Consider the following 72,089-nt stretch of genomic DNA (forward strand, 5'->3'; position numbering starts at 1 on the left):
CCCAGGAAATATGGCTCTAATTGCTACTGTCCAGTTTTATAGGTATGTCTGTCTGTCTCTTAGTTTCCAACTACTCCTGGGACCCATAAGGAACACAGATGGTTATCATTTCATATGCTAAGACATGCCATGTAGCCATTCCTCCCTGGGGGCCTATAGTTTCCAATACCACATGTCATAGAAGCTGATCACACACACACACACACACACACACACACACACACACACACACACACACACTGCCTTAGACCACCATTGATCTGTGTATCTTCCTTCCAACCCTGGAAAATCTCAATCAGTTCCCAATACGTACATATTTTTAAAACTTAAATGTCTTCCTGTACAGCATGAATCTCTTTTTTGTTGTAAATATAATCTATCTCTTTCTATACTTACTTAAGATCTATCCATTACCCTTAGGTCAGAGACTTAGAGCCACAGTGCATGCCTCTAGGAACCACACAGAAGTAAGAATGAGAAAAGGACTGTGGTAAATTGAAATTACATGCCTGAACCCAGCTCTTTCTTTTAGGTTACCAACCAGCTCCCAAATCTTGGTAACATGGAATTTACATTAATTGGAATTACATAATAACATTAATTTTGAATGTTCAGCCTTAGCTTAGCTCTCATGGCTTTTTCCCTTCTTTCTTTTCTTTTTCTTTCTTTCTTTGTTTGTTTTGTGACAGGGTTTTTCTGTGTAGCTATGGAGCCTGTCCTGAAACTCACTGTGTAGATCAGGCTGGCCTTGAACTCACAGAGGTCCGCCTGCCTCTGCCTACCGAGTGCTGGGATCAAAGCTGTGTGCCACCACCACCCAGCTCTCTTTTGCTTCTCATGCCTAGATTTCTCCTTCTATTTATTCTCTCTGTCCACCAGCCCTGCCTATCCTGCTCCACTATTCAGCTTTTTATTAGACCAATCAGGTGCCTTAGGCAGGCCAGTTTAAACAGCAACACATCTTTTCATGATTAAACACACATCCTTACACCATTAAACAAATGCAGCATAAACAAATGTAAAACATGCTTGCCTAGCTAAAGATTCCACAACACATGCCCATCCATGGCAGAATTCATAATGACTACCACACATCTGTACTCTTTATGAATAGAATATTATTATCTGGAAGTAGCTATCTAGAACTGTCTGGTACACTGCAGCTCCCTTTGTATCCAAGCAGCCATGTTGTGGGAATCCACCAATGAGATATGTGTAAAAGGTAAGTCTGTAATTTCATATGTGATGCAATCAAGAAACAGATGTCTCTTTGCTTTCACTTTGATTTAAAAACAAAACAAAACAAAAACAAAAACAAAAAAAAAAAAAAAAAAAAAAAAAAAAACAGTAGACTGGCAGGCAGGCCCTCTAGGATGGTGGAAGGAATCTCCTAGGCTATCAGTGGTCTGAGTTTGTCTATTAACCAGAGGATTGAAAATAAGGGCTCAAGGTGAATTGAAAATAATTGTTGGGTGGTAGTGATGGCACACACCTTTAACACCAGCACTCGGGAGGCAGAGACAGGCAGCTCTCTATGATTCAAGGCCAGCTGGTCTACTGAGCAAGTTTCAGGACAGCCTCCAAAGCTACAGAGAAACACTGTCTTGTATGTTTCAAACACAATTGAAAAGAATTGAGACAACTTTATTCTGAACAAAGGGACAGTGCAGATTATAGAGGGACATGTCAGGACTGACAGTGGGCCATAGAGTAAGAGTACTTATGGGGTTCAAGAGACTGAGGCTCTGAGGGTCTGGTTATTATGGGGTATAGTGTGTGCAGTACTCTGCTTTGATTGACAGATTTGGTCATATATTTGCTTTTCCTAATTGCACATGTTCTTTCCCATGATGCATCTGAGTTGGTTTCAGTTCATTTTTTCTTTTGTCTTTTCCGGGGCAGGTTTTTTTTTTTTTTTTTTTTTGTGTGTGTGTGTGTGTGTGTGTGTGTGTGTGTGTGTGTAGCCTTGGCTGTCCTAAAACTAGCTCTGTAGACCAGCCTAGCCTAGAAGTCACAGAGATCTGCCTACCTCTGCCTCCCAAGTGCTGGGATTAAGCTCCTATTTTTTTATTTAATTTTATATAACAAAGTCCAATTAAATGAAAACAAACATTTATACACAATATTTGGGAATTTGGGCATCGTTCTTTCCAAACTACTTCCTGCTGGTAAGGGGCACTGTCTTGGGGGATTCGAAGAAGATTCAGATATCCTAGCTGTAGTCTGTAGGGCTGTTTTGTCCAGCTGTTTTGAATGTAGGATCAAGCTCCTATTTTTTTATTTACTAAAACAGCACACGGGAGACAGAAGACATGTGAGAGCCAGGTTCTTTTGAATGATGCCTTTGTGTCTGAAGGGTTCTCTGAGACAGTGGCATCAGCTATCTTGTTGAACATGCTGCTATATCCAGAGAATGACAGTTTGTGATGCTGCTGGTTGTTTGTTACCAGGTAGGCAAAGGAGACTGCTCAAGCTACCTTCCAGAACGGAAGAAAACCAGAACTCCAGATTCTTGTGTGAAGTCTCCTAATTTGCGTTTTATTTTTATTATGGACAAGCACCTCTCTAAGAATCCCCAGGGTCACTTCTAATTCATGATCCACAGCCTCCTGAGTTCTGAGAGTACCGGTGTGCACCATCACCACACCCAAATTCTCAACTTTTTTCTGAGACAGGGTTTCTCTGTGGCTTTAGAGCTGTCCTAGAACTTGCTCTGTAGACCAGACTGTTAGTACCTATGAAAAATGCTAGAGTCTACAGACTTTTCTAGTCAGGTCTTTCTGTCCTGTTGAGAGGGAACCAGGAGGAAGAAAAGACAGAGCAAGCAGGGAGGGAAAGTTTAAGGACGAGATGAGATTATTTCTGGTAGACTTTTTATAGTTGGAGCTATGGATTCTTTTCCTTTATGGATATTTGGAGTAAATGAAGAAGGAAAAGTGTCATAGTTATTTTCTATTGCTACAGGATAACACCATGACCAAGGCAACTTATAAAAGAAAACATTCAATTTGGCTTACTGTTTCAGAGGGATAGAGTCCATAATGGTAGGCGGGGTGAGTGAACAGCTAAAAGACGCCATCTTGATGTACAAATAGAGAAGAGAGAAGAAGAGAAGGGAAGGAGAAGAGAGAGAGAGAGACACTCACAGACAGAGACAGAGAAGGTAGTGCCAATCTTTTGAAACCTCAAAGCTCACCCCAGTGAAAAACATCCTCCAACAAGACCCCATCTCATACCTCCTAATCCTTCCCAAACAGCTCCAAGTATTCAAATAAATGAATCTGTGGGGGACCATCCTCATTCAAACAGAGAGTAACCACAGTGAGTGTAACAAAGAAATAAAAAGTCAAATCTGTTACCATCTTATACATCCTTTTGTTGTTTGCTTGTGACTTTGGAGGCTGTCCTGGAACTCGCTCTTGTAAACCAGGCTGGTCTCGAACTCACAAAGATCTGCCTGCCTCTGCCTCCCGAGTGCTGGGATTAAAGATGTGTGCCACCACCAACCGGCCATCTTTTACATTCTTAACTCCAACCTCCACAGGAAGAGTTGCCTGTCCATCCTAACTACTCACTTTACCACCTCTGTTTTCTTTATCCTTCTTTCTTCATTTTTTTTTTTTATCACCATAAAGTATCTACCCTCTTTGACTGTTTCCAAGTGCAGCCCAGTGGCACCAAGTGCATTCACATGATTGTGTGACCGTCACCACTGTCCTCTAGAATGTTTTCATCCTCCCACACTGAGGTCCATACCCATTAGACAATAGTGCCCCTACAATACCAGTCTCCACAACTTCCATTGCCCTGCCTATTCCCTTCCCTAGTACTGACATTACAAGCACGCAGGTGCCTACTGAGGCCAGAAAAGAGCACCATATATCCTGGAGCTCAAGTTAAAGGTGTTTGTGAGCAGCCCAGCCTTGGTGCTGGGAACCAAAGTAAGGGAAAGCACTAAGTGCTTGTAACTGCTGAGCCATCTACCTCTCTAGCCCAGAATCAGGATCTTTTTTTTTTTTTTTTTTTTTTTTTTAATGTGTTCTTACTTTACTCTTTATTTTTAGGCATTCTCGGTATGTAGTATGAGTTCACTTCAAACTTGTGGTCATCAGCTTTGCATAGAAAGTGCTTTATCCACTGAGCCAGCATTGAAATACTTTCCTTGTGTGCTGTATGTAGCCGTGGAGTGTAAAGCATTTGATGTTGAACTATCTAATTCAAGTCACAAATCTTAGGGATTTAGGCCAAGTCCCTTACTTTATAAAGTGACCCAAAGGGATAATTTGGCACTGCAGGGTAGACAGGCCTTCTATCTATGGCCTCACTGGTGGGTCTATCTCTTTTTGTTTGTTTGTTTGCTTATTTTTTGTTGTTATTGTTTTCAAGACAGGGTTTCTCCGCCTGCCCTGGAACTCACTCTGTAGACCAGGCTGGCCTTGAATTCACAGAGTTCCACCTGCCTCTGCTTCCCAAGTTCTGGGATTAAAGACATGCGTCACCACTGCCCTGACTGGTCTTTCTCTTGTTACTTTACCCATTTCACAGAGGGAAAAGGTGAACTCAGGTTGTATGGTTCTGTTCAGTTCTGTTCTGTTCTGTTCTGCTCTGCTCTGCTTTGTTTTTGTTTTCAGTGCTGCGGATTAAACCAGAAACTCGAGCTTGCTTGGCAAGCTCTCTACCACTGAGCTACACCCCTAACTCCCAAACTGAGGACATTTCCAGGGTCAACAAGCCTCTAGTCATTGGACCAAGGAACAGACAAAAAATGGCTATATTTCTGTTCTAGAAAAACAGCCCTTCACTATGTATACTGCCTTGCTTTCAAACTGTCGGTAAAGCCATTTCATTTCTCCCTGGAAGGAAGCCAGCTCAGCAGAATGCAAGCTGCACCTGCATGATCAGATAAGATCTAGAAAATGAAGCGCATGAGCACTGGAAGCTGCAGAACCAGCATGTAATGGCAGTGCACTGTTGCCTGGCCATGGCTAGTCCCTCACTGTATCCTCCCAACAGTGTCCAAGCTGCACAGGAGGGTTCCTGAGGCTTCCCTCTGGCCACTAAAAGTGCCGCTGTCTCAACAGCCATGAATTTGATCTGGGGGCCTTCACAGCCTTTGCTAAAGCTTCCCATTTCTCTCAGTAGGTTTGCAACATCTTTACATTCTAAGCTGATTCCCACTTCTGTTCATCTGGTTATCACCAAGTTGGATGATGACTTTGTCCTGGCCCCAGGCTTTCTTCAATTGCTGACAAAGGCTAACTTCCCTAAGGGTACAGTAGGCAACCCATTTTCTTGGGAAACCTATTTTCAGAAACTCCTTCCTGCTGTAAATAAAATGCTTGCCCTTCAAAATACAGGATGAGGAGGATTCTTTCTGAGCCAACTCTCCAGCCCCGGAGGAGGACACTTTCTTAATACTCTTTATTTTCTTTTATTGTTTTACATTTCTTTATCCACTGAGCGTGCTGGTGGCCTGTGCTCAGAGCCTTGAACTGCACCCCTCGACTCTTTTAGTGGAAAGTAATAGAAATACAGCTGCAACAAGCTTAGGTGAAAGACAAATGACAGTCACAACAGACCTCGGTCTAGGTAAAGCTGCCCATTAGGGACTAGCTAAACAAAAATCACAAATGCTGTCTTTTCACTTCTGTCTTCATTCAGTCATTCTGGTGGTTGCCTCAAGAGCTAACCAGCGCTAGTTATTGCACCATCTGTGTCATTAAGAAGGGACTCTCTGTCCTTGTTTCTGGATTGAAAACCATCTTGGAAGGACTCCAGTGCCTGTGGGCCACACCCCTACTCCACTCCCAGAAGAGCCTTGCAGAGCGACAGGGTAAGCAGTGCTCACTAAGTCACAGTATTGGAATGAGGTGGGAGTAGTCCAAGCAAAAGGCATGCTGCCTGCAGGAAGAGCCTGAAGGCTCCGAGGAAGACACTACCTGTATACTTTGCTTTTCCTCCTTTACACAGCTCTAACCAAGACCTCTTCTCCAAATCCTGAGGACTTTTAGAGATTTGTGCCACCTCCCACACATTTAAATTCATTATCAATGTGAAAAGGTTACCTAAACTGAGTTACATGTCCCAACAGAAAATCAGCACTTCACGTGTTTTACTGAGCCGAGGTATGTGATGTCATGAAAGCGAAAAGGCTTTGTTTTAAATATTTATGGCTCTAAATTGCAACCTTACACGGCTGAATTTGGAGTGCAGTACATTACTGGAAGACATAAATCATGCAAGAACAGTCTTATCTATTCTAATGCTTTAAACAACGAGCCTTTGCCAAGAGTGCTGGTGCACACCTGTGATCCCAGCACTCGGGAGATGGAGGGAGGAAGATCAGGAATTCAAGGCCAGGCTTGCTGGAACTACAGGAGACCCTGTCTCAGGTATAAAAAAAAAAAAAAAAAAAAAAAAAAAAAAAAAAGTCATTAGTGGGGTAGTGAGGTGGCCCAGAGGGTAAAATCATCTCCCTCAGAGCCTGGCAACCTAAGCACCATCTCCAGAACCCACAATGTGCAATGGGACGAACCAGCTCTGGAAAGTTACTCTCTGATAGCCACAGGAGCACTGTGACACCCAGCAGTCCCCATCTACACATGCTAAACAAATAAATGTTTTTAAATTGTTTCTCAAAAGCATCTCCGCACTTTCCATTCTGTCACCTCAGACTGAACACCTGAGATCTATTAGTTTTGCTTCTCTGGCTTGAAAAACTCAAAAAGAATAAGCATCTCACCTCTCCTTTTGTAAGAAAACTACAGAAATGGTTCTGCATGCCGACACTCACATGCAAGTCCAGTTCCAAGGGATCCTATGCTATCTCCTGGCCTCCGTGGGTACTGCATGAATGTGGCGCACAGGCTTGCATGTGGGCGTAGCATTCATACTCATAAAATAAAAAGAAATAAATGTGTAGGAAATGTATATTTTCAAAATACAACACCACAGAGTAACCTTGTTCCAAAGTGGAAGTATGGGAATCCAGCAAGGAAAGACATGACCAAAGCAATGCTGCTTGGCAGATCAAACACCAGATCATACAGTTCTGCATCCAGGAGCTGAGGCTCTCAGCATCATCCATCCTCCAGCAGATCTGGCATTCCCACCCCTGCGGTTCCGGTGTCGGCAGCCCACGAAGTTCTCTCACCGGCCAGCACCACTCAGTGCCCGTATCTTTCCTTGGAAGAGGCTGCATGTTCCACGCTCTCGGGATCTCCACAGCAATTTAGGCTTCACAGGCACAGCTTCATGCAAATAAATGGCCTCTCAGGGACTCCTTGAGAGCAATCCATGTCTGTGTTCCATTTCCTAACCTCTGTGGCTTTCTGGAATCTTGGAGCAAGTCTCTACTATTACATCTAGCGCACCTGAAACACTGGCATCTTGAGGATGATGTTTAATTTTTTAAATAGGCTCTCATGAGATCCAGTTAGCCAAGGATGACCTGAAACCTCTGAACCTCTTGTACTTACAGACATGCACACACCACAGTGCTGGTGACAATGGCAGCTTGAGACATAGACTGGCACCTTCTCCATAGCTCTAGTGGCCTCTGTGTTCCCTCCTGGGTAGCTGCCTGGTTTGGAGGTGCAGTCTCCCGGTAAAGGCCATGGCAGCAGGAACGAGAGGAGAGCGCCAACTCCAAGGCCTCGATTTCAATTCTTTTGGATCATATGATGGTTCTGTTTTTAACTTATCAAAACAAGTGCCCTACTGCTGAACTATATCTCCAGCCCTCCTTTTAATTTCTGTACATGGAGACAAGGTCTCACCCAGTTACCAAGGCAGGCTTTGAATTCACTCCATAGCCTAGGTAAGTTTCAAATGTGCTGTCCTCCTGCCTGAGCCTCCTGAGAGGCTGGATTACAGGCCTGTGCTACTGCTTTCAACAGCAGCTGTCTTGGTAAATGTGAGACCACTTCTTTACGATTTTGAACTGGAACTATGTAAGTCCATCTCCTTATAGCAGAGCAACAATATGGAGGTAGAGTCCTGAAGGCTGCTGTGTTCCTCAGTTTTTTGTTTGTGTTTTTTGTTTTGTTTTGTTTTTCGAGATAGGGTTGTGTAGCCTTGGCTGTCCTGAAACTTGCTCGGTAGACCCGGCTGGCCTCGAACTCAGAGTTCAGCCTGCCTCTGCCTCCCAAGTGCTGGGGTTAAAGGTGTGTGCCACCAATGCCTGGCTGCTCCTCAGGGTTTTAAGGAAGACCATCTGCGTTGGTTTTTACAACAATAATTAAGCCTACTCTGTTCGCTCCAAGGTTTTGAACACAAGTGAAATTTATTGTCAGAAGTACAATAAAAGTCTGTAGAAATGGAATATTAGTCTCTGCTCTTTCTATCCTTATTTATTTTTTATATTCGAATTAATTTTGACTGGATTACACAGTACATAGTTAGCTTGGGTCGCCCCAGCAGGATTCTGGACCCCACCTAACACACTTTGGAGGTAGATTGTCAATTAAACTGGAAACTGCATCCATGATCATCTTCTGTTTCCTCCCCCAACAACTGGAGTTTACATGCGTGGCAATGGCAGACTCGCCACACCCTGCCTTGCAGGCAGAAGAGGCACTAATGAATCTGTTAGAGAAAAAAGGCAAAAGGAGAAAGACTGTGGGCTGACTGCAGACAGGCAAGATCCAGAAGAGGAGAGGCCCTGGGCGGACGACCTTTGCCCTATCCCTCCCCCGCACCATCAGCACTCCGTGGGGGGAGGGGCACGGAGTGTTGTCTGGGAGGCAAGCTTGCAAACAAGAGGGGAAACGTAGCTCCCAGGACCTCCGAGGAAGCAGATGTTCACCCACCGATTTATGTAAGCCCCTTGTACCCTCAGTAAAGATTTTATGCATCTACTCTGCTTGTTCCACAAGGTTCCAGTTTAACAGTCTCTCCTGCTCTATTCAGCCCTGAGCTTCGGATGATCCGCTTCTGTGAGCCTGACCTTTGTGTGTCCTGAACCTTCTCGCTTCCTGGGCACAGCTGCAGCTTTCTTGTCACCTTTGCGTCTCTGATGCTGACCTCACAGATAGCCCTTCTAAAAGACCCCTCATCCCTTGGAACCCCTCTCCTGGGATCCCAGTGCAGCATGCCCCTCAGGTGGCTCTGATCGGGAGATGCCTGCCCTGCGGAGCTGCCAATGCTGGCTAGAAGTTGACGTGGTGCTGGGCAGAGGACTCTGTGCTCAGTGACTTGAAGGCACAATGGGATGTGTACAGGGGGAATCTGGTCACTTCTCCCACATGTTCAGTTCTTGGCTCTTAGAAGTGATGCTGATGGTAACCCACACCCCAAACTTATTAACTTTTAACTAATTAACCTTTACTGCTTTTACAAGAAGAAGGAGGAGGAGAGAGAGCAGGAGGAGGAGGAGGCCTGGCTGCTTTTGCAGAGGACCCAGGTTTGATACCCAGCACCCACACTGCACCTCACAACTGCCTAAAACACCATTTCCAAGGGATCCAAGGCGCTCTCTCTCTCTCTCTCTCTCTCTCTCTCTCTCTCTCTCTCTCTCTCTCTCTCTCTCTCTCTGAGACAGGGTTTCTCTGTGGTTTTGGAAGCTGTCTTGGCACTAGCTCTTGTAGACCAGGCTGATCTTGAACTCAGAGTGCTGCCTCTGTCTCCTGAGTGCTAGGATTAAAGGCAAGCATCACCACCGACGGGCCCAAGGCTGTCTTTAGGCTTCTGTTGGTATAAGACACGCATGTTGTGCATAGACTTATATATAGGCAAAATTCCCATACAAATAAAAAAAATCATATAGGAAATTAAAGTCTAAAGCAATTTCTTGCCCAGGGTCCATCAAAAGGTGTCACATGGCAATGGTGGTAGAGTGTGACACCTGCCCCAAGTTTGAACTTGTAGAAGTAGCTGGAAGCAATCCAATGAAACAGGCAGCAGTCTGTTGTCTGATCCTGGCTACAGGCTATCTTGCTGTTGGCTGGTGGGGAGGCAGGAACTTAGAGAAGAGTATTTTTATTTTATAGAAAAATCATGGCTCTCAAGCTGACCAAACATGTACATAAAAAGGTAGTAAATAATCATGATCCATCTCAGGTTTCTGGAAAAAACTAACTGGGCCATTAAGGAAAAAAAAGGGGGAGTGGGAATCACTTAGGAGATGTAGAAGAATCATGGGCAGATGAGGGTCTTAGACCTGAAGTTCTAGTTGAACAGGAAACAAAAGGTCTAAATGTTAGCTCCCAATAAAGGAGTCACAGTAAACCCACTACTACTACAGAGAGGAGAGCCAAGTGTCCGTCTACTAAACAACAGATTCTCCAGGTCAGCTGTTCAAGCCCCTTGATGGGAAATAGCAGCTGAAGCCAGGGTGTCACAGCTTGCTTGTGCGGAATGAAGACTGTGGATGAAACAGTGCAAAAGGCCACACTGAGAGGAACCAAGGGGCAAGGAAATCCTGCTTCTGCCCCTGTTACTTCCCTGAAGCCTCCCAAAGGCCCCGTCCTCCTTCCTTCATTTTTTCTTCAAGAGCAACGGAACACTTTCATCTCGTAGGTTAGTGAGACATGACATAAAGTGAGAAGGTGTCCCTGTCTACTGTCCAATGACATGGTCCATCTTTGGCAAAGGAATCAGAGCTGACTGGTAGGCAAACTGATTTTAGTATTTTCAGGCCCCATTCAAATGTTTATCACTTAGGATCCTCAGCTAGAGCTGGGCATTGGTGGTGCACGCCTTTAATCCCAGCACTCCGGAGGCAGAGGCAGGCAGATCTCTGTGGTCTACAGACCGAGTTCCTGGTCAGGCTCCAAAGCAATACAGAGAACCCCTGGTTCAAAAAAACAAAACAATACAAAACAAAAAAGATCCTCAGCTCGGATGATCTATCTTCGATAGATAAACTGTTATGGAGGCTGTCTGTTTTTTGAGGAGATAAACACCTCCCTGGAATGCCAGGGAATGTGAAGACTATCTTTCTAAAACACTGAGCAAATAATCCGTCTTTGCAGACCTCCCTGAACAAAGTTAATGATTATGTCATGGGGGGGGTTCTTACCCATTTCTAAAGTGCCTCTGTTTCTTTCTTTGTAAATTTACACTGGTTTAAACTTTACATTCTGTACCGAGGAACAGGCCCTCATCTGACTTACTGAGGCTTTTCCTCCTGGGGACATTCAATGCCAGTTCCCCAACTGGCCCAGTGAATGCCTTCTACTAGTCTTCTTAATTTTGTCCAAACAGGATTTTAACGCTCTCAGAAATCCATGTCACTCTGAAAGCTTTTAGTCCACAAAAGAATTTTTCAAGAGAAAAGGGCCTGTTGAGAGTTACAGAGCTCAAGAGAGCTGGGTTCTGGAGGTGAGACAGCAAGGCAGCAATGCCTTTTGCCCATGGGGAACAGCTTTGTCAGGGTCCATAGGGTAGATGTGGGAAACTCTTTTCAAATAGCAGGACGCGACCTGTGGCAGATTGTAAAACAGTAAGCTGTGGACAGATTTCCTCTAAGGACATGAACTAGAACAGCCCCTACCTGTCGAGTCACTGGACGCACAGCCTTGCTTGATGGAATTTTCCATTTGTGTGCACACAGGCAGGAGGGGCAGGATAAAATGCTGGGTTTATGCATAGGCAAGCATTATGCTAAGCTACAGCCCCAGCCTTTACTCTGGATTTGATTCACTCTGCATTACTTTTTACCGTGGGCTACAGTGAAAAACAATATACCAACACTGTGGACCCACAGTTCTTAAAAGGGTGTTGTTATTGTTTTTTATGACCAGTTTCTCCACAGCCCTGGTTGTTCTGGAACTCACTCTGTAGACCAGGATGGCCTTGAACTCAGTGATCCCCCTGCTTCTGCCTCTTGAGTGATGGGAGTAAAGGTGTGTGCCATCACTACCTAGATGTTCTTAAAAGTTTTAAGCTCATTTCCATTCGAGCAGAGAAGGAACTAGGAGAAACATAAAATGGATGATCACGGGGAACAAAGAATAATATACATTTGCACTGTGCAAATTTTCTATGAGGGGAAATTACAAATTTTCTTGTCGGGCCTAAAAAGGTGCTTATTTTTTTAAAAAAATTATATAACCCCTAAGTAAAGAGAGTCTAAGTCACTTTTCATTCCCACCCTCTCAACACAGCTGCCTTTGGTCAGAGAAACCCCTGTATATTCTGTTGAATTTTCTAGGCACACAGACAAAGGTATACACATTAGATAGGTGTGAACAGGCTTGAACCACAAGAATGCAAGTCAAAGGATATGATTGATTAGGGTGCTGTCAATTCAGTATGTTTAGGAACATTTTCACGTCCTGTATTTGCTGCAGAATATTACACAGCAGAGGTTGGTATACAGAGGTTCAACAATTCCTGCTTTTATGTGCAATATGTTTCTTTATTTTTTAGGAAAATGCTTCTGCATACATTCTCCAACCTGACTCTTTGGACATTTTTGTACGAGTATTTCTTTATGCTGCATGGCTACAGTTAGAACAAGGAAGACACATGTTTAATATTACATAACTACCAAATTGACCATATCTTAAAAAATGATCAACAGTGCTTGAAAGTGATCATTTTCTCATATTATTTCCAGAACTATCACCAATCTTTAATATCTGTCATTCAAACATTTTGATAAACCTTCTGGATTGCATATTAGCCTTTCCCCTAGGTATTTCTTACAGTTATTACAAATGGGGATCTATTATGTCTACACATTCTAGTTGGTTTTGTTTCTACATTCAAAACCATTGGCTTGCACAGTTTCCCTGCTTTCCTAGTGCTTTAACCACATGCCAGAAGAACAGTTAGGCTGTCTGTTCCAAGAAAGTCCTTAGTTTTTACAAACTGGTCTGTTCATTTTCTCCCCACTTCCCTATTTATTTATTTATTTATTTATTTTTAAGCAGGGTCTCACTACATCAATCTGGATGGCCTGAAACTCCCTATGTAGACCAGGCTAACTTCAGACTCACCCACCTCTGCCTCCTGAGTACTGGAATTAAAAGTGTGCACCACCACTGCTTTTTTTTCCTTTTAACATATATTAAATCAATTTTCTATATTTCATTCATCAAGTTTTACTACTTGTATTCCTTAAGTCATATCTCTGTGAGTCCTTCAAATTGACTGCAACAAAGTTAGACAATTATATTTAAAATAAATTGTAAACAACACTCGCCTATAATTCAAAACACCTGTATTTTATTTTTTATGTTTTTAATTTTTACTTCCAATGTCAGTTTTGTTGTTGTTAATTGCTTCTTGCTACTTTCTTTTATATTCTCCAAGGACTTGTTCTTGAAAAAAAAAATTACCTTTGTGTGTGTGTGTGTGTGTGTGTGTGTGTGTGTGTGTTTGTGCATAGTTCACACATATGCACTCATGGCAGACAGAAGACAACTTGCAGGAGTTAATAGTCTCCTGTAATGTGAGTCCAAGGTCCTTAGGCTTAGTGGCAAGAGCCTTTCTTCACCTTTTGGAGACATTTCATAGGGCTTCAAGGCTTTGTCTTTTAATTTTTAAAAATCTTTTCAGTTTGATATAATTTGTCCTTTTATTAACTTCTCTACTCTACATTCTCTTTTAAATAATTTTTAAGATTATATTTTTTATTTTGTATTGGGGCATGTGTGTGTGTGTGTGTGTGTGTGTGTGTGTGTGTGTGTGTGTGTGTACATCAGGGAACACTTGCAGGAGTCAGTTCCTTCATCCCCATTGAAAATCAGATTATCAGTTTTGGCAACAAGTGCTTTATCCACTAAGGCATCTTGCTAGCCACTTCTATATTCTTTTTGGTATGTTAGATTTTATTTTTGGCTCCTAGATAGTTTATGTCACGTATTTTATTTTCCTACTTCCTGAAAAGAAAGACAAGATCTGTAAAATTTTCTCTAGTCCACATCTAACAGAATTCTTTAGTTTTAGAGAACTTTATTTTATTAATTATAAATAGCTTACAATTTGATTTCCCTTTTAATTATATTTTTTAAATTAAAATCTTATTTTCCTTCCTTCCTTCTTCCCTCTAACCCTTCCCATGCCCTGTTACCCACTCTCAAACTGATGGCCCCTTTTACTTTGATTATTGCTGTGTGTGTGTGTATAGGTATACTTTTCTGTCCCATGAGCTAATAGTTCCTAAATAACCACACAGAGACTTATTCCTAATTTATAAATACTTGGCTGATAGCTCATTTGTCACTAACTAGTTCTTATAACTTCAATTAACTCATTTTTTCTGTCTATGCTCTGCTATGTGGCTTGGTACCTTTTCTCAGAACAGAAAGTTCATCTCTTGGTTCCTCTGCATCTCCTCATGACTCCTGAGACTCCTCCTCTTCAACTTCATGGATCTTAGACGATTATAAAACACCCCAAAAGATACTAATTCTCCCTCTCCCAGGAGTCATTAGTTGCCTGTAGTTCTTTGTCTAGGGAATTCTAGGAATGGAACACTATTTAGATTTCCTCATGCCTTGTTCAGGTCTTGTTTTGACAACAAACGAAGTATCATGGGTGTAGCTCTCCTGTCGTTTCTAGGAGTCACAATAAATCATAGCAGACTTCCCTGGTCCTCCGACTTTTACACTCTTTTGGACCCCTCTTCAGAGTCCTCCTAGCTTTAGGTGTAGATGTTGTGTTGCAGATGTGGCCTTTGAAGCTTGGCTTCCCCCATGATCATGATCCATTGATCTCTGCATTATAACCAGTTGTTATTTCCTGTAATTATTTCCATTTGGTGCAAAGGGACGCTTCTTTGATGAGGAGTGACAGTGAACTTCAGGCATAAGAACAAGTTTTAGAGTACAGTTAGGAATTATGTTGTTGTAGTTGATTCTCTTCTAAGATCTAGGACTTCACTAACTCCAGGTAGTTGGCTAGGTGTCTAGTGCCAGGCATAATTTCTCTCTTGTTGAGTGAGTCTTAAATTCAACAGCTGTGGGTTACCATCATGATATGAGTATCACTATTGCAACTTTAGGGATATTTTGTCATGCTGATCATTCTTGTGGTTCATAAGCATCACAGCTGGATAGAACAATAGATTACTTCAATCGCTTGGCAGTTTACATAGTACTTTCTGGTATTATGAAAATAAGAATGCAGAAGGAAGGCTTTCAGGTGCTGGGATTAAAGGTGTGTGCCAACAACACCCGTGGTTTGCTAGTATTTTATTGCATCTGTAGGGTTTTTTGTTTGTTTGTTTGGTTGGTTGGTTGGTTGTTTGGTTTCTAGAGACACGGTTTCTCTGTGTAACTTTGGAGCCTGTCCTGGAATTCAATTTGTAGACCAGGATGGCCTCAAATTCACAGAGATCCACCTGCCTTTGCCTTCTGAGTGCTGGGATTAAAGGAGTGTGCCACCACCACCTGGCTCATTTGTAGGTTTTTTGTTTTGGTATTGGAGTATACTGGCTTCATATAATGAGTTTGGGGGGTGCGGCTTCTGTTTTTTGTTTGATTGTTTAATAATTTAAGGTTTGGCTGTAAATCGTCTTTTAAAGTTTGGGATTTTGCTGTGAATCCATCTGGACCTGGGCTTTTTTTTTTTTTTTTTTTTTGGTCAGAATGCTTTTCATTACTGTTTCAGTCTCCTCTACTCTCTACATAGGTTGTTGATCCCTTGGTTTAACTTTGGTGATTTGGATACTCTAGAAATTCATCTGTTTCTTTTAAGTTTTCTAACTTAATGGAATATAGTCTTTAAAAACATTACTGTATTATGAAATTTGTTTAGTAACAGTTGTAATGTTTCCTTACTCATTTCTGTTAATTTTGGTTCTCCCTTTCTTTCTTTTGGTTACTTGAGCCAAGAGTCTGTTTATTTTCTCAAAGAACCAGCTCTTAGATTCGTTTATTGTTTGTTTTGTTTTCTTTGTTTCTATTTCATAAATTTTGATTTGACTTTTATTATTTCTTGCCTTCTACTGACTTTGAGTTTTGTTTGTTCTTTTCCCAAATTTTTTAGTTGTATCATTAAGTCATTTACTACGCTCTGATTTTTTTTTTTTTAATGTAGGCACTTATGGATATAAATTTCCCTCTTAGAATTGCTTTCAGTAAGTTCCAGAGGGTTATTTTAATTTTTAGATTTATGTAATGTGTATGAGAGTTTCACGTGCATATGTCTGTGCACAGCTTTCATGCAATGCCCAGAGGCTAGAACTGGATACCAGATACCCAAGAACTAGAGATACAGATGTTTGTAAACCTCCATATGGGTGGTGGTGTAAGACCCAACTTCCGGGGTCCTGATGGGCCAGTGGGAGAGCCCCATGACACAAACACCAAAACCAGGAGATGCAACAAGCAAGAGGTGTTTATTGACCCGAGTGCACACTCAGGTGTCAGCAATCTCGGGGAAAGCTGCACAACCCTCAAAGGGTTCAGGCTCTTTTTTATAGAGAAAAACTGCAAATCAGCATATATGCATGGGGCACAAGGTGACTGATTACAAAGTATGATCTCATGTTTGAGAGATCACCCAGGTGTGACCTGTTCTTCTTTAAAGGAAAAAGGAAAAAACATAGAATGTAACTTAGAAAGTCCCCAGACTATCTCTTGGCCAGGTATGACCTAGACAAGGCTGTTCATCTGGTACCATTTGTTCCAGGGTTGGGGGCTATTTCCTTGTTGTGGGCCAAATTTCTTATCTTTGTTTCTAAAGTCTTTCATACTCTGGCTTTCTCTTGGCTGTACATTTAGAGCCTTCAGTTATTCCACAAAAGTTTGATGATTCAGTAACTAGCCCTATTTAACAAGATCAGCCTAGCAAATAACCACTAGCCCCATCACCATAGTAACCTTTCTTGTTCTCATAATTACTGATCTTTCCACCCATGTCCACGTCCATTTTTGTGATTTTCTATATTCTGCTTGCAAGAACTATTCTCCTGCTCCTTTCCTACATCCTTGCTCTGCAAAATAAAGTCTTCCATTGTCAAAAGTATTTTTTAAAGTAAGGGGGCAAGATGGCTAAGTAGGTTAAGACACTTGCTGCCAAGCCTGATTCCCTGGAACTCCCATGTTGGAGGAGAGAACAAATGTTTACAAGTTGTCCTCTGACCTCTCCACATGTGCCATGACACACAAACAGACATATATGAACTAAATGTAATAATTAAAAAGTAACAAAGTTCAACTTACTTCAAAAACAAAGTGTCTGTGTCATGTCTTCTTGGTGCCCATTAAGATGGCTGCACTCCATCTTGGCACAAGAACAGAGTTCAAAACTGTCCTCAGCCAGTTATAAGACGTAAAGGCCAAAGGTATGGCTACAGAAGAATGTTTGGCTGTCTTATTCTAAATAACAGACTTGAATCTGAGGTGTGGCTACTACTGATACTCAAGGCTAGGAAACAAGAAGTTGGAGCTAAGGTGTGGTTACCGAACCCTTAGAATAAGTGAGGAAGAAAAGTCTATTTGTTCCATATACATATACTGTGTTCCCCTTTTTGGATAAGGTATGTAAGAGTGATGAAAAATAAACTTGTGGCATTTCAGTATTGACTGATCTGCCCTCCTGACTTTTATACAGTCTTTTCTTTATTGTCTATAGCTAGCCTTTCCTTCATCCACACACCCCCATTCAGGTATGAACTTGCGGCCACTTGGCTGGTTTGGATTGCAGCCCCACAAAGACAGCTTCTGACGGTGCTCCCCCCACCAACCAACCAAAACAAGGGCACTTTAAGGGACTAAGCTTAAGTTTGCTAGGCTGGGACTCTACACAGTTTGGGCTGTGCCCATGGTACTCTATTAATAATGCCTGACCTGAATGCATACATACCCATCCATGCAAGTATTTCTGCAATGAGCAGCACATCCACCCACTCCAGATAATGGAGTTTCTCCTCACAACAAACCTGGCATACTTTCAAGAGTGAGTTTACTTAGTTTAAGAATTCTTTTTATGAGTGTTTTGCCTGCCTGTATATATGTGCACCATGTACATGACGTGTCCCCAGAGACCGGAAGAGGGACAGAAGCCCTGGAACAGGAGTTACAGATGGTTGAGCTGTTCATGGTTGCTAGGAACTAAAACCCAGGTCCCTCTGTAAGAGCAGCAAGTACTCTAAAACTGCTGAGGGGTCAAGCCACAGCACACTTGCAGGGAACCAGGTCACCAAAGTGGGTAGCAAGTAGTGCCTTTACTCACTGAGCCATCTCACCAGCCCAGTCTTGGACAGTTCCAGTTCAAGCTTATTCCCAATACATCCTGGTCCAGGATATAGGGGCCACTAGCCAGAACTGGGTATATTCAAAGCTATGTCTCCAAATGAACTTTTACAGAGAATCCCTACTTGCCATCGTATGCCTGTGAATAATTGGGGGGTATGTATATGATTAAAAGCAGATGCATTATGGGAAAGGACATGTGAGTTAACAAAGGATGTCAGTCAATAAAAGCATCATCCAAACTATGCTCCTAATAACAAACTCCTCCCTTTTTAAACCCCAGAAAACAAAGCTCCAAACAGTAATTGGAGCACTTAAGTATCTTCACTCCCATAACTTTCTTGTAATGTCTTTGGGCCTGTTCTGTGGCTTTGCAGACTACATAGGCCTTTATTTATCTGCCTTATTATTTTTTTTTAAAGACTTATTTATTTATTATGTACACAGTATTCTACCTGTATGTATGTGTGCAGGCCAGAAGTGGGCACCAGATCTCAGTATAGATGGTTGTGAGCCACCATGTGGTTGCTAGAAAATTGAACTCAGGACTTTAGGAAGAGCAGTCAATGCTCTTAACCTCTGAGTCATCTCTCCAGCCCCTTGTTTTATTCTTGAATAGGAGGCCAAGAACCTGCAAACATCCAGCCCAGAGTCTGCCCACTGGCAACACATTTTGGCAGAGCTAGCCAAGAGGCAAGAAAATAAAAATTTTAAGGCTAAAAAAAATTCCCTTTCTACTGTACTTTTCACTCTGAAGCCTGGCTCAAAACAGGCTGAACTAGCAAGTTTGGTTGTTCACCTTGGCAATGGCTTTTAGCTATCTAACCCAAGCTCTTTGATCATAGCCGACAACAGACAAAGACAGGAACAGTCAAGCAGGGGTAGTGGAGAGGGGTCCTCATCTAGGGAGGGAGCTTATTTCCTGTCAGAATAAGAGTCTGGTGTTCCCACCATTATTCTGTGTCTCCCTCCGTTTAAATCACCTGCATGCCTCTACACACAAGCTTGTGAACACAGCACAGGAATATATTATGTGCTTAATATCTGAATTTCAACAACACTCTGTAATTTAGACATGAATTAAAGAGAAAGCAGGAGAAATGGAAAAAAAAGGAAAAAAAAATTAAGCTACACACTAGGTTCTGCAAAGGAAGGTGGGGTTTTAGATTCAGGAATAGTAAAACCCAGTGGAATAATTGCAGATCCAGGTAAGACCAAAGGGAAACGCAGAAGGAAAGGGATGGGAAAGGGAAGGAAAATACTTGGCAAGGGGCTGTACTTGGTTTTTGCAGCAGCCTCTCTCCCTCATCCGCTGGCCTGTGTGTAGCAGACTACACAGGAATCAACGGAATGCCGGAATCTGTTCCTGGGGAGAAGTGAGCGAATGCCCAGCAACAGCTACTTCCCCAAGACAGAGATGGCCAAGGGGAAGATGAACCAGTGTCTCCTGTTTTTGCTCTTTAAACATGGAACATAACCTGGGAGGTGGAGGGTTGGGGGAGGATGGCCATGAGTTCAATTTCAGCCTGAACAAAGTAAGTTCAAGTCATCTTGGGCTACATGAGACCCCCATTTCATGAGAACAAAACAGACTGAGCAGATCATACAGATTAGATTCCTGAAGATTTGGAGATGGCTCACCTACATACATCAGTGGAAGTTCTTAGATTAGTACTAAGTGTGAGAAACAGAGACAGGCAGATCTCTGTGAGTTTGAAGCTTGTCTGGTCTACTGAGCAAGTTCTGGGACAGCTTCCAAAGCTACAGAGAAACCGTCTTGAAAACAAACAAAAGTCCATACATGTAATTTTGATTTTTGCTCCTTTTTCCTACCTACCCCAATGCAGCACAGACTGTACGACCTTCTGTACTCTCCCTGGCCCCCGCCTGTATGGCTCCAATGGGATAATACTGGTATCCATAGTTGGTTCTGTATCTGTGCGTATGCTGCTCCCCAGCTTAGGTGTCTCCTGTCTTCATTTCCTTAGTTACCAGAACCTAACCAGTTGGCTAAGACTTTACTGAGGATGTGAAGCAATGATCACTTTTTGGATAAATACACAAGCTTTGTTCTCTTTAGATGGCCTCCCTCCTCCACAAACTAAATTCTTGGCACTGCCAGTATGGGATATAATACTGTATTAAGACATCTGCTTGTGTCTGCCCTTCTGTTGCAGGGCTGAGACTGCATCTTGTGCAGTTTTTTCCCTGTCCCTGTGATACTCAATCCATGATTAATGAACTCACAGCCTCCTTAACACGCAGGGCTGTGTACAAGAGAACTTAACAGCTCTAGCTTTTCTCACACCTCACCACCGACTCAGTCGAGTTGTAGCAAAGGACTGAGGTGTGTCTTGCCAGGCAGGGATAATTAGCCTAGAAGCAAGTTCATGCTCTTACATCCTCTGCCCAGGTGGGTGGGGACAGATGTGCCTCTGACAGCCCGGCTCTTGCACTCTTAGGTGTCCAGTGACTTTTCTTTGGCATCTTCCTCGAGCTACTGTGCTCCTAACTGCGACATACAGATAAAAGACTAGGTGTAGAATGAACAAATATAGACAGACAAAACAGACCAAAGAGATGGGGAATAACAGTATTAATAAAAACCAAAAATATAAGTCAGCTAAAAACTAATGGTAAAAAATGGAAGAAATAAAAGGATAATTACATGATTCAGAGCACTGGATCCAGTCCAAACTTCAACTGTACCAACAATTTCTAAGCTGTTACAATCTTGGGCCGTTCATATACTGTTTCCTCAAATTCATTTATAAAATGGCCTAGTAAACCCTTACTAAAGCTGCTGCAAACTTAACCACAGTTAAGGACCTAGAAGATGACTGCTGCTCTAGCTAGGAATTAGGATTTGCCAAGCGGGTTCTGGCCATGGGACTCTTCCTCTTACACTTAATCAAATGCTGCAGCCATTCAGTTAACTCTCTCCTTTTTCTAGCCTGTCCCCCTGCTTTCCTGTTTTTTCCTCCTCCATTCAGTAGCAGTTCCATGAGGGTAAAATCTTCTTTGCTGGAAGCCACCACACCCACAAAGTGTCTTATAAATTAGAACTTCCATAAATATGTGCCACATGAATTATGCTAGTGAAAAGTAAGACCATGACTTTTAAATAGTAGTATAAATTGCCTTATAGTGTTTCCAGCTCTGTATTTTATCACACACTATAATAAAAACATAAGAAAATTTATTAAAAATTGAAGGCAAAAATCATAATTTCAAAGGTTAGACCTACGTCAGGTGTGCTGATGAATGGACGCTTTCCTGTAATTCAAAATCAGACCCAAGAGTGTCACTTTCAGAATGTTCTAGAGGACTGGGTTTACTTTTGATTGTCTTGGATGAGACAGTCACTATTCTGTTTTCTTTCTTGACAGAATTGTGCTTTTTCAAAGACTCACTCTTAATTGGCTCATTAAGCAAGGACCTTTTGTCCCCCAGCCCTTTGCTTTTTGAGTTCACAGGAGAGGCAGGGTCGGAAAGCAGGTCCTTCCCGGAGTGCTTCTCGGTGGAGTTCTTTCTGGAGTGTTCGCTCATCGCGCTCGCTTTCTCTGAAGATCTGCTGTGTTTGGACGATACTCCTTGTTCCCTTTGACTCCCGCTTCCAGAAATGCCATCTGCTAAAGGAGAGCCTGTTCTAGCTGTGAGTCCTACTGCAGATCCCTCCTGCTGCTCAGGGGCTGTAACTCCTAGGTGGTCTCTGGATGCTACCGATACTTCTCGTGTAGAAACAGGAACTTGGAAGGTGTCGAGAGGCAAAGGAATCCTAGCATCACCTCTAATCTTCTGAAACTACAAGGAAAACAAAGCTTCAGTGAACAAAGCAAGCCAATGAAGGCCGAAACTTCACTGTAACCAGGCTTTTCAATTTCACTTTTATTATTTTTAGTTAGCACTGTGTATGTGTGTAATGTGTACACACCTGCAGAGATTAGAAGAGGGAATCGGAGCCCACAGGGCTATAGTTACAGGTAGTTGTGAGCCTCCAACAAGGGTGCTAGGACTCTACTCAAATCCCGTGGAAGAGCAGTAGCTCTCTGAAGCCACACCTTCTCTCCCTCCCAGTAATAGTGATCTTAGTAAGCAGGCAGCTCACCCTCAGATTTTATGGTCACTCATTTTTTAAACTATACAATGCCATGTGACTGGCAACTCAAAATCCAGGGTTAGCTGTACAGTATTTTTAGAATTTTGTGTTTTATATGATTATCTTCCATTTCCCATTAGAAAGAAGTAAATAAAACCATTTCATTTCTAAGAAACCTAGTTCCTGGCCTTTTGCATACGTGAGAAGTATCCAATGTGTGACAAGCCAGAACAAGACAATGTTCTCAAGCCAGTAACTCCTCAGATGAGGAGGGAGATGGGCTGGGAGATGGGCTCTTGGTGAGGCAGAACAGAGCACATCGGGGGTCCTGCGCCAGGCAGCCCACCCCTTCTAGTGACTGGGCAACTATGAGGCACTACTTGCTGGGTCTGTCTAGATTACTTGTGTTAAAAGCTCTCTGCACCAGGTCTTGTACCTTCATCAGTGTCCCTTCATTGTAAGCTGACTGCATACAGATAGAGACCTAGATGAGACATGAATACAATAGACATTTACAACACTTCAAATTCTGATTATTTTAGTCTAAATTCTTTCCTTATTAAAGATAACATATTCTAAGTATAAATTATCAAAAACCTTCAGGTTTTGGCTTTTCTTTCTCTTTTTATTTTTTGCCCTTGAGATAAGGTCTCATTATATAGCCTTGGCTGGTCTGAAATTCACTATGTAGATCAGGCTGGCCTCAAACTCAGACACTTGTCTGTCCCTGCCTCCCAAGGGCTGAATGAAAAACGTGTGCCACTATGCTCAGGCCCATTTCCTTACTGACAATGATGCAGTTTCAGGAAATGGGCACAAACTTAACTCTGCCAGAGATAGGCCAACATTATTTTTTCTGAACTGGGGAACCCTTGCTAATGGCTTGAATCAAGGTCTGTGGGGTCCACTTACTTGGATATTCTGCATCTGTCCCACAGTGGTCTGTTTCAGATCTGGTTTGTCTTCCTCAAGAACTTTCTGTTCTTCCACGGGTGCACCAACAGTAGAATTCATCTGGGGACGACCTAGTAGGTGGAAATCTGACTGATCTATACCAGCCATGGTGGCAAGCTGCCCAAGTCTGCAGAGAGGAAGAGAGGAGGAACAGACAATCACTTAGGAACAACTTAAATTCACCCACACCTATAAGCATGAAATACATGTGTAAATGAACACCAAGATTTAAAATCTTAGAGCCTACTTCAGACAACAGACCCATGCCAATTGCCTCCATTCACTTATGCCGGGAGACACTGGATCAGATCATCCAGTCCTCTCAGCACCCTAGACACCTCAATCACACATTAAATATCACTCGGTTTTCTATAGCAACCATCACTTTCATTTTAAACACTGTTTCGACAACTTCGACCTCTACCATCTCCATGGATTTGATCCTCTTCTTGGCTCCATTCTTTTCCAGCCCTGGGGTATTCTCCTAAACACTGCTCCATCTCCTTCCTACCTCAGCTCTGACTTTTAACATCTTTTCCATTTGATTTTGAGACTCATGAAGCACAAACTGGACTCAAAATTGTATGCAGTCAAGGGTTATCTGGAACTCCTGATTGGAGCTCCTTCCTCCACCATGCAAGTGCTCAACTACAAGTGTGTGCCTTGCCTGACTTTTATCTTCTTTGACCCTGCTATTCTCAGGGTCTCTACATTCTAAATACTTTCAATAAAAATTATCTTTAACTTAGTCTTTTTTTTTTTTAATATGTCAAGGGGTATATTTATATCAGACAAAACTGTATGCAATTCATATGCCCAATAACATAATCTAGTCTTCGCCAACAATTACTCTTTATTACCTTTTTATGATGGGTTTTCTAATGAGGAAGATTTACCACTTGATATTTTTTTTAAAGGAATTCTCCATTAAAAAACAAATCAAACATATCTAATCACATATTAGCAGGTCTCATGGAGGCTAAGAAGTGTTGAGTTCCTCAGCAAGCTACCATTAAAGCCACTGAAGAAAGAATGCCCATCCTACAGATATACCCAGCATCTTTAAGGAGATCCAGGAAAGCATGAAACTTCTGAAAAGAATTCTCAATGCTGCCCAAGACGCCTTCGTCGTCCAGGATCATACTTGTCACGGATTGTGCATGAAGGGCTTCAGATAAGGAGAAATTTATATTTCTCAGCTGGGCATTTTCATGTTCCAGCTACAAAACAAGGTTGAAAACACAGTGTCATTCATTTTCCTCACAGTCATCTACAGAAAACTTCTAACACCTAGAACATTTAAAAGTGTAACCAATATGTAATTAATCTAGCCCTTAACTGATGAAAACAATAACCATGACATAATAATCTTCACCTGGAGACACTTGTTGAAATTTCCTATATAACAAGTTATTGTCTTACTAATGATTTTTCAAAACTTATATCCCTAACTGCTTAACTTCATACTGGACCATTACATATCAGAGAATTAGCCACCTAAGGTTCACCATTTACTAGAAAATACAACAGTCTGATCAAGCAAAATTATGACCCCGCTATTAATCCATTAAGGATTATTTTTAACAAGCTATGGTGGCTTGAAAGAAAATGGCCCCCACAGGAAGTGGTGCTACTGGGAGGTGTGGCCTTGTTGAAATAGGTGTGGCCTCGTTACAGGAAGTGTGTCACTGTGGGGGTGGGCTTTTGAGGTCTCCTGTGCCCAAGCTACATCCAGTGACACAGTTGCTTCCTGCTCCCTGCAGATCAAGATGTAGACATATGAGAAAAACCAGTACTTACCTCACTGACTCGCTTGTCAGCCTTAAGCCGGATCACTCTTTCCTCTTTCAACTGCTGTAGGCATTCCTCCAGTTTCTCCTAGTAGGAAGGAATGGAATAAATATGGTTAACTAAGGTACACTCTGATCCCTCTACTCTCCCACTACACAGTCCACAAAGAACTTAAGGGCAGGGCCAGAAGTAACCTCAGACAGTATGATGACATATGTCACAACATGGAAACATACCAGCTAGTGCTGTTAATTACTAAAATGTATCAAATTAACACATTGCAGACTCACTTAAATCTCACTCTAACTTGAGTTGCAGTGCTTACCATAAAAAGCATATGCATGTATCAGAGCTAATGAATCACCAAGAAGACATTAAAGCCATGAAAGGAAAAATGTTTCTGGGTTCCTTATGACAGAAAATTCTGTAGCATTCTTTTTTGTTTTGTTTTTTTGTTTTTCAAGACAGGTTCTCTGTAGAGCTCTGACTGTCCTGGAACTCACTCTGTAGATCAGGCTGGCTTTGAATGCTCTATAGACCAGGCTGGCCTTAAACTCATAGATCCACCTGCCTCTGCCTCCCCAGTGCAGGATTAAAGGCGTGTAATACCACCTGGGCTCTGTAACATTCTTAACACACCTGAATCTTGTAACTGCAACAACCCCCCCATACTTAAAAATGTAAACATTTTTAAAGCACTATATTGTAGGTCAAGCATTATTCTCAGTTTTCTAGGTACTCCCTAACTGAGCCATCGACATCCCACAAGAAAAGTAGGAGAAACAGCTAAGGCAGAGGAAGCAGACCAACACACCCTCCTGAGCTGTGCAGCTGGCTTTCAATTCAGGAGCAGGGAGCAAGTACAATGGCTGACCTTGCTCTTCATCAAGAGCAGGAAAAAAACCTGTCCATCATTTCAGAAACTAAGACTCTACGGTTCTTGACAATGGGGTTGTGACTGCAGATAAAATCCTGAAATAGTCCCTAAGATTTCCCACTGCTGGAGTAGCTCCTAACGCCAGCACTAATGCGGGCGCTGCTTTGAGGGGACATGAGATTATGGCCTTCACAGCAAGTGACCTTAGGATAAGGTAGGCATGACATCATTAGGAAACCTACTAAAAGGTATCAGGCGCCTCATGAAAAAGATTTTTAGTACAAAAGGAGTTAAGACATCAGAGAAGTTTTCCACTACAACCTCTGAAGAGGAAAATACAAAGAATATGAGAGAGACCCTCCCTGACAAGTAGCAAGGAAATGGGCTCTCAAGAGTCAAATTATGTCAATACCAGCAAGCCTGCAAGAGGATTCCTTGCCAGCACTGCCAGATGGTTAACAGTCTGGCCCACACTGTGGTTTCAGTTTTGTGACCTGTCTGGACTTTTACTTTAGAACTGTGAACTCATAAAACGGTGATGTACTGAGCCATCAACTTTGTAGCAACAAATTATTCAACTTCTTAGAAATAAAAAAGGTTTAATTAGTATTGTTGTCATAATCCACTGTATTTTAGTGGTTGGTTGTATAACATAAACATTCTTAGTATTTATTAAAACATTTCAATATACTTACACTTAGTCCATTCATTAGAGACATGGTTTCACTCACTATATATGTCAGGCAGCCCTAGATCTCTGGGTCATAGCCTCAGAAGCACTGTGATTACAGGTATATCCGACCCCACTTGGCTTTATATTTGTGTATGTGTGAGCATGTATGTATGTGTGTGTATGTTGACGTGGCTGATGTTGGGATATGCCCTTCATTGCTCTTCCTTACTCCTGTGGCAAAGCCTCTTAATCAAATGTAGAGCTCACAAACACAGGTAGTCTTGCTAGTCAGCTTGCTCTGAGGACTCCACATTCTGAGGCTGGAGTTACAGGTGGGCCATCACACACACCTGACATTTACGGGGGTTCTGGGATTCAAACTCCTGTCCTTGAGCTTTCACGGCAAGTGCTTAAAATGCCAAGCCCTCTCTCCAGTCCCTGGTTTTATATTTTAGAGGCTTCTAAACATTTACTTTAAACACAGGATTTTAATTTAAAGGTTTAGTTTGGGGCCACTCAGATGGCTTAGTAGCTAAATTTCTAGCACCAACATGGTAGCTAACAACTGTAACTCTAGTTCCAAGGGGTTAAGAGCACCTTTTCTGGCCTTGTTGCACATTAAACATATCTGTGGTACACACATTTACACAATGCAAAACATCCATACACACATAACAAAAAAAATATCTTCTAAAAAGTAATATGTATGTATGTATGTATGTATATTTCCTTTTTTTTTTTTTTTCCCCGAGACAGGATTTCCATGTATTGCTTTGGAGGTTGTCCTGGACCTCGCTCTGTAGACCAGGCTGGCTTGAACTCACAGAGATCCACCAGTCTCTGCCTCCTGAGTGCTGGGATTAAAGCCATGAGTGATCAATACCCAGCTCTGTAATGCTATATTTTTAAGGAAAACAGAGATATAAAATATCTAAGAGTATGTGCACTGTTGTTTTCCTTTGAACAAATTGCTTTAAAATAGTTCCTCAATGGAAAATTGGGTACTTTTACACTCAGAATGTATGTTTAAATATTACTAAATACCTTAATCATGTTAAATTATTTTTCTCCTTAAAGATTGACCTTTAAAAAAACTTTTACTATGTTTGTGCGTGGGGGTGGATTTCTGCATGTGTTACAGTGACTGTAGATGGCAGAAGAGTGCACTGGACCCCCTGGAACTGGAGTTATGGGTGGCTGGGAGCCACCCGACAAGGTGATAGGAACTGAACTCACTCAGTAAGAGCAATACACGCTCTTAACTTCTGAGGCCTCTTCCCACAGACAAACAAGACTAACCTTTTCTAAAACTAAAATGTTTGGTACATTTCATGACATGCTGTGTATGTGTGTGTGTGTGTGAGAGAGAGAGAGAGAGAGAGAGAGAGAGAGAGAGAGAGAGAGAGAGAGAGAGAATAGAAAGAGATAATGTACCACAGCGCATACATGGAGGTAAGAAACCACGGGATTCTGGGGACTGAACTCAGGTCACGAGGCCTGGCAGTAGGCACCTTCACCTACTGAACCATGTCACTAGCACAATTCTGTTCTTTAATGTTAAAACTAACCAAGCTTTAATGGAAAAGGAGGAAAAGACATTGCAAACGCCTGTATTTGTGATTAACATAATGGCTTTAATACAGCCCAGCTGGAGAAGGAGACTACACTTTGCCTCTGCTTTGCAAGCCAGTACTTTTACTGGGCTCACTTACAGGGCACTATTTAGGGGCTAAAGGGACATGGGTGATTGTGTAATGGTGGCAGCACTGCAAAATCTCAGCCAGTCGTGGTCTCTCCACATCTCCACTTCTGACTGGCTCTCCACAGCACAGCCAAGTGTAATGAGATGAAACAGCTCCTCCCCCTACTGGGGAGATCAGGCACAATGTCACACTGGTATAAAGGGTTCCTTCTCTCAGCACTCTTGGTGAGACAGTGGCTCATTATGTAGCCACGTCTGGCCTCAAACTCTCCATTCTCCTGCCTCAGCCTCCGGAGATTTAGAGGTGTGCATCAAATGAACATTTTTTTTCAGGCCTTGAAATATCTGTATCCTGACATTGTCCTACGATTTGACACTGCTACCAGCAACACAGCCTATCGCCATGGTATGTATCATCTACTATAACTACTGGGCCACTTTCCCGTGTAAGCTGCAAGATGTGTGAAGGAGAGAAACAAGTTTTGTTGAGCGTTTATCTTATCACCTCCTGTGTCTAGCACAAAGTAAGCAGGCAAGAACTAAGGAATGAAGACGCCCTGGCCATAGAAGATGCGTTTAAGAACGCAGTTTACTTCAAATGAACAGGTGGAAGCATGCGCTCTTCAATCTCCATTTCTTTGCTTACTAGTTAGTAGTTAAAGTTTGGTTCTTGATTACTTTTTCCTAAAAACTGAAGATTCTCTGGTGCAAAGTCCTGGTCCATTAGCTGGAAAATTCTTTAAGTCTGGGTCCTAATTTCCTCATCTACAGACTGGAGATAAATACATGATGATTAAGTGAAGTAACACAGATACAAACTCAGAAGAGTGCTTGGGACATATAGTTGTTCAACGCAAAATGAATGAACATGTGAATTCAATTAAAACAGACAGGCTTGTGATCAAACTGTTTGTTTCTACTCACACATTCAGTACTTCAGGGCAGCCACACCTGAGGCAGGCTTTTAACCACAAAATACCGATATGCCAAAATGTGCATAGTATAAAAGTCATCAGAGAATCCTCACACAATGACTACCCTCTGACCAGCAGGGAGCACCCCTATTTTATCACACTTCTGACTGCACAGTGGAAAATAGTTAGGTTCCCTCCGGGCTGCAGGCTGCCCCAGCCCTTACTCCAAGTGACAGCTTCCCGTGTTGTAAAGGCTCAGTTATATTTCCTTCTCCCCACCTCCCCCTTTTAGTTAAGCAAGAATCCTTCCTACTGACTTTACTGTGGGCTTACACATTTTAGCTGATTCTCAAATTGAAGACATGCTGAGAGGGTCCTCAGCACACCTTGAGTAAGAAGCTATCTGGCTGCAATTCCTAACCTTGGTCTTCTTCAGTGACTAGAGACACTTTTGACGAATTATCTCCTGGGCCAGGTTGCAGCAGTAGAACACTAGCCTACAGCAGGCATAAAGTGTAGTCTCCAGCATTTCAGACAAACAGGAGGAAAAAGTACAGAACACGTCCACAAGCCCAGAACCCTCTCTTAGACCCCTGGTGAAGGAAATCAACACAACACATTTTACTTCCCTCTGTGTCTTAGCAATAAAGCACTCAGGCACAAACTGTAGGAGCTGACTCACAAGATGAAAGGTGTTCCCAAATGGTCCACACAGGTTCTCTCCCAAGAATCTGAAATTTTCTAAGAGATTACTTTAAGAATTCTCTTTAAAGTCTTATGAATTTTAATAATAAAAAAAAAAAACCCAAAAACAAAGTTGTGGCATTTATATCTTTGGGGTTGGGTAATGCTTTGGACTGAACCTAGGGTATTATGTTCTAGCCAGGGAAGGGAAGCTGTATCCCCTAGTTGGCTTTAGCCAGGTGGTGGTGGTGCACGCCTTTAATCCCAGCACTCAGGAGGCAGAGGCAGGTGGATCTCTGTGAGTTTGAGACCAGCCTGATCTACAAGAGTTAGTTCCAGGACAGGCCCCAAAGCTACACAGAGAAAACCTGTCTTGAAAAACTAAATAATAATAAAATAAAATTTTATACCAAATACTGATGGCAGCAATAATATTTAAAAAACAGGTAACTGTCCTTTCAACCATGTAATGGCATTTTGAGAAGGTGCCATCTGTGAACTTGCTGAATCTCGATTTTGGATGTCCTGGCTCTCAGAAATGTAAAAAATCAAACCTCTGCTGTTCTAAGACAGTGAATAAATATGTAACAAATGGAGACCCACTTCTAGATTTTTAAGTTCTATACGGAGACAGTACCAGTTTGTTTATTTATTTGTAATGTACATTGGGTTTTGCCTGCATGTATGTGTGTATGAGGGTGTCAGATCCCCTGGAACTGGAGTTACACACAGTTGTGAACTGTCATCTGGATGCTGGGGATTGAACCTGGGTCCTTTGGAAGAGCACCCAGCACTCTTAACCTCTGAGCCATCTCTCCAGCCCAACAGTACCAGTTTTAAGCAGTCACTGTTGGGTTGGTGGTGTGGCTCAGTGGTAGTGTGTGCAGAACAGCATGAGGCTGAGTTCAAACCCAAGTCCCCAGCAGCTTCTCCTAACTACATGTGAATCATGTACCACAAAAAGAGCCAAGACCTGCCCAAAGACAAAGTCTTCCACAACTTTCTCCAAATCAGCTGACATAGAACCCAAAGAAACAGCATGCATTAAGTACAAAAATTTGCTATGTAAGTTAGTTTTCCTTTTTGCCTACCGAGACAGAAAAAAGGAATGACATTAGATACCGAATTTTAAAATAAAGTGTAGTTTCTTAATTTTTTTTAAATATTGTGAAAGGGTAACATCACTAGTAAATGTTTTTCCAAGGCCAGGTGCGGTGGCTTACATGGGAGGCTCAGAGAAGACCAGGAATCCAAGGCCAGACTGAGGTACGGTGACGTCAAGGACAGTTTGAGCTACATAAGACTCCATCTCAAAACAAAAGAACCTCTATTCAATTTTACTTCTACTAAAAACAAAGTTATATTTCCCTTATGATAAGGGAATTCGGCTAGCACTATCAAATTCCCAGTCTTTAAACTAACGGCACTGGGCTGAGGAGACAGCCCAGCCAAAGTGAGCCCACACTGGCATAAGGATCCAAGTGTGATCCTCAGAATATGAACAAAGGCTGGGTGTGGTGCAGCACGCTCACAATCCCAGCACCCAGGAGGCAAGTGGGCGATCTCTGGGGCTCGCTGACCAGGCAGTCAAGCCTAGGTGGCAAATTCTGGGTCAGAGAAAGACTTTATCTCAAAACCAAACAACAACCTCTGTAAACAACAAAACCAGTGTGGATGACAAGTGAGGACTGACACTAAGGCTGTCCTCTGGCCTCCACATGCATGCATGTATGTATTTATGTATACTTACACACACACACACACACACACACACCACTGAATCAGCTGACTATTTGACAGTACTCAATCTCCTTAAGTTTATTTTATGATCACTGAAGTTCTTACAGCTAATATTCTGGTTCCAAGAGGAGGAAAAACTGGTACCACATTTTTATTTTTATTTTGTGGAGTATATATACACTGTCTTCTCACCTTGCCCCTCTTCACCACTGAGTAGAGTATGAGTTAGAATAGAGGGACAAACAGAATTCCAATGAGCTGCCTGAGCCTGTTTCACAATCACGCTTTCACAAAAAAGCAAATTATACTCTGAAACGGTCTTCTGTACCTTGAAAGGGAGAGCTGTGTACCTGTAATGTTTCTTGTCTTACGCTGGTTTCCTGAGGTGCTTCATGGACACTTTCTGAAGAATCCTCAAAATCGTCAGTTTCTGAGGATGAAGGACTCTCTACTGTTACAGTCACAGGAAAATCTGATTGCTTAAATAAAGAGGACCGACTTAATGTCATAAGCCATCTATTTAAATTGAACCTGTCTGAAATACCAAGTTATTAGCAATAAACGGATCTCATTGCTCCTCACACAGTTAACAGCAGAAAATTGCCACTTTTTTTTTCTTTTTGGTTTTTTAAGACAGGGTTTCTTGTGTACCTCTGACTGCCCTGGAACTTGCTCTGTAGACTAGACTAGCCTCGAACTCACTGAGATCCACCTGCCTCTGCCTCCCCAGTGCTGGGATTAAAGGTGCGTGCCACCACCACCCAGATGCTAACTCATTCTTGCTGTTATAACACTACAGAACCCTGTACCACATAAGGCTGATTACTGGTTGGCATTGCCCATATTACTTTGCTAATTTCCTCCTTATATAAATCAAGTGAAACACCAGGAAAACATGTCTTTTCAGGTTAATTCTTGTACCGTGGGATGATAAATTTACTCTCTTATGTGAGACATGAAGACTGTGGAAGTATAATTTTTAGAAGAAAAAGAACAATCAGAATATAAGATCAATGAGCTTCTCTGTAATTGATAAACACTAGAATGGTTTTAAAAATTAAGTCACATATATACACAACCCACTAGAAAATGCTCATCTTCACTTCTCTGAACCCCAAACTAGTGTAGCAACAATATGATTCTCCTGTCAAGCTTCGATGAGGTGTCCCTCTAGCTAACAATTAATGTGGTTATAACCCTACTGAAAATGTACACAGTGAAACAGTCCAAGGACAACTCTGCTGGATATGCAAACCTTCGGTGACAGAACGAGATGACCTCCTAACGTGTCAGTCAGTGTACACAGCACAGTGCCACCACACAGAGTGGTACATTAGATGTTCTCCTCCCCTTCTCTGAGATTTTATGCCTCCATGAACGACTACAGAATGACACAGCACTTTGACAGAAGTAGCCACTCTGACGGAAGTAGCCTGTTCCAGAATTGAGGCAATGGGATAAGGACTGTTTGTGACCCTCACTTGAACACGTGGAAAGGTAGGTAGGTGTGTGTGTGTGTGTGTGTGTGTGTGTGTGTGTGTGTGTGTGTGTAAAATGCATTTACATACTTCAAAGCAACATCTCTTGAAAACTGGAACATTTTTGAGTGGTCATCCCCATGACAGTAAGAAACAGTGGTCAAACCTATTGTGAGCATCAGCTTATTTATTGCCTGGAGAAACAGTATCTACAGATGGAACAAGGCCTTCCCCAGTGTATCACATACATACAACTGTACCATGATACTGGGAAAGGAATCCGGAGAGCTTTAAATACATTATTTCAGGGAGGGAAATCCATTTTATAGAGCTCTATTCAGTTGACCCTACACTTCTACTCTAATCCCTTATGTGTTAGAAATATGACAAATACATACCTTCAGATGATTAGATATATCACGAGTTTTGATTAATGGGAAACCCCTAAAAGAATATCAACAAATTAAGTTATATTTTGATGCATACACTCTACATGATAAAACTTACTTGTATTATGTACATTATCCATACAGAACCACAGTACTAAATACCTCTAAATAACCTATGAAAAAAATCTGAACAGACCAAGCAGAATACCTTTGTGACAGGTTACATAGACATAGTTGGTTCCCAAGGATTGGTAGATATAGTCTGTTTTGTTGTCTTTCCCTAGGGCACTCCTTGGCAGAGGCTATGCGTGAGTCACCCCTTTCCGCTTATGAAATTAACAGGATATCTCCTATGTAACAGAAGCTCCCAAATGACAGCTGTCAGGACTGAGGCACAGGACAGAGAACACCTTACCTGTTTCTTCTTGCACGTTCTGCAGTGCGCCATGGCAGGAAACCCGACACACCTGGTGGCAGAGGATCTGGAGAGTAGCAGTCTTTACTGAGCCCGTGTTTTCTCCCATTATTCCCAGGTTTCTTTGTAGCTAACCCTATGTCCAAGGAAGACATAAAAGAAAATCAAGATGCACTAAATGTCTACAGATTCCCATTCACACACTCCTAACAGAACACAAACGAACAACCAACTATGATCCCAAGGCTATTACAGTACGAGTGAGTGATTTATAAACTTTGTTTTTTGAAACATAGTTTCTCTGTCTAGTTCAAGCTACACTTGAACTTACGACCCTCATGCCTGTGACTTAAAAGTGCATGGATTACAGAAATCTCTGCCCAGAAAGGCTGAAGGTTACTGAGTGGATGATGTCCTCATTTTGATGACTTTTAGTCATCAAATGAGTATAGAGCGCACGCACACATGCACGCACACACACAGAGATAGAAAGATGAAATGAGGAACTTACCTTAAAGCCAATACTAAGAGTTAAACATGAAACTCTTATAGCAGCTAAATCCATATATTAACACTTTATTAGAACAAATCATAAAGTTCACATTTTGTTTTTGTCTCTAATACCATTGAGAACAAACAATAAAGGTTTACTAAAACAGTTGTATTTAATGTTATCCCTATAGATCAAACGTTTTAGACCAGTCGCTATAAGATCCTGTTTGAAAAAGGACAAAAAGTAGTTCATGTATATCCCTTTGACTTGTTATATTATAAAAAGGACTGGGATGTTATCTAAAATGAAGCATATGCAGTTACATAGGAAATATATGTCTTTTAAAGTTGATTTGTGTGTGTGTGTGTGTGTGTGTGTGTGTGTGTGTGTGTGTGTGTGTGTGGGCTGTGGCATGCAGGTGGCAACTGGAGGACAACTTGCAGGAGGTGGGTATTTCATACAGTGTAACTCACTGATTATCATCAAAGTCCTGTGCTGTTTTCTACATATATATCAGTGTAACTATTAAATTACAGGAACTCAGTTCGTCCTGTGCTATTGAAATTTTCATCTTATTACTATTTTTTTAAAAGAGTCTCATGTAGCCCCTGCTAACCTCAAACTTGCTATGTAGCTGAAAATCCCCTTGAACTGATTGAGTCTCTTGCCTCTACCTCCCAAATGCTTCTATGTTTGTTTTTACATTAATTACCTTTATAGAACAAACATTCCAGTCCATGGCAGTATATATACATAATTTCTTTGATTTTTCAAAAAAATGTTAACATTTTTAATTTTAAAAAAATTGTATGTATTTTGGTAGCTAAAAAAAACTATAGTAAAAGTTCTTATCAACTTCTTGAACATAAACTCCAACATAACTATGACACAATTAACACACAAGCTCTGGCCTCATTGAACTCTACACAGCAAGACCACTGGTCGGCTGACCTCCATGTCGCCAAGTAACTGAGGCAAATAACAACAAAGCCAAGAAATAAAATTCCTCTTACTCAGTGGCCTGTAAACTGCAAACTGCAACCCACTGCTCCACTCTCTCCAGCAATACTAACAAGCGAATTCTTGCTATTCTACTTGTCTAATGCCTGGCTGCAAGTCATTCCTAAAGGCAAAGCAATGCACGTATTGCATACCCTTTTTACTTCACTTTATGTTGTGTCAAGGCGCCAACTGAAGTATTTTTCAGAATACTTACTTTAGGTAATAGCATGGTACTCCAAATCCCACTTACGCAGTCTGTCTGACTGCTGAAATATCACTATTCTGATCATACGTGGGAGACAGTCTGCACTTCATCTTGAGACAGCAAGCACTCGGCTACTGTTCAAGATACTCATAACTACTAACTACAAATAAACTGACTAATTCAAAGATACATAGTGAGACCCTGTGTAGCTCTGACTGGCCTGAAATTTACTATGTACACCAGGCTGGCCACAAACTCAAGGGAGTCACCTGTCTCTGCCTCCTGAACACTAAGATTAAAGGAGTGCACCACCATTTAATAAAACAAACTGCATTTTCTTTTTTTTTCTTTTCTTTTTTTTTCCTTTTCCAGTTTTTTGAGACAGGTGCAGCCCTGGAACTCACTTTGTAGTCCAGGCTAGCCTTGAACTCACAAAGATCCACTTGCCGCTGCCTCCCAAGTGCTGGGACTAAAGGCATGAGCTACCACCACCTGGCAAAAAACTACATTTCTATGAGTATTTACAGTGAAGTTTGTTTGTGTTCCACTGGAGGCACAGGAAGGGGAATCCCATTCTTAGGAAAAGGGAAAATCATATAGGACAAACAGTCTGTTTACAAGCGAGAGATGGGCTCAGAGTCTTACACAGCACAGGACATTACAGAAGCTTGAGAACCATAAACTCCCAAGTGGGAGGTACAGTCAGATTTTAAAGTTATTTACGACTTAATTTTAGTCAACATTTCATCAACTTAAAATACTGATCATCACCGCAGTGAAACCCTGTGAGTGTGTTAGAAAGCACAGCCCTGCAGTGTAAGACCACAGCATGAAGTGACAAGATGCCAGTTACATCTGGGTCATGGGGAACTTTGTAGAAAACAGGATAAAGGACCTATTCTACATCTTTCTACAACTATACTAAATATACATGAAAAAAAAAAAAAAACTCTACATTAACCACTTTTTTAATTTAATGGTTTTTGAGACAAGATTTTTTTGTTTGTTTTTGTGTGTGTGCAGCCCTGGCTGTCCTGGAACTAGCTCTGTACGCCAGGCTGGCCTCTGCCTCTTGAGTGTTGGGATTATGGGATTAAAGGAGTAAGGTGCCATTAACATTCCATGCTACTAAACTGGGCACTGGTGGCTCACACCTTTAGTCCCAGCACTCCGGAGGCAGATGTAGGCAGATCTCTGGGAGTTGAGGCCAGCCTGGTCTACACAGTTAGTTCAGGGACAGGCTCCAAAGCTACACAGAGAAACCTTGTCTTGAAAAACAACAACAACAACAACAAACAAACAAAAAACATTCAATGTTACTATGTCAAGCATCCAGTTTTTAAATTTCAGGTAAAGGGAATAAACAAAACATTGTTGTTATTATTGTTCAGTTATCTTGATATATGTGGCATAGAAAGTCACCACAAACATCACTTTGGAAGTGGGTAACAGTAAAACAAAACTTATTTTGTAGCCAGGAATGTCACTGCAAATTCTAAGCCAGCAAGAGATAGATTCTTCCTCAAAAGAAGGTAAGGACTTCCTAGAAATACAAAAATACCAGAGCCAAATTACATAAAACATATTCATTAAGAAGAATCTTACATTTGTATTACAGATGTTAGTTTCATCACTTTCTCACTTATTGCATGAGTCTATGTGCCTATGTGTGCATGCGTGTGCGAGTGGTTTAAGGAGAAAATCAGATTGTTCTGCCTGAAGGGTGATGCCTTTACACCTGCCTGCCCTGAATGTTACCTTTATAATAAGAACCTTTCAGTTTGTTTAAATTCACTTATAACACACACTAGACAATTGTGCTGGCTAGTTTTATGTCAACTCAACACAAGCTAGAGTCATTTGGGAACAAGAAACATCAACTGAGAAAATGGCCTCAAAACAATGGCCTCTGGGTCACTGTCTTAATTAATGATTGATGGGGCTCACCTCACTATGGGTTGTGCCACCCCTGGGCAGGAAGAGCAAGCCATGAGGAACAAACCAGCATGTAGCATTCCCCCATGACTCCCACCATCAATCTTCCCTCCACGTTCCTGTCTTGAGTTCCTGCCCTGATTTCCCTATATGATAGACTGTGATGCTGTAGTGTAAAATGACAAAACCCTTTTCTCCCCAAGCTGCTTTTGGTCATGGAATGGAATTTTGTCACACAACAGAAACCCTAACTAAAACTTTTTTTTTTTTTTTTTTAAAGCTAGGCATGGTGTTGTTTCTTCAATCCCAACTACTCAGGAGTATGAGACAAGAAGATCACAAGTCTCGGGGCAATCTGGGCAACACAGCAAGAACAAATCTCAAAAAAAAAAGCAAGCCTTCCTAAACCGTTGCAGCTCCAGGTCGGAAAACTTGTCTTGTACAATCTTTTAGCCAAGGCTTTACATCACTGAAATGTGTTATCTGATTCAGTCACTTAAAAAAAAAAAAAAAAAAGCTGTGGATGTGGCTTGATGGTAGAGCACTTGCCTCCCATGAGGGAAGGTCCTAGGTTCTATCCCCATCACTGTTTATTAAACCTGTATCAAATGGCGTTCTAAATCTTAACTGTATATTATAGGAAATCATCACCATTCAGGAAACAGTCAAGATGGTAAATACTTATTTTATATGTAAAAGTTCAAATACTAACAGTAGTTAGTAAACAAAAAAACAGAAATCCTTCCAAATGATTCATTTACTATTTCTACATGCCATGAATTTTTAGATTAGAACATAATCTGAGCCTCAGAATATGCTGTAATCAACACTGGTTACTACCTAAGAGATGAGACTTTAAAAACATGCTAGCTGTAAGTTTTGGCGCCATTAAAGAGCCAAGACAGACAGTCAGTTACCTATTCTAATGGTGGCTTTTCCTTTCCGACTGCTTCCTAGGACGATTGTTTTCTTTTTCTGCTTAGTGGTTTTGGACGGTTCCTTCACTGATGGGGACGTTATCCACTGGTACTGGAATAGAGAGCCAGGCAACATCAGCTACGTGTCACAAGAGGACTCCACTTTAACTTCACATGACAACGACATTCTACACTAACAAAGCTTTGCAATTTTCAGTTCTCAGATCCCAAATTAAATAATGATACACTATTTAAAGAAAACAAAAAAGCCAGAAAAGACACCTGATGTGGAGGCAGCTGTGCTCACCACTATGCCACCAATGTACCACAGCCATTGATTTCACTTCAGATAGCAGAAAAGGATCTTGACAATTTTACTAAAAGCAGAAGGAAATTGTAATTACAGAGAAATTCTTTTTCATAGGACTGAAACAAGCTGTACCTCTGACTTCGCACTCCTCCCATTCTGGAGAACCTTTCTGATAACAGCTTTCATCATAGAATGATCTAAAGTAAAAGAAAAGGGAGACTCTTCAGGTATCTTCCAGTGACCAATCAGGCCTACTAAAAACAGAAGCCAACTAACTACAGCTTTTCCCGTAAAACTAAAGTACTGACTCACCTATGATTCTGAGTACCCCTTTCCCTCACAAGCTTAGTTTATTGTAACACTCTGCCTACATCCACCAGCACTTTAGGTCTGGAGTGGCTTTAGAAACCTCAGCATAGAAAACCAATGGTTGCACTAAATGGCAACTCACACAGTCAAGCCAAAGTCCTGATATGATCTCAGTGATGCTCCTCTACAGCTCCCCATTTTCAGTAATGGCAGGACCATCTTTTCCAGGATATCCGAAAACAACTACTTCATTCATAGCCAACATTAACCCATCTGCAAATCTTCTGACTCCGTTTCAACCTTCTGTTACCCTCTGCCTTCCACCATGAGCTATGCCCCAATTCCTTCTGGCTTGGACTTCTGTGTTAGCCCTGTCCCCTCTTTTCCCTGGCTCTATGACTATACTCCACACCAAGGTCATCTGACTGAATTCTACTCAGATTACGCCTTTTCCCATCTCAACTCCTGGTAGGGCTGTTGGCTCACTTACAAGGGCCATGCACTGAAGACTACATTGTGAAGTCCCTGGCCCCTGTTAGACTACATGGCATACCAGGTTCTCACTCATGTTTTCTTCATCTTCTTTGTTTTCCTTAAAGGTTCTTTTAGTAATTTATCTGTATGTTTGCCTGTCTGTTTGCCTGTTTTGGCACCAAGTTTACGCAGGTGGCCATGGAGGCCAGAAGAAGGCAATGAGTCCCTTGGAACTGGAGTTACGGGTGGCGTGGGAGCTGGGAACCAAATCTGGGTCATCTGCAACTGCAGTAAGTGCTCTAACTACTGAGTCATCTCTCCATCAATCCTGCCACCTCATACTGTACACTGAATGCTTTATTAGCAATGCACCTCCCTCAGAACATCCATGTCACACGCGCCAGTTCTCCAGTTGAGTTCCCTATCTGTCTTCTTAAATTATCCTTGCACTTCATACTATCTGAAATTCCTTATAGCGCATACATTTACATTTGAACTCCCTTACTGTTGGAGAGCGAGACTTTGCCTAGCTGGCACTCTGTAAGAGGCTCAGTATCTGAACCAGTGTTTGGACACATACAAAATCTAAAATTTCTCCCTAAGTGAGCAAAGAAATGAAATGTTCTTCCCAAGAATTCAGAGACTCAGGAGGACCTGAGGGGAGTGTTCTTATTGGTCTTCTTATCTAGGCTCACTTAGAATAAGTAGCCACCAGAACAATTTCAAAGTATAACTCATCTAAAACAATGCATTGTCTGCTAAGAGGAAATAATACAAACTAGAATATAAACACATTAATTTAAAAAATTTTCAATATGCAACTTCATTTTAAAGAGATGACATACCAATGAGTGGATTTTTTCTTATGTCCAAAACGACCAGGGTCCTGTTGGTCTCTAGGGCCTCCAGTAAAGCCTTGGCTCCATCACTGGTGAGACCACACTGCTGCAGGTCAAGCGCTTTCAATGAAAGACAAAAGGTCACTTGCTGATTCCACACTCGCATGCACGCACGCACTCAAGCACGCACGCATGCACACACACACACACACACACACACACACACACACACACACACACACACAAAGCAGAACGCTTGCTATAACTATTGCTATAATCACTAAGTGTACAGACATAGCTATTTTTTTTTAAAGGCTGAAAATATGCCTAAATGAACAGTAGTTACTTCTCGATGTTTTGATTACAGGGAACACTGTTTTATGTGGAGAATATATGTGACCTTAGATTAAAAATACAATAAAAGTTATTAGAGGATTTTCATCTACCGAAGAGCATTTAACTCACCTCTAAGCCACAAATCCTCACTAAGAGAGTCTGCAAAAGCACTTGCACCCTGGTCACCAATTAGTGTGTTACAGTTCAGCGTGATGCGCCTTAAGCCAGCCATGCCGTCAAAATCGGGCCTCCTGTATCGAAGACTCTCAGCCCAAGTTTCTTCATGCCTTCTCAAGGTCTGATACTTCAAAGATAACAGCATGGAGTCAGGCACTGGAGGAGGAAATAGGAAACCTAAAGGGAACTAGGCATGGCTGATTAGACACACCACACCTAAGTACAAATACTGCCCTCAGAAGGTCCCAGTGTAGGGCTCAAGTTGTGAGGATAGCTATGGGGAAATGCTGCTCAAAAGTTATGGAAACTGGTAATTCACCAAACCTTCAAAAAATTTATTTTCCTTTTTTGCTGCATTAAAGAGCTGGTTTAACATTGCTACACTTCTAAACTCTATCCTGTGCTCTAGGGTTTCCCAATACAATTTAAACATTTAATATGTATCATGGTTATTAATAAGCTACATAAAGCTGGTCGGTGATGGTGCATGCCTTTAACCCCAGCGCTCAGAAGGCAGAGGCAGGCAGATCTCTTTGAGTTCCAGGCCAGCCTAGCCTACAGAGCCAGTTCCAGGATAGCGAAGGCTGCTACAGAAACAACAGAATCTGTGTGTGTGTGCATGTGTGATATTGGGGATTAAATCCAGAGCCTTGGACACACCAAGCAAAGTGCTCTGTTACTGAACAGCCAGGCCAACAGGTACAACTTTTAGATGATAAAAAGATACACTCAGAGGCTGCAACATCATCTCTTAGCCCAATGGCTCTCAGGTACTTCTTAGGGCACACATACCATTTTTAAAGACAGTGTGACATGCATTAGGAAAAAAATGGTTTGATTTTTAGTCACAGTTGTAACCTTTAAGACTATAACTATATTCACCAGGAAAATTTTGCCAACATAGGACACTGATGTTAAAAGGAATAACACCTCCCCACTTGAACATCAAAAGAGCAAAGCATCTGTGACATGACACTAACAGGAGTAATGCTAATGCCATTTTCCTATTGAGAATAACCACACAAAAGCATTAAATCACGCCAGGACTGCACAATGCTGCCTTAGGGAGCACCGCACACGAGACGCTCAGAGTGGACTGTGACTGACTGTACAGAGGTGAAGCAGCTTGCCCTTGCTCACAGATGCTAACTCGTTAGGGCCTTCATTTGGGCCAGCTGGCTTCAGCATTCATACACTTAGCTAGGTTAGTGGTTAGGTAGGGCTGCAATCCCAGCTGCTAGTGGGCTGATGCAGGCACATCACAGGCCCAGTGTCAGGGCTACAGAATGAGTTCAAAGCCAGCCTAGGCATAATGAGAATCAGCTTCAAAATAATAAGTCAAAAAAAATGATGGGATATCTTTCTGTAGTAGAGCACTTGCCTAAAATGTGACGTCGTAGTTCAATCCCCAACATAAAAACAACCACTCCCCAAAACAACTAGGCAACGTTGTGTTCCTCAACACCCTTAATTGCAGAAAAATGTGGTTGGCTAGATTTGGTCTATGGTCTTGTTCTATCCTTGTAGTTTGTTTGTTTTTTCCGGAGACAGGGTTTCTCTGTAGCTTTGAAGCCTGTCCTGGAACTCGATCTGTAGACCAGGCTGGTCTCGAACTCATGGAAATCCTCCTGTTTCTGTCTTTTGAGTGCTGGGATTAAAGGGGCGTATCACCATCGCCTGGCCTTACTTCCATCCTTGGTCCATGCCAGCAAACTACAAAAACAAGCCACCTGAGATGATATACACCTCTAATCCAGACTTGGGAAGCTGAAGGAATGGGACTAACACAAGTTCTAGGCCAGCATGGGTGACATCAAGTCCAAACAGCCTGGACCACATAGGAATATTCTGTTTTAACCCCCACTAGCTCCAAACAAGAAAGCAAGCAAGCAAACAACAACAACAAAATCTACAAAAAAAGGCTTCATGTCAAATAGCTAAGAAACTTTAGTCCTAATGTAGTAGTTATAAGAACTATGAAGAATTTATATACTGTTTTTATTAGTTTATAAAGTATAGTAGAGTAACGTTAGTATAAAGTTTCTTTCACTGCTGCAACATTTTCAATAACTAAAATAACAATGAAGTATTATAATTTAAAGTCTTCTTTCTTTTTTCCCTCTTTCTTTCTTTCTTCTTCTTTTTTTTTTTTTTTTGTGGTTTTTTTGAGATAGGGTTTTTTTGCTTTGGAGACTGTCCTGGAACTTACTCTACAGACCAGGCTGGCCTCAAACTTATAGAGATCCACTTGCCTCTGCCTCCCGAGTGCGGGGGTTAAAGGCATGTGCTACCACTGCCTGGCTTAAAGTCTTATTTGAAAGATTAAGTAAATATCTTTAAGGGTCAGAATGCTACGCTAAACAATGGTTACATCATGCAATGAAACTAAAACTGTAATCTCCCTATGGATAAGAAAAAAAAAAAAATCACCTTCACCCCATAACAAAGTATTAATGTATCTCAATCACATCATCCATTCGAGGATGAATGCACAGTCACCTTTAAGATCTTGGCCATATGATCAGCTCCTTGCCATGTCAGATTACATCCTGTGAAGTTGACAGTCTTGAGAGTGGCAGAGTTCTTTATACCTTGACAAATAACTAAAAGGAGAAATAACACACAGTAAGACCAAGAGCCTGTCAACTCAGTCAGTCTTGGTTTACTCACCATCTTCAGTCTATGCTAGTTTAGAGATGTATTCCTAAAAATCACTTTATAGCTAACAGAATGGTCACAAGTTGTCAGTAACAAAGCATTGTTCTAGATTACAGCCAAGGCTTAATTCTACTAACTTTCCAAAAAAAAAATCAAATACTTTAAATATTGCTTATTGATATATGGATATTACACTTGCATTATAAAGCTGGGCATAGTGGTGCATGCCTTTAATCACAGCACTGGGGAGGCAGAGGCAGGCAGACCTTTCAGAGTTCGAGGTCAGTCTGGTCTGCATAGTGAGTTCTAGGCCAGCTACAGCTACATAGTGAGATCTTGTCTCAAAAAACAAAACAAAACAAAACAAAAAGTTACATTACAGCTGTTTTACTTGGAAATGGTCATGACTTTTTATTCTCTTTACCCTACTACTGCCCTCCTCACAAATATTTTTTTGATTTTTTTTTTTTTTTTTTTTTTTTTTTTTGAGACAGGGTTTCTCTGTGTAGCCCTGGCTGTCCTGGAACTTGCTCTATAGACCAGGCTGGCAGGGATCTGCCTGCCTCTGCCACCCAAGTGCTAGGATTAAAAGTGTGCCCTACCACGCTCGTCTCCCACAAATGTTTTAAAAAGGAAAACCATAAACTGTAAGCAAACACAAGCAGAATACTAAACACTACAAATTGTTTTATGGCATTTCACAACCTTAAACAAACTTAGGAATGCCAAGCTTTCCCAGCAGAGGTGAGAACAGAAGGCAGCTCAGGCTGAGGAAGCAGCACACCTGAGACCAGCCTCCCAGGACAACAGTTACATGCAGTGACTCACTTTCTAAACCTCCATCTCCAATTGGACAATTGGCAAGAGACAGGTGCACCAAGGAAGCCGATTTACTCAATCCCTTAAGGGAAGAAAACAAACAAACAAAATATGAATTGAGTATTTCCCCACCAACACCAGCTATCAAACGTCTATGAACAAGGCTTACCTTTGTTAAACTAGCCAAATCTCTCTCTCTCAGAATCAGCCCATTTAGCTCCAAATTTCTTAGCACACTTGATGTACTTAAGCAGCCTTTAAGAGCCTTACACAACTGGAAGCTCACATCCTTGGATCTTATCGCAGGAACCCGATTTCTGCAAACTCTGTGTGTATCAGAACCTAAAACAAATTCATTGTAAAAATCAGTGGTATCAACCACACAACTTTGGTCCGTAAAGAGAAAATTCAAAGCCACATGAGATTTATAAACATAAACCATGCACGGTATGGTTTCTTATGAAGGCAAAGAATTTGCGCTTAAGGGGTATCTTCAAGGGATGTCTCAATTTGTGTATAGAACAGGGAGCAGAAGTGGACTGTGAGAAGGGATACATGCCCGACACCTGCTGGATAGTATAAATACTGCAGGTGTGAGGGCTAGAGCCTTCAGGATAGAAAAGTGAGAGAAATTCAGACAGCAAGAGTTGGCTTTTATGAGATAAGTGATGAGGACTGAGGCTGCCATTGGTACAATGAGGACAGTTTGAAAAATGTGCCCCACTGTTGGACTAATTACACAATGGGAATGGGGGGGCACCCCGGGAGGCACCTGAATCCCACCCATTAGGAAGAACACCCTCCTAGCAGGTTTGGCTACATGCTCATATTGCAGTGCCTTTGTGAAGTGTGTACTGGATCTGTGCTAAGTGAGGTCGCTTGCACAGAGCAAAGCCGAAAAGGTACTTCTTCAACAGTACAGACTGACAGAGCTAAGAGATAAAAAGTGGCATCTAACAGGTCAAAATCTACAGCCTAGACCCATTGGATACAAGACAAGGGAACACTACAAAGGGTGTCTGAAGGGAAATGGTCCACAGGCTGTCTCCTTATATTCAACATGAAATGCCTGCCTCAATTCTAGGCACCCCTCACCTTTCCTTTAACTTGGGTCATTACAATGGCAGTAGAGGGATCATGATGTCCTTGAAGAGGGATCACAGCAAAGGGCCAGGCTTTCAAATAATCACTTCTCCTAGCTTATCACACCTTCCCTCTCAGCTGGTAACCTGCAGACACCTAATACATGCAGTGTGCTTTAATCCTAAGAATCCACAACAGGCTTGTTTCAGTAGCTTTTCAAATGTGTGAGAATTAAGAGTTCAAAATATGAACAAAATATGAAATTCAAACCCTGGGTTGCCCCCAATACCTGTTTCCCTTACATGATATTACTCTTAAAAAAAAAAAAAAAAAAAAAAAAAAAAGCTGAGATGGCCAAATGGATAAAAGTGCAACCCAAGGAAAATTGTGAAGACCCAAATTTGGATCACCTGCAAGGTAAAAACCAGTAATCTCTGGGAAGCAACAAGAGATGATCCCTGGGGCAAACTAGCTAGCCAGACAATGGAATCAGCAAGTCCCCTGAGTTCAGAAAACAGAAATGAAAACAACCCTGTCTCAGTAAATAAACTGGAAAGCAATAGAGGAAGAAATCCAGTGTCCACTTCTAGCCTCTAAGCACATGAGAACATGTGTCTACACCCAAAAACATACACATGCATGCACACACAAGCCATATACATATATATATATACACACAAAAAAAATGTTTGCAAATATAAAAAGAGGATGTGGAAAATCGGTTAGCTGCTGGGAAGACGGCTCAGCAGTGAAGGGCATTTGCTGTACAATCTGGAGGCCTGGAGTTCCACATCCCAGCACCCACATACTCTAGGCCTTAGGGGCAAGGCTTGTAACTCCAGTTTGGAAGAGGGCGGAGATAAGCCCGACAGTTAGGGCTTGCTGGCTTCCAGCCAAGCTGAGAAAACAAAGCCCTAGGTTTAAGAAAAACACTCTCAAGATAATGGATGGAGAGTGGCCAGAGGACACCCAACACCTCTCCTGGTTCCTCTGTGTGTGCACATGTGTCGATACCAGGATACACAAACACACAAACACTTGAAGAAAAAAAAATCATTAAAGAATCATACATAATAGGCGGTAAAATTTTTGGCTTCTGGGCATGGTGTTCATGAATGACCACAGAAGCACCACAAACACTTGGCTTGGGGGTTATAAACACAATTTAAATACCAGGAACTTGCAAGCAAGTTATCTGCAAATAACCAGAATAAACTCTTTACACTGAGATATTAAAAAACAAAACAAAAAACTAGTCCCTTGGGCTGGAGAGATGGCTCAGTGGTTAGGCGTACTTGCTGTTCTTGCAAAGGTTTCCAGTACCTATATGGTGGCTCATAACCATGTGTAATTCTAGTTCCAGGGGTGCCAGCCCCTTTTCTGGACACGAAGGCAGCAAACTCACACCAATTTTCCAAAAAATCGTAAAAGACGTCCCTGAAGAGTTGTTTTGTTTTGTTATACATTTTTCTTTCCATTTTTAACTCCCTTCTTTTCTGTTTTAGGCTTGCAATGAAGAGTGAGGGGAGATTGTAAAATTAAAACCCTAAAGAAAGAGGGCGGGGCAAAAGCATTAATTGTTAAATCATTAGCTAAATAATCCTGCATATTCCCCTCCGGGAGCATAGCTGGTCATTCTCGCTGCGATGAGGACCACTCTCGAGCCCTACTCCGTATTTTGATTAGCCAACCGCCGGAGGCGGCAACCAGCAAGGGAGATGGCGGCAAATGCTCCTTTGTGGACTTGTGAGGCCGGCTTCGCAGGCTTCCGGTGCACAGGGCTCCCTCCTCTCAGCCCAAACCCTCGCACCTCCCGGCTGTGCAGACCTGTCTCCCCGAGCCACGGCTGGAAGGAGCTCTTGATGGCCACCAGCGGCAGGTCGCGGTTTACCCTGAGCGTGCTGAGCAGCGGCGCCCAGTCCACCACGCGCAGCCGATCGGCATTGAAGTCCAGCACGCCGTCCCGTAGGCAGGAGCGCACGGCGGGCAGCGGCACCGAGTCCTGCAGAGCGCACAGGTACTCGTAGTGCGAGAAGAAGTCAGCCGCGCTATCGCGCCGCAGCTTCACCGAGTCGATCATGACACCGCCCCAGCCCGGGAGACACCACCAGCCGCCCCGCGCCACCTCCCGCCTTGCCCGGGCGGTTGGCGCCTGCTCTGCCCGCTCTGCCTGCTCGGGGCGCCGTCGCTGCCGTTCCAGCCACCGGCGAGCTCCCGCGGGCGGCGCGCGCACACCGCGCTGTGCGTCCACTGTGCGTCAGAACGCAGGCCACGCCCACCAGGGTACGCTGGTTCCCGTATGCCCTCCGCAGGGATGCAGAGAAGGTGGTGCTGTGGTTACCTCAAGTGAGGTGCCTCTGAGAACGGGGTCTTGGCCTCGAGAAGATTCTTAGAAGCACTCCACTGCTTATGCTTCCTCACCGAGAGAATTCACAAGAGGAATTTCCCAACTCCGTATGCAAACCAGCGGGCTCCGTTGTTTCCTCTCTACTTTGGATGATACTAGTTTTCAGTGTTCTGTGGTTACGTGAGGGCGATTCCTGTGTCACAGAGAGACCATTTAATATTTTTTTAAAGTGTATTGGTGTGAGGGTGTCAGATCCCCTGGACTGGACCATTTGGGTGCTGAGAACTGAACCCAGGTCCTCTGGAAGAACAAGTGCTCCTAACTGCCTAGCCATCTCTCCAACCCCCCATTTAATGATATTAGGAGAATCGGTAACGTTCAGCATTCTAACTATTGAAAGTGAGCTTAGGGTTTATTCAGCAGTGGTTAAGTTCAGAGTTACATTCCTAGGCAGTGTCTTGTTATTTAATTGTACATTAAAATGAATTACTTTGGGTAGAAACAACGTTAACTCTGGGTAATAAATACAACACTGTTTCAGTCCTTTTATTTTTATTTAAATATATTTTAATATTCTTACATATCGATCCCAGTTCCCCCACCCTTCCTCCCTCCCATGCTCCCCACCCCCTCTCAACCCATCCCCCACCCCCCCACTCCACAGGGAAGGTGATGCCTTCCAGGAGAGATCAACAAAGTCTGTCAAGTCATTTGGAGTAGGGACTAGGCCCTCCCTCCTGCTTCTAGGTTAAGGGAGTATCCCTCCATGGGAAATGTGCTCCCAAAGTCCTTTTGTGCACCAGGGATAACATCCTGGCTCCACTGTCTGAGGTCCCTTAGACTGTTCAGTCCTTCTGGCTGAGACCCATATTCAGGGGGTCTGAGTCAGTCCAATGCTGGCTTCCCAGCTATCAGTCTGGGGGTCCATTAGCTCCCCCTTGTTCAGGTCAGCTGTCTCTGTGGGTTTCTGTAGCCTGGTCTTGACCCCTTTTCTTATCACTCCTCCCTCTCTGCAACTGGATTCCAGGAGTTCAGCTCGGTGTTTAGCTGTGAGTGTCTGCTTCTGTTTCCAATAGCTACTACATGAAGGTTCTAGGATGGCATTTAAGTTAGTTACCAATCTTATCAGGGAAGGGCATTTAAGGCAGCCTCTCCTATACTCTCAGGGATCATTTCTATAGTTTGTTACATTCAGCCCTTTTATTAATGGGTCTGTCCTATATGCTGTCTGTGTGCAGGTGCCCAGAGAAGTCAGGAGAAGGCATCAGAACCTCCACAGCTGGTGTTCCAGGTGGTGGTGAGCTGTCAACTGTGGGTGCCAGGAACCAGACTCTGGGAGACTCTGGGAGAAAAGCAAATGAACTTAAGGACTAAGCTGTCTCTCCAGCCACCATTTCTGTTACTTTTAAAAAGATTTGCTTTTATTTTTATTCATGTTGTATGTGTGTATGTCTGTGTGAATGTATGTCATGTGTGCACATGTGTTTGGAGAGGCCAGAAGCTGTCGTTAAATTCCCTGGAACTGGAATTATGGTAGTTGGAGGATGCACAACATGGGTGCTGGGATTGGAACCCAGATCCTCTGGAAGAGCAGTAAGTGCTCTTAAGTGCTAAGCCATTTCCCCGGAGCACTTTTAAACAAGTTGATAAATTCCTGAGGTAAGAGTATGATTTGCTGTTTATGAATGACTGGCTTAATGTGCAGTTATTTGTAATGTCTTTTGTGTCCACGATCATTTCTTTTAAAACTCAGTTTTGTAGCTAGGCGGTGGTGATGCATGCCTTTAATACCAGAACTTTCGAGGCAGGGGTAGGTGGATCTCTGTGATTCAAGGCCAGCCTGGTCTACAGAGCAAGTTCCAGGGCATGTTCCAAAGCTACACAGAGAAACTCTGTCTTGAAAAACAAACAACAAACACCCCTCAATTTTGTAGTTTTTGCTGTCTGCAACTGGCATATTGTGAAGTGTTTCATAAATGCAGGGCTGTATTTTCTCTTTTGTTCCTTTTGCATGAATGATGAAGGTGATGGCTAACACTGGTAACTAGTACTTTTTATGTCTGTAACATTATTTTATGCATTGTTTATTTTATTTTACTTTTTTAAAAAAAAGGCATACGCCACCACCACTTGGCTTATTTATTTATTTATTTAATTTATTTATTTATTATACAGTGCTGTGTCTGCATATATACTTGCATGCCAGAAAAGGGCACCAGATCTCATTTGGGATGGTTGTGAGATATCATGTGGTTGCTGGGAATTGAATTCAGGGCCTCTGGAAAAGCAGTCAGTGCTCTTAACTGCTGAGCTATCTCTCCAGTACCCTTTATTATACTTTTGATACAGTGTCTTGCTGTGTAGCCTAGCCTAGTTTAAACTTTGTCATTCTCTTTCTGTCTCCTGGGTTCCAGGGTCATAGGAGGGTACCACTATATTCCATTAATCAGTTTAAATATAGAGGTTCCACTTTCTCCCATGAGGAATATACTGTTATGTATCTGCTTTACAAATATGGGAAACAAAGAATTGCAAAGTTAGTGTAAATGCCCAGAACTGGCCTGACATCCTGTGTTTGTATCCAGTCTCTAGAACAATGGCAGTCCTCCATTAAGCTTTAGACACTGTGTTTACAATATTACTCTCCCACCAGCTGAGTTCTACAACCGTGTGACACCACCACACACACCACGTAGGCACCTACTCCACTAAAATTCTCCATCAATGGCCGAGTTTTTTTGTACAGTATTTAAGTTAAAATAGATAGTGACTTCATTTATCCACCAAGTAGCTTGGAATGAAACTGCCATTTTCATGAGGGAGCCCGTGTAAACATTCTTCCCATCATAGCTACAGTCTTCTGCAACACTGAGATAACTGTGTCTCTGAGCTTACTGTGCCTCCCTGCAGTGCATGTCTTAATACCGCTGCCATTTATATGCAACATTCTATCAAGCTTTCTCCTATGTGTTGTTCTCTTTGCTAGGTTCATTCATGGTGACACATGGTGATCTGTTCCATTTCCCCTGCTGTGTAGAATTTTGTGTATGAGCACACAATAATTTCTCTATTTTCCTAGTGTAGCCGCCCATCTCTCTCTTAAGGCTCCCTCTCCCTGTTCTTCTTGAGGTTAATGTTTTAGACTGTGCTAGTCACTTCTCAGTCTTTCTTCTCTTCTTTCTTGCCCATCCTCACTGGAAAACCAGAGACTTCTCATTGTCCTTGGGTCACCTCTGTGTTCTTTAGCTTGGCAGTTGGATGCTCTTATTGGAGTTCTTTGGTGTTTGGTTCTTGCTGCATTCCTCCATGTATGTCTTCTGTGAAACAAAGCATTGCTGGAAGTTTCCAGTATTCTGCTGGAATACACACTGCTCTATTTAGTGGAATAACTTCATTCCCCCCCATGCCCCAGCTTTGGCATCTCTCTCTCTGTCTCTGTCTCTGTCTCTCTCACCTATTGTCCCCAGTTTTTGGGCTGGATAGAGAGGCAGCTCTAAAGAGGTGAAAGTGGTGAGGACAGGCTGACTTGAATGGCCTGATTGCCACTTGAGTCTAAGGTGATGTCCGAGCCTGGGCCTGGTCTTAGTCTGAGATCCTGAAGCAGCCTAGAGGGCCTGTGTTGATGTCTGTGGCTCCTGTCACTACTTAGGGCCATGCAGAGGTTTGTAGTCTAGGCCACCGCTTGGGGACATGTTAGTATTCGAGGTCCACACTGCTACATTGGCCATGCTGATCTGAGTGGCTTGGGCTGCCACTTGGGGCCATGGTGATATCTGGGCCCAGGCTGCTGCTGAGGACCATGTCTGGGTCCATGACCCTACCACAGGTGGGGTCTGTATTGATGTCCCTAGCCCATGTTGTCACCAAAAGCCACAGTGATGCCCAAGGTCTAGGCTGCACCTGTGAAGGGCTGTGTTGATGCTGGGGCCAAGCTAGTTTGAGTGGCCTGCACTGCTATCCGAGCCTGGACTGCTGCCTAGGACCATGTCTAGATCCATGGTCCTACCACAGCCAGGGTCTATGTTGATGTCCACAGATGCCCGGGGTCTAGGCAGCAACCTGTGGCTATGAGGGTGTCCAAGGGTTGTACTGCCATGGGGGCCATGCTGATCTGAGTGTCCTGCACCATTACCTGGGGCCATGGCTGGCCAGGGCTGGTGCTGAGGGCCATGTCTGGGTCTGTAACTCTATAGCAGCCAGGGTCTGAGTTGATGTTTATGGCTCCTGTCACCACTGAGGGCTGTGAAGGTGACCAGGATGTGGTCAGCAACCTGAGACCATGCTGGTGTCTGAGGACAATGCCACTGCCAGGGCCATACTGATCTTAGGTGTCCTGTGTTGCCACCTGAAGCCATGGTAACCTCTGGGCCTGAGCTGCTGCTGAGGGCCATGTCTGGGTCCATAGTCCTGCAGCTGGGGTTCATGATGATGCCTATAGCCATGTTAGCACAGGGGTCATTGGAACCATGCTGTGCTGAGCCACCCTGCCCATCACTGGCCCTGGGATAGCTGGTCCTCACTGGATACTACAGCAGGAGAGCTGTCCAAGGGGAGAGCTTCCTCCTCCAATCTGGAAAGATGGTCCCACCCTTCACCACAGGTGTGCACTTCACCTGGGCAGCACACTAGAGATGACCCTGTTTGGGGGAGGGGGATGCAGGTGAGCAGACCCTGAGAGCTGACCTGACTCCCCGTGTTCTGCCATGTGGTGGTATGGGTGAGAGATAGATGCCCTCCCCCTCAACCATCACCACCTTCGGCAGGTGAGAGAGCTGGCCCTGGGGCCATGACAGTGAGGAGCTAGCCTTGATGGTCACCAGCTGCAGTACACAAGAAAGCAGGCTCTGCATCCCATCTGAGCAGCACACTAGAGCCCACCCAGTTATCCGGGACTCAGGTGAGCCAGCCCTGAGAGGACCAGAGCTGATCCAGTCTCTCCATTGTCTGCCTTGTGTTGGCATGGGTGAGGGTGGGAGGGAGGGAGGGAGGGAGGGAGAGAGAGAGAGAGAGAGCTGCAAGCTATGAGGAGCAAGCCAGTAAGCAGCACTCCTCACTCCTCCATGGCCTCTGCATCAGCTCAGGCTCTAATTTCCCTGAATGATGATCACAAGCTGTAGGATGAAATAAGACCTTTCCTCCCTTATTTTTGGTCATGATGTTTTATCATAGCAATAGAAACACCAACTGATACAGCTAGGAAATCAGGAACAATTGATGTCATGGTCAACTGGGCATGAGTACAGTGAATAAGAGACAGTTACTAAACTGTCACTCATTGGACTTTCAGGAGAACTTATCTGCGGTACTGTCCAGCAGCATACCACTCTCAAGTCACACACCTTCAGGAAACTAAGGCATTTTCTCTTGGGCCACGCTGGAGCCTGACTTGTCAGAGAACCAAGAGATGCCATGGGGCCCTAGCTTGCTGTCTACTGCTGTGATACAACACTGACTAAAATCAGCTTGGGAAGACAGAATTTATTTCACCCTACTGCCCTCTGCTGAGGGAAGTGAGGGCGGAAACTGAAGCAGAGGCCTTGGAGAGCACACAGTACACTGGCTTGTTCTCCAGGCTCACAGCCCCCTCTTCTGTGCTTTGTTTTTTTGCTAGCTTGCTTTGAGACATAGTCTCATCATCAATCAAGAAAATCCACTTCAGGTTTACCACATGTAATTTCTTCTCAGTTGAGATTTTTCTCTTTGCAATAACTCTAGATTGTGTCAAGTTGACATAAATTTAGCCTGCAAACAAGCTAACCTACTTTCCCATTGAAACACATTGTGAATGTTGTTGCTTACCTCTGACGTCCACTTTCTTGACACCTTCACCGTGTTCTGTTAGTTTTGTCAGAATACCACATGTCATTGTATCAGTCTCAGAGGGGTCACCCTGTACAGTACTGTAGGCTCTCTTATTTTAACTGGCACCTGGTCACATTTCTTATTGCTACCTTCTTCCTTATGTCTATTCACACGGTCATCCCAAACCTCCACTCTGCATTTCACTCCATCCTCCATCTAAGCTCTTTCACCTCAAGGGGACAGTTCTTGTTCTGACAGGACACAGTTGCTTGACTTTCTTCCTCTAACTGCAGCTACTGTCCAAGACATAGTCCTTGATGCCCCTGCCACCTTCCTGTAATCTGCTGTGGCTTCCCACTGCTCTTAGGAAACTCACAAGTCTTCACTGTGAGGTGCACAGACAGGCTGCTGGTTGAGAACTATCTGTTCTCATTGGATAAAGAACTACTTCAGAGGGCAGATCATGTCCTCAGCACACACACACACACACACACACACAGTTTGGTCCTACAAACACTGTTGTGTACATGAAAAAGAAAAGACCCAGGGACAGATACTGGGGTTCAAGCTTCAAGCTGAAGATCAGAAAAGCAAAGAGCTTGTCACTAGCTCTTACTCTACCTCAGACTGCGAGGCAATCCTGGCTCCACCAAACCTCAGACTGCTGCCTCTCCTCAGCGGGGCTGGAGAATCCTGAGACTTCAATGTCTTCCTATCCTCAATGTGGCTGGAGAATTAATGCCAGCTCTGAAACCTTGTTCCTGTCTTAGATACCTCTCATGAGTCCTGGGATTAAAGGTGTGTGGTCCCAAGTGCTGAGATCACCTTTGTGTGAGCGGTTTGTCTTTAGGACTGGATCAATTTTGTGTAGTCAGTGTGGTCTTGAACTAACAGACATCCATCTACCTCTTAATCCTGAGTCCTGGGATTAAAGGCATGTGCCTGGCTTCTATAGCTTGTGGCTGACTTTGATTTCTGAATCCCCAGACAAGCATTAATAAATCATAAATAACATATCACCACCCTGCTGTCCAGACAAAACTTCCTTGATAGGAGAAGCAATGGTTACACCCTGGAAAAGCTCTTGTCTCCATTGTGCACAGGCCCTTCTAGATGTCCTGTGTACCAGGTGCCACAGCCCTTGGACAGCCCACAGGGATATCCAGGGAGATTATGACAATAGTAACTCACTGTCCCGCTCTTGAATGTGATTGAGCTCAATGGGCATCTAATGAACACCTCCTCTTTCTCACCTCAGCTCATGTTATTTTAATATGCAAGCATGCCCTTCATCTTGGACTCATCAAATTGCTCATCATGGGCTTTCATAGCAACCAGTAACTCATTTATGGTTGTCATCTTATTTCACACATATTTAAGATGAGTATTTTCCATTATGGTCTGTAAAGAAAGGGATCACATCTATTTCGCTTGCTCTTGAATCCCAAGCAATAAGTACAGTTTCTGACAATGTCTGTTTAATAGTTCTGATTAAAAGCATCTCCCCTACTCTTCCCATCTACTTACATCACCATCACTTCAGTTGAACCATCCATTATTTCTTCTTGTTTGCTTGTTTGTTTTTCAAGACACGGCTTCTCTGTGTAGCTTTGAAGCCTGTCTTGGAACCAGCTCTTGCAGACTGGCTGGTCTCAAACTCACAGATTTTCACCTGCCGCTGCCTCCCAAATGCTGGGATTAATGTCATGGGCCACCACCAACCAGCAGTTTTTCCTTTTTTAAAAGATTCATTTATTTATTATATATACAGTGTTCTGCCTGCATATATGCCTACACGACAGAAGAGGGTATAAGATTTCATTATACATGGTTGTGAGCTGCCATGTGGTTGCTGGGACTTGAACTCAGGACCTCTGAAAGAGCAGCCAGTGCTCTTAACTGCTGAGCCATCTCCCTAGTCCCAAACCATTCATTATTTCCCACTGGATTGTAAGGGCTGCTTCAAATGGCAGCATGTCTTCCTATACCCAAGCTGTCCTTATCCTTGACCTCTCAGAGTTCTTCCATTCCTTCCAAAAGCTGCCATGACACTCATTCCCAACACAATATAATATCTTTGTACTTTTTGTTTGTTTGTTTTGAAGTAGAGTCTTTTATTGCATCAGGCATATACCCCAAATTGGTTTTAAATCTGGGATCTCTTATCTGCAGCTGGATAACTTAGATCCTTTTGAGGGGACAGAGTCTTATATAGCCCTAGCTGTCCTGGAAATCACCATGTAGACCAGGCTAGCCTTGAGAGATCTGTCTGTCTCTGTATTAAGAGTACTATGATTAAAAGTATTTGCCACCACACCCAATGACTAAGGTCTACAGTCTGCTAGACTTTTTTTTTTTTTTTTTTTTTTTTTTTTTTGATACATGGTTTCTCTGTGTAGTTGTGGAGCCTGTCCTGGAACTTTCTCTGTAGACCAGGTTGGCCTCAAACTCACAGAGAGATCTGTCTGCCTCTGCCTCCTGAGAGCTGGGATTAAAGGCATGTGCCACCATCATCACCAGGCACTCTTCCTTAAAAACAAAACAAAACAAAAACAAAAAACAGATAACTGGTGGTTTTAAAGAAAATGGCCTCCAAAGAGAGTGGCACTATTGGGAGGTGTGGCTTTGTTGGAGTAGGTGTGGCCTTGCTGGAGGAAGTGTGTCACTGTGGAGGCGGGCTCTGAGGTCTTTCCTTAAGCTTTGCTCAGTGTCACAGTCTCCCTACTGTTGCATGCAAGATGGAGGACTCAGCTACCACTCCAGCACCACATCCATGCTTCTGGCATGATGATAATGGACCAAACCTCTGAAACCATGAACAAGTCACTGCAATTAAATGTTTTCTCTATAAGAGTTGCTGTGCTTATGGTATCTCTTCGCAGCAATAGAAACCATAACTGAGACAGATACTATCCAAGAACTGCCTGGTATTCTTATTTTATTCTTTCTTTCTTTCTTTCTTTCTTTCTTTCTTTCTTTCTTTTTTTAACTTTGTGGCTTGCTAAATCAAAAAAGTTATATTTGAGACAAATTCAATATCATTTCCTTAAAGGACTAACTCGTCTTCTGGGTTTAAGCTACTGACCAAGCAACACCTCTCATCAGAACCATGATGTATTTTTCCCCCAAGTAATTTCAGATTTCAACAAGAGTCCATTCTCTTAAACAGTCAGGTTAATGGGGCAGTGAGCACACATTGGCTGCGTTTTGTAACAGAGCCCAGTGTGACACCCTTGAGTATGTACCGTACCTAACGACAATGCTACAAAGAGTGGCCAGATCCTTCCCTGTTCTCCATCACATGCCAAGCCAGAGACTCTTTCCCTTTCTGAGGGGACTGAGCTCTACGTTGATGTAAGTGAGGTCCCCAGAGGAGCCCGAGGTGCTGGTGGTCACATTGAATCCGAAGTCAGGAAGTTCTGGGGCCTTCACAACAACCTTGCATCCCTTCATAGAGATGTCACCATTTCTAGAAAGTTGATAGTCTTATGGCCAAAAATGTTTTCCTTTTCTTACAGTAGATATGGTGGGAGATGTTGTAGGAGGAAATCTGCTAATACTCTTAAGGTTGACATTTGAGACTTTTGCAGGATTGACTTTGATGTGTTGTTGTTGTTGATGATGATGATGCTGTTTTAACCCTATGACCTCAGTGTCTATATCTTTGTTCTTGTCCAAGTCTGTCTATCATGATACACATCATTCCAACCACCATCCATATTGCCTTTTTCTCTGGGGAAAAAAAATCTTTTCTGTGAATCCAACAAAATATGTCTCCTCATCACTGAACTTGCAAAGAGTTAAATTAGGGCACATAAGAAACTTCTGTGAGGTGTCTGTCTTGCCTCTCTCTTTGGAATCTGAACTCTCCAAGGCTGGTACCTCAGTTCTGTGCAGTCCTCAGCACAGTGTTATATACGATCAACATGACTGATCAGTATCTGGTAATAAGTGAATGAGTGAATCCCCATGAGAATATGTTCTGTCTCTTGTTTTCATTTTCGAGTCTCTGTAGTTAGGCCTATGTTTAATCAATGTAGTGCTTCATAGCAATACAATATCTAAGGTCACAAGAGTTGCAAATAGGCTGCTAAGAGTATCTTTCTACCCACATTAGATCAGTTTGTTCTCTCTCAAGTGGAGGAAGCAAGTTGCTGTGCCTATTAAATGCCTTTGTTCCTTTGACTTTTTGAAGCATTGGGTGTGTAGGTGCTGTGCACATGGGGAAATGTCTAAACTGATTGCAGTTTCCCCTGGGAATCACTGCCATTCACAATCACTGCTATTGTAGTCCCATCCTTTCAGAGTCACAAAAACATATCTTAAACATAAACAAGGAGAAAATGAGTGGAGATAACTTTTAATCATATTGAAAGTTTTGGAAGATATTTTATGGCACACATAAAAATGTCACTCAAGTGAAATGTGTTGGTGGGAAAAAAAAGCTTTCCCAGAAAAATGATACATGCATCTTAACTCGATTGTGTCTTCAAAGACCTGATTTCTAAATAAAATTAATTTAACAAGTGCCAGCAGCTGGATTTGGACATATAGTTTTTTATAGACATGGTGCAACCCACAGCAATTTTCTAGAATTCTGCTTTTCTTGGTCATCTGGTTGAGGTAAACACAGGTTTTTTAACTCTAATCTTTAATTATTAACTCATATTGCATACCACACTGTAAATCTCTCTCTCTCCGTGTGTGTGTGTGTGTGTGTGTGTGTGCTGCAGAATGGATACAAGCAGTTAAGGAGGCTACAGTTGAATTTCAAGAGGTTCCAGAGATAGACCGGTAAAGATGTAAACAGAGTCCTTATTGCTAGAGTAAGAAACCCAAGCTAGCTCCCTGGAAGAAGCTTTTGCTCTCTGAATTCTATGGATCGCAGCTTTGAGAGTTGAGTCCAGCTGCAGAGGCAAAAGGACAGGACCAGGTCCAGAAAAATAAATGGGAGGACAGATGGGGTGAGATGCACATGTGTGAACACAGGGATAGCCCACATCAGCACCTACATTGAGTTGAACTGACACCTCAGGGACAGTTGGGAGTTGGCCATTTATACAGACACCAGTGTCAGAAGACAAGTCATGGAGAGCATTGCCATCATAGTGTTAGATGTCCATCTCTTTATGGGGTCCAGGTGAGGAAGTTGTACACTTCCTCGGCCTAGTACATCTGGTAAGTTCTAAGGTCTGGTTTCCCTGTTATGTAAGCAAATATGTCCATGCAGGTTATTCCTCATTAATTTGACATAAACTAGAGTCACCTGGGAAGAGGGAACCTTTTCTGAGAAAATGCCTCCAGCAGATGAGCCTGTAGCAAGCCTATGGAGCATTGTATTAATTAATGATTGGTGGGGGCGGGCAGCCCACTGCTGGTGTTATTGTGCCCAGGCAGGAGGTTCTGAGTTGTATACAAATCCAAACTGAGCAAGCTGTGAAAAGCGAGGCAATAATCTGTGTTCCTCCATGTCTCTTCTGCTCCAGTTTGCCCTGCATGAGCTCCCACCCCAACTTCCTTCAGTGATGGACTGTGATTGAGGCATAGAAGCCAAATAAATGCTTCCCCCATCCCAAGTTGCTTTTAGCATGGTCTTTATCACAGCAATAGAAAGCAAACCAGGCTAGTTTCCATGTACCCCTATAGTCTTGATTCAACTAAGCGAATTTTAAGGGTGGTACCATTTTTACTCTCAGGAACACATAATTTATCAGTCTTCTGCATGGATGGTATGTCAGAGAGATTGCCCTTTATCCTCAAAATGATATCAAAAGCTGCGTGTGAAATGGAGTTTCTCCAAAGGGGTCAAGACCATGCTGGGGAAACCCACAGAAACAGCTGACCTGAGCAAGTGGGCACTCACAGACCCCAGTCTGACAGCTATGGGATCAGCATAGGACCAAACCAGGCCCCCTGAACATGGTGTCAGTTAAGGGGCCTGGGCAGTCTATGGGGCTGCTGGCAGTGGAACCCATTTATCCCTAGTGCATGATTTGGCTTTGGGAACCCATTCCCCATGGAGGGATACTCTTTCAGGCTAGATACATGGGGATGCCTAGGTCCTGCCCCGAATAATGTAACAGACTTTGATGATCCCCCATGGGAGGCCTCACCCTCCTTGAGGAATGGGGGTGGGGGTGGGATGGGAAGTTGTTGGGGGGATGTGGGGATGGGAGAGAGAGGGAACTGGAATTGGTATGTAAAATAAAATTGTTTTTAATTTAAATAAAAATTAATGAAAAGAAATGGAGTTTCTCAACACCAGTCACAGTCTGAAAAAGTACTGCTTTACACAATATGGGGTAACTCAGAACATGGGCCAGCTAGACCTCAGTTACCCTGTGTCCATATTAGAGACAGAAATTCTTGGAGAGTTTGAAGACCTTAACTCAGATCACACAGCCAATATTGCCACTAGCTACATTTCTGGATGACTGGCTGGACTTCCAGAGGGTAGAGAGATAGTCACTAAGAATTTTTAGTACTCAGCTACATCTTTACTTAAGCTGGGTTGAAGCTGATAACACATAGTCATCTAGCTAATCGGCTTCTTACGATGTTGAGAGAGAAGACAGGGAAAGCCAAAGACACCACTGAGAAGTTCCAGGCTCTCTTATTATTAAACATAATACTACTACAAAGGGTTTCAGATGTCTCCAGTAAGACAGTGTGGGCTGAGGAGTGTTATAGTAACGAAATGCTGTTGATACAACCACCCTAAAGCTTGGGGGAGTTAAAAAAATGTAATTACATTATTTTGCTCCTAAGTCTGTATATGCAGAGAGATCAGCAGAGTCAGTTGTCAGCTGTGGGATACCCTTCCACCCCACCCCAGCAGCAGAGACCTCCACGGGGGCAAAACGGGTTCGTGGCCTCAACAAAGGGATGAATTTCAGAGCTAATCAAATGTGAAACAAAGCTGGGGTTTCGAGAATGTGAGGGAGAGACAGAGAGTGAGACACATCAGACAGACAGACAGACAGACAGACACAGACACACACACACACACACACACAGTGCACCAATAGGATAAGCACACTCCACATGAGAGAGTTGTGCCTGTGTCTTTACAAGGGGTGAATATATTCTTGTGGCTTTCTAGCTTAACATCTCTAAAGGTTGCTAAGAAACCAATCTCCCATTTTCTAACATTGTCCAAAGTGTGTGATTCATAACAGGGTTAAAGGTTCAGCAAACAAGGTTGGAGTAGATTTATGAGGCCCACTCTTTGGGTTTGGGGAAGAGGAGAATGCCAGAAACTCAAGTTTTGTTAAGATCAGGCTGTGTTTACTCTAAATTGTGTAAAGCAGCTGTTTTTTCAGGTCATACTCACCCTGGGAGATTCCATTTTACAAGCAGCTTTGACTCCATTTTGAGGATGGAGGTTGACTGTGTGCTAGACAGGCACACAATACCATCTGTCAGGCACCTTCCAAGCACCACAGACTGACAGACCACTTATTTATGGCCATAGACAGAGTGTCACCCTTAACAGGGCAAACAGACTATAGGGCTGCACGGATGGATTAAATCATGCCTGTAACGACAGTTTATCTAAGTGTGTAAAGCTCAGTGTCTGGGGGATGGAGGAGCTCAGCGAGTACTTGGTGACTCTTTAGATTGACAGAAAGTTCAAAACTGCTTTTGGTTTTTTCCTATAGAAAATCATTTTACTTCTCATTGGTGGACGTGGGATTTACAAAACATTCCTGCTCAGCAACCCACTGTACAACCATGCTGCTCTGGAGTCTCCATTCCTTTGCATCCAGTAAGAGACAGTAACTATTTATAAAGGCAACAGAGCCCTTGTTGCCACAGCTCAGAAGGACATATGTACTGAAACAGGTGGTACGCAGCCAAGAGTGATTCTGAGGTTGACAAGTTGACATGAGTTTCCTTTTATTAACTAGCCACCGACCCCTTAGAAAATAAACAAAAGGCAAAAAAGTCAGCACCAAATGTTTACATTTGTTAACTAAATATTTTTCTCTGATGCAAAAATATATCCCCAGTACTGGAGTGCACATGTGACCAAGCAGCTGAGTCTTTTTGTGGGTCTGTTTGAAGTCTCCAGGATTTTCTGCATTAGGGGACACTTAGTTGAGCTCTCGGAGCTTCGCTTCTGAGTCCTCTTTGCTAGTAACTTTTACTGAGACTTGTGTATGCATCTGAAATTCAGGTGCCTTATGGACTTTAACGTCAATGTGAATTTTGTCCACATGGGTTCTAGTTGAAAGAATTTTCTTTCAAATCCTGCTTGGTTTCTTTCCTTTTAGTTGCAGTGCCTGCTGAAGGGAAGGACTTTTTTTATATTGCTGGACCTTATTACTATCACTATCCCTACTATTAGAGTACCTCTGTGTGTGTGTGTGTGTATGCATGCATGTGTGTTTGCATACATGTGCATGTATGTGTGTTTGCATGTGTGCATGGGTGTGTATGTGTGTGTTGGATGCATGTGTGTTTGAGTGTATGTGCATGCGTGTTTGCATACTTGTGCGTGTGTGCATGTGTACATGTGTGTGTATGTGTGAGCGTGCATGTGTGTTTGCATGTGCATGCATGAGTGTGTGTACATGTGTGTGTGCATGTGTGTTTGTGTGTGTGGTGTGTGTAGTTCTAGGATAAAACACACATTATCAGGCTTCTGTGACATGTGCTTTTACCTGTGAAGCCATCTTTCTGCCCCCTTACTCCCCGTTCTTTTAAAAAAGAATGTTCCAGCTTTACTGGTAAATAACTGTTCCTCCCTGTATCTTGCTAAAGTTAATAGACTGAATGCTGAGTGGAAGCAACCAAAACCCAGGCTTTCAGATCTTCCACTTGATTTAACTTGATCTTGTCTTTGCCTCCAGCCTGGGAGAATGCTTGATTCTGCCGCTAGGTGTCAGTGTTCCTTTACCAAGTTAATAACCCTTCAAAAACAAAGGAAACCACTGCCAAGGGCCTTCCTTGGCAGCTTTTAAACCAGGAAGACCTGTTTGAGCTCCCTAGGAGACAGCAGCATTAGACAGCAAGGCTACAGTGAGTGCTCAGAACAGAAAGATGTTTTTGCTGGCCACTGTATGTTGCAAAACAGGTAGAGTTGTACTGTAAAGCGAACTTGTTCTAGGAACTGAAACAAACAAAAACCAGCAACAAAAAACCCTATCCCTTGAAAAATGACTGGTGGTGTTGTAGTGTTAATTTCATTTACAACAAAATGTCTTTACATTGTAGTTACCAAACATCTGTGTATGATGTGTCAAAAACTTACAGAAAAAAATCTAAAACTGGAGTGTCTCCTATCTCCAATTCCCAATAGAATGAACAAATATTGTAAATAAAAATACTAGGCATTCAGTTAATGTGAATTCCTAACACACAATGAAAAAATTATCTATTGCAGTTATAACCTAGGCAATACTTACAATTTACACAGTACGTCTATTGTAGGTCTACACATTGCATTGTATCTGCAGATTCAAACAAAGGCAGAGGAAAAGCCTTCAAGGGCAAAATTATATCTGTACTGCACTAGTTCTTTCTGGTTTTTGTTCCGTCAGAAGCACCGCACAATGACTGTGCACAGTGTCTCACAGCACTGCACAATGACTGTGCACTGTGTCTCACGGCACTGCAAATGACTGTGCACAGTGTCTCACAGCACTGCACAATGACTGTGCACAGTGTCTCACAGCACTGCACAATGACTGTGCACAGTGTCTCACAGCACTGCACAAAGACTGTGCACAATGACTCACAGAACTGCACAATGACTGTGCACGTTGTACACAGTAGTAGGTATTGCAAATTTGAAGTCTGTTTTTGTGTTGGTACCATGCATTTTTAATAGCATGAGTCTGTGGTATAATTTGAAATAAAGTAGGGTGATATTTGCTGCAGTGTTAATTTTGTTCAAGATTACACTGACAAGCCTTAGCTTTTTGTACTGCCACATAAATTTTGATATTTTTTTGGTCTGCGAATAGTGGCCCTGGGTTTTGATTGAGATAGCATAGCATCTACCAATTGCTTTGTGTAGGATGGCCATTTTCATGAGATTAATTCTTCTAATCCATGAGCACAGGAGATAAATTTGTATTTTTTTTCTTTTGGTGGTGTCTTTATCTGGTTTGGATATCAATAATACTGACTTCAGAGAAAGAATTTGGAACTGTTCTTCTTTCTTTATTTCATGGAATCACTTGAGTGGTATATGAGTAGGGACAGCTCCCAGCTGCCTATAATTCTAGTTCCAGGATGATTCAATACACACTCTTCTGGCCTCTGGAGCACCCACATGCATGGACATAATCACAAGCACACACCTCTAAATAAAAAATAAAATAAATATTTTTAAAAAAGCAATAAAGAAAAAAATACTGTTAAAATTACAATAAAAAGGAAAAATCCAGAAAGACAAAGGGTGGGAAAATGATGATGCTTTAGAGCACGATCTTTCTAAAGTCTCTAAAATTAATCTGTCAGGAAAATGGTGTCAGTTGAACCTGTGGCTTCTTGTCTTTCCCAGCATGCTGATGCTGTTCTTGGCAAATGTCAGATATTTGTCAGAGCGGTCTTAACTTTAGTCACATTCCTTCTTTGTGTACCAGCTTCTGCTGGCCACACTTAGCTTTGTAGTCAGTGGCCTGGGCATGTTCACACCACCTGGGTGGCTAATGTTCTAGCCAGGTGGTGTTCCTGAGCATGATGGGAGTGTGGGAAGTAACCACAGCATTGAGCTCTGTGAACTTGTCTCCCTACTCCCAACCCACTGAGTGTTAATTACTCTGCAAGAGGAGTGTGCTAGAGGATGTCAAGTAGTCTGTTGGAGCTCTGGGATTCCTGCACTGGTGGATCAGGAAGTAGATCCATTCAGCCCTCAGGTCCAGGGCTTTGGAAGTCCAGAGTTAGTCTCAGTTCATGAAGCCACTAAAGCCTTCTGTTGCTTAGGTTTCTGGGCTTGTCAGTTTCCAGCCACCCTGGTATCCCTGGGCTGTCTTTCACCCTAGGACTTTGGCAGACCTAGTCCAAGACCCCTAACTTGTAATTGTTTTCTATTCTCAGGTACCACCACTACCCACTGTAAGTCAATTTAAAATAAATAAATAAAAATAAATAAATAAATAAATAAATAAATAAATGTCCACCTTAAGATCATACCTGGCCACATTCTTTTGTTCCCTCTGGAGAGTGAAAACAAATGTAATTCCTGGGCTTATAAGATGCCTCAGGTGGCAAAAGAGCTTACTGCCAAGTCTGATGATCTGAATTTGATTCTGGGAATCCATACAATAGGAGATAACCAACTCCTGAAAATGGTCCTCTGACCTCCACAATCACACTGTGAAACATAAGTAATCACACACACACACACACACACACACACACACACACACACCCCTGAGATCACAGCAAAGCAAATTACAGATACCACCAAAGTCCAACTTGGTAAATCAGTACATTTTATTGGGGTTACTTATAGGCATATGGGTGAGGAATTACTTACAGGAGCAGAAATGACTCAAAGACAGATGCATCACCAAAGCCCACCCCACCATGGGTGACAGCTCACTAAAGCTGGTAACCTGGAGCGCACTGCACAGCCTACAGGCAGCTCAACAGGTCAGAGAGTGTCCTTTCCAGGTGCCTCAGTTGGTCCACAGCTCTCCCAGCAGCTCGGCTGGTTTCTGCTTCTTCCCTGCTGCTGCTCTGCTCTCAGAGTCTTCTTTGCTGCCTGGCTCCTCTGAGAGGGATGCTCAGCTTTTATAGTTGGCTGAGAGAGGCCTAGTGGATCTGCTCAGTTTCAGGGACTTCCTGAAGCTATTTTGTGTTGTCTACCTTCCAGTTTAAAGAACTTCCAGGTGGAGTGGAATGTTTCAATGTCTGAGGAAATAGTTACACAGCACACACACACACACACACACACACACACACACACACACACACACACACACACCACACACCCTGGAACTGGGTTTGAGCCTGGCCCACCTGGCTTCCTTCCAGATGAGGTAGGTGTCCCTTCTGCTGCCCAGCTGGGAAGCCAGTAGCAGGATGGTCAGCTGCTGATTCTTCTCATCCCACTGCCCTTTTCCTATTCTGTTTTTCATCTGTCTTTTCTTCTTTTGTAAGTTTTTCAAGCTCATTCTTTCTCTCTTTGGGGCTAGATCTATCCCAACTCTCCCTTTGTCACATTACAAAGACAACCTCTAAAATCTGTCATCTTACTCAGAAGTTCTGGAGTTTCCAGAGTGCTCATCTTAAATTTCCATCTACTCATAAAAGGCTAGAGAAAAATTGCACATAGTACATATACAATAGGAGAAATATTATTGAAATTTAAATGTATAGAAAATAAAAGAAGAGTCAAACATTGATAGACAGTTATTATGTGAGTCTTCCTTCCTTTCTTTCCTCCCTCCTCCTCCCTTCTTCCTTCTTTCCTTTCTTTCTTTTTTGTCAATTTGACACATATAAGCCAGGGCCATCTGGGAAGAGGTAACCTCTGTCAAAGAACTGTCTCTATCAGACTGACTGGTCGTCAAGTTTGTGAGGGTGTCTCTTGATTAATGATTGATGTGGGAGGAACAGAGAGGAGCCACAGGAGATGCAATGTAGCTGCTGGAGGAGTAACTTGCCAGATTATGGGTAAGCCACAGCCTTGTGGCAATACATAGTTTAATAGAAATGGGCTAATAATTAAAAGAGACCTGGCCAATAAGAAGCCTGAGCCATTGACCAAACAGTTTGTAAACAATATAAGTCACTGTGTGTTTATTTGGGGCAAAGTAGCTATGGAAGCAGGCTGGACAGAAACTCCATGGATAGCCCAGCCCACTGTGGGTGGTGCCAGACCTGAGCAGATGGTCCTGAGTTATTTAAGAAAGCAGGCTGAGCAAGCCGTGAGAACACACCAGTGAGCAGCACTCCTCCAACCCTCTGCTTTAGTTTTGCTTCAGGTTTCTGTCGTAGTTCCCACCTTGACCTCCTGTCATTGACTGTCAGCTATGAGATGAAATAAATCTTTGCCTCCCCCAACTTTCTATTGGTCCCGATGTTTATCAGAGAAAACAAACAAACAAACAAAACAAAACAATAAACCTAACTAGGACAGTTATTAAGTTAGGGCATCTCCACTTATATCCACGATTCTCAGCTGGGGGACAGTTTTCCCAGGTGGCATTGGTTGTCTTGGGACATTTTTATTTTGAGTTACTGTGGCTTGAATCTAGGGCTTTATACACAGTAGATAGGCAAGCGCATCCCAGCCCATGGAAACATTTTTGGTTGCTGTGATTCTATATGTGTCGATGCTACTGGAAGCTGGCAGGTATAATCAGGAAATGTTACAAAAACCCTGCAGTGTGCACAGGCCAGTGGCCCTCTCTCCCTCCACAGTAATGAATGCAGATGTGTGAACCACGCAGAATGCCAGCAGTGCTGGCGTTGAGAGGCTCTGTCCAGGGAACCAGAGCACAGAAGGGGCAGCATTGCTCAGCCCTCTCAATGCTCTCAGGGAGCATGTGCCCTAGTTTTCTTCGTGTAAATCACCAGAGCCTCCAAAGACCAGTGAGCCGTAGTCATCTCCAAGTACCTAGGCCCCTTTCTCACTCATCCAGTCACGAGAAAACTTGCAGTGGCCTGGAGAGGCACAAGGCCGGTTGAATGTCTACAACCAAATGCTGTGACTGAAGCTGAGTATTTCCACTTGACAGGCTGGGCCTCAGAAACAGAAAGGCTGTTACACAAGTAAGGTATCGTTGAGGTTGCTCAAACTCCCTGATGGCTGGAGCAGAAACTTCCATGACCCTCATGGGTTTACAAAGGATCCCACTAGACTGTACTTTCTGGGTAGAAATAGGTCTGCACTGGGACATTAGCATATGATGACCAGCATTGTGTTTAGAGCCATAACCACTTTACAACATGTGCCAGAGTGGTTTATTTGATAACACATTCAGCAGTCCTGCTACTGGCCCCCGGGGCCCTTCCACAGACTTCTTAATTAACAAGAATAAGTTGGCATGAGAGATCATGGGACCATTTGTCCTCTACAGGTAAGAATTTTTTGGGTTTAGACCAGGCACACATCTTTAATCCTAGCACTAGGGAGGCAGAGGCAGGTGGATCTCTGAGTTTGAGGCTAGCCTGGTCTACATAGTTAGTTCCAGGACAGCCAAAGCTACACAGAGAAACCCTATCTCAAAAGCAAAACGAAACAAAAACAAAATCACAGGCAGAAAAAATTTAGTCGTAGAACAGCGGAGGCTTCATTCTTCCTTAGATTTGCCTGAGAAAGCCCTAGAGTGTCATAGCCAGAGGGAAACTAAAAATAGCACTGGACTCCAGCCATACAGCAGGGTGTCTTCTCTATGATCAAATGACCGAGTACAGACATTAAAAGATTTTTTTTGTGTGTGTAACCTATCTGTTTAGTAAACAAGACATTATCTAACTGTGAAACCTCTGTGTCCTCCTGTCCCCCTAATCTCTCATTCTTCCCCTGTATCAAGACATTGTCACCTCTTTTGTGTCACATGGCACATATCTTCTTCCATATCTCTGCTGAGGTTACTTTCATGCCCTTCAGGCTGAAACTGGTGAGATGGGAGAGGAAATGTGGAAGGCATGGAAGTTCTTACTTGATTGGTATCATCAGTGAATGGCTTCCTTGAGTTACCCTTTTCTTAATGGGTTCTCAAGAGAATTCCCGTTGACTGTGGGTCCTTCTTTTTTCATTTTTTCCACATAGGCAACCAAACATCTTTTCTAACCAGCCGTTTACAGCTCCTCCTTCAATGCCTAAACACCTAGCAATCCATCACAAGCCGCCTTCTGCTCAAGTTCTGTACCTCTTCCAAACGGCTCTTGGAAACATTCCTGTTGCTTCCAGGCTAGCTGTCTCTCATGAGTGGCACCAATCTGGTCCTCAGGAAATATACTTCATTTGCTCACAGCCTCCCCATTCCTCAGTGTCTAAACATATCTGTCCCTCTGTATGTGAATCTTCTTGTAGAAATCAGATACTAATTTAGTCCCCGAAGCTGAGAATGACACATCTTAGACTCCATGTGAGTTCTTTCAGATCATTCCTTCATTCTAGAATTACATTCTACTCCCTCCCCAAATGCCAGCATCTATCTCCAAAATCCACTTTCTCCTTCAGTTACTCTGTGTACTCCGTCTCCTTCATATTTTCTGTTTGATGGATGGAGTCTGTCATTCTTTTTAGATATTTCTTTTGAAATTTGTGTTGCATCTCCTTTTCTCAGTCCAAATGCTCTCAAGGAACTTCCCATTACATAAGCAATATTTGTACCAGTCACATAGCTATGATTCTATATCAGGCATAAGGCTGAGGGATGCTCATGTGACACCATTGCAACTGTCATTCACTAGCTACCCAACTATTCTTTCTCTCTTTATATAGTACTCATTGCATTCCCTTGAAAACTATATCCTAATTTTACCACTGTAGTATGCTATTCATTAGCACATTCAAGGTAGGGGCCAGTCCTCCCTCTTTCCAGGGTCCCTGGCCTCAGCTGTGGAGTCATAGAAGCACTGAGCAAACTCATTATTTTGCTTACATTCTCAAAAAATGAAAGCAAATTTCCTTATCAAGGTATAAAGATACTTCACAAACTGCAAAATCCATACATAATTATAGCAAAAAGATAACATTGCAAAGAAACTTAGTAGTGGAAAACAGTTTCTGTCACCAAAGAGATGGGGTATCTGTTTTATTTAATGTTTTCTTTTTGTTAGTAGTGAAATAGTTCTTGGTTCACACTACAAATAGTTTGATTTTTTGGGGGGGCGGTATGAGCTGTATTCTGAATTTGCATTTTAAAAAAGCTCTTTAGAGAGCTGGAGAGGTGGCTCATTGTTTAAGAGCACTGAGTCCTCTTTCAGACGACCTGGGTCTGATTCTCAGCACCCACATGATGGCTCACAGCTGCCTGTAACATCAGTCTTAGACAATCTTATGCCTTCTCTGGTCTCCAAGGATACCAGATATGCATGTAGTATAAAGACAAACATACAGGTGAAACACCTATATACAATGAAAAAAAAATAAGCTAGCATGATGTGGTGGTACATGCCTGTGTCAAACAAAACAAACTTCCAGAGGTTATTGAAGGATGTGACTTAAGAGCCAGGCTCCTGCCGTCAGCTTTTTTTTTTTTTTTTTTTTTTTTTTTTTTTGGTTTGGTTGAGATGTGAAGTATGGATTTTAGAACCCACTGGGAATCATTTGTTAACATGAGAGAAGATCTGTGTACTAGTCTGTCCTGGAGAGATGTCTACAAACAGCATTCATGATGGATAGTCATTGATGGAGATAAATTGGATCCTTCTCCCTATGAGAAGGACCTTACCCTTTTCCCTTCCCCAGTTCCTAAGTCTCCTAAGAATGCTTTCTGTGTGTTAAGATTTAACTCTTGTGAGACTAGTGAAGGCACCAACACTCTTAACAGTCATAGGTCATAAATGCAAAGATTTTCTAGTTCAGATGCAACTTGTGGGTGGCATGGGACTTTGACAAAGAGATTAAAAGAGTGTGGATTTATTTCATGAGAAGTCACAAGGCACTTCTTATGAATGTTTACACCCACAAAGAATTCTATAATCATAGCCCTCATCAGATGTTTAGTCATTCTAAAAGGACAAAAACAGTCACTGTCTTGCTATTGCTGTGATAAAACATTGTGACCAAAAGATATTTCATCTTCCACTTCCAGGTGATACTCCATCAGAGCAAGAATTCAAGGAAGGAACCTGGAGGCAGGAACTAAAGTAGAGGTCATGGAGAAATGCTGCGTATTGGCTTGTTCCTCATGGTTTGCTCAGCCTGCTCTCACATTCCATAGGACTATGTCTCGGTACCATCCATAGTGACTGGCCCCTCCCACATCACTCATCCATCAAGAAAATGCTCCACAGCCTTGCCTACTGTCCGATCTGGAGGGTCTTTTCCTTCAGTTGAGTTTTCCTGCCCTCAAATAACTCTAGCTTGTGTCAAGTTGACAAAACACTAAGCAACACATTCAGGAAATTTTACAATGTTCCCCCTTTTCAGGGAGCCTGACCCAATAAGACTTCATAGTAATGGAGGGAGAACTGTGCCCAGGATATGGGTAGGACATGTGTTGACAACATACACAATGCTGAAGATAGCTGGGATATAATTTACTATAGAGCCATGGCTTGGCAGATCTTTATTAATAAAGCAGAACATACTATAAGCATATTCTTCTGGCAGTTTTATACGTGAATTTCAAGATTATTGGTATTTTTATCACCCTCGATGTTTTATTTATTTACAAACATGAATAGGGTTTCTTTCCATATTATTTTGATTTGTGAGGCTTATGAGTTGAGAAGTAATTATGGGTATGGGAAATAGAAAACAAGCAAAGGAAAATGGGAAATTTTATATAACTATAGCTTGGATTTTTTATTCTGTACTTTATCTCCTGTGTTCTCAGGGTATTTTTCAATCTAAAATTGTGGGTTGCATATGCTAATGCACTTTCTATAGGAGCTACATTTGAGCTCCCTTTCCCAGGGAGTAATTATTTGCTTCCAGAGAGAGACCCAGAATGATTCCTGCTGCTTCTATTTTAAAATCAATGACAAGGTGCATTAGTGAATCTCAGAAGTGCTCCCACAAGACTGTTTTCCCCTCTGTGCTCTGTCACCCTGAGATGGCCTCTCCTTAGCATCATGTCAGGAATGGTGATGCAAGCATAGTACTTCGTACCTTACGCTCTGTGCTTCTAGTCCACAAGCGTGGATGTCCTTTTATTCTGTTGACACTGCTAGAGTTTGAACCCACAGCCTTGCACATGCTAAGCAAAGCATGGTGCCACTGAGCTATATCCCCAGGTCTTGGAATGTGACTTTTAAAATCATCTGCTGTTCAAAGGTCCAAAATCAATGGTGAGAACAGCCCCCAAGATGGCTGATGGACTACCACCTCCAGATTGATATCTTAGGAATAAATGTCAAGGATAAAAATGGAAGTCATCTTTTTCAGGAGGTCTAATCATAAACATCAGGCTATTTTTACTGGGGAATGTGCTGCGACACTGCTCCTGGACTCTTTTTCTCAGAAGAACACAAGCCGGAAAGACATCACAGAGCCTTCTACCAGACACAGCAGAAAAGGAAACATCTGTCAGCACTGACGAGGGTTAATATAAAACCAATAATGCAGGAATTATGCTTTTCTCATATACTTTAACAAATCCTTGTAACCCGCACTTCACTGTCTGATATGGAATCATCTCATTTCATAGTCAATAAAGTATCAAGAGACAACAGAAAGAATGCAAAAACAGACTTGTATGTCATTCTATGTAGCTAAGTAGTTCTTTACATTTGCATTCCCTTCATGTTTTCTTGGCTCTAGGATCTTCTAGGAGGATATAACAATAATTCTGTATGGTTGGCATTAGCTCTAGGAAGCAAGATACCAACATAGCCAAGACATTAGTATTGCTTTGTAGAGAAGTCTTCTCTTCCTG

The 72,089-nt window shown here is 42.6% G+C and overlaps 1 protein-coding gene across 2 annotated transcripts; it reads right to left on the reverse strand.

Annotated features, from left to right (window-relative positions):
- Positions 1 to 21,331: 21,331 nt before the first annotated feature.
- Cep78 (centrosomal protein 78) lies at positions 21,332 to 47,609 on the reverse strand. 2 transcript variants are annotated; one of them, XM_051194025.1, is made up of 16 exons: positions 47,250 to 47,609; positions 44,509 to 44,681; positions 44,349 to 44,421; positions 43,362 to 43,465; positions 40,815 to 40,989; positions 40,356 to 40,469; positions 38,860 to 38,924; positions 38,418 to 38,529; positions 33,866 to 34,001; positions 33,460 to 33,505; positions 31,934 to 32,062; positions 25,003 to 25,080; positions 24,256 to 24,422; positions 23,161 to 23,329; positions 22,685 to 22,732; positions 21,332 to 21,953 (listed from the first exon to the last, which is right to left on the reverse strand). In XM_051194025.1, the coding sequence occupies exons 1-16, from the start codon at positions 47,500 to 47,502 to the stop codon at positions 21,393 to 21,395; spliced, it is 2,403 nt and encodes an 800-aa protein (XP_051049982.1). In that variant the 5' UTR covers positions 47,503 to 47,609; the 3' UTR covers positions 21,332 to 21,392. The 2 variants fall into 2 exon arrangements, with proteins under 2 accessions (XP_051049982.1, XP_051049983.1); XM_051194026.1 differs by lacking the exon at positions 22,685 to 22,732 and having other exon boundaries at positions 47,250 to 47,608.
- Positions 47,610 to 72,089: the final 24,480 nt, after the last annotated feature.

The sequence above is a fragment of the Phodopus roborovskii genome, unplaced genomic scaffold, assembly GCF_943737965.1.
Source record: "Phodopus roborovskii unplaced genomic scaffold, PHOROB, whole genome shotgun sequence".
NCBI classification, from domain to species: Eukaryota; Metazoa; Chordata; class Mammalia; order Rodentia; family Cricetidae; genus Phodopus; species Phodopus roborovskii.

Coding starts and splice junctions, on each gene's coding strand:
- Cep78 (XM_051194025.1), bottom strand. CDS start 47,502: ATGATCGACTCGGTGAAGCTGCGGCGCGATAGCGCGGCTGACTTCTTC. Junction 38,530..38,859: donor GGAGGAGTGCGAAGTCAGAG/GTACAGCTTGTT, acceptor TCTCTATTCCAG/TACCAGTGGATAACGTCCCC. Junction 25,081..31,933: donor TAAGACAAGAAACATTACAG/GTACACAGCTCT, acceptor CCTTCCTACTAG/GAGAAACTGGAGGAATGCCT.